The 65966-nt window shown below is 55.8% G+C and overlaps 1 protein-coding gene and 1 long non-coding RNA gene across 3 annotated transcripts; one reads left to right on the forward strand and one right to left on the reverse strand.

Annotated features, from left to right (window-relative positions):
• The first annotated feature begins 13011 nt into the window (after positions 1–13011).
• On the forward strand, positions 13012–14141 carry LOC109253374 (uncharacterized). The gene is made up of 2 exons (XR_002074362.2): positions 13012–13442; positions 13687–14141. It is a non-coding gene; the product is annotated as an uncharacterized LOC109253374 (long non-coding RNA).
• Positions 14142–29266: 15125 nt separating this feature from the next.
• Positions 29267–43529, reverse strand: LOC109253375 (uncharacterized). 2 transcript variants are annotated; one of them, XR_008417680.1, is made up of 3 exons: positions 43382–43529; positions 41516–41618; positions 29267–32325 (listed from the first exon to the last, which is right to left on the reverse strand). XR_008417680.1 is itself a non-coding variant. In XM_053890109.1 (3 exons), the coding sequence occupies exons 1-3, from the start codon at positions 42288–42290 to the stop codon at positions 31889–31891; spliced, it is 948 nt and encodes a 315-aa protein (XP_053746084.1). In that variant the 5' UTR covers positions 42291–42384; the 3' UTR covers positions 29267–31888. The 2 variants fall into 2 exon arrangements, 1 of the variants encoding a protein (XP_053746084.1); XM_053890109.1 differs by lacking the exon at positions 43382–43529 and adding an exon at positions 41883–42384.
• Between the last annotated feature and the right edge of the window lie 22437 nt (positions 43530–65966).

The raw sequence follows: 65966 nt of genomic DNA on the forward strand, positions 1-65966 counted from the left end.
CCCGCCACAACCGGGCTTCAGTTTGTGAATTTGAGCCCCGAATCAGGCTCTGTGCTGACAGCTCGGAGCTCGGAGCCCGGAGCCTGCTTCGGATTCTGGGTCTCCCTCTCTCTGCCCCTCCCCTGCCTATCTGTCTCAAAAACAAATAAACACTTAAAAAAGAAGAAAGAAAGAAAGAAAGAAAGAAAGAAAGAAAGAAAGAAAGAAAGAAAGAAAGAAAGAAAGAAAGAAGAAAGGGAAAAACATTTGCTGAACTACACAGATGGCTGAGGACTGAGAATAGAGTAAATGACTGACATCGTTTGGACCAAAAATTGCTCATCTGTGGGGCACCTGGGGGGCTCAGTCAGTTGAGCGTCTGACTTCGGCTCAGGTCATGATCTCACGGTTCATGAGTTCAAGCCCCGTGTCGGGCTCTGGAGCTGCTTCACATTCTGTGTCTCCCTCCCTCTTTCTCTGCCCCTCCCTGGCTCATGTGCTCTCTCTCTCTCTCTCTCTCTCTCTCTCAAAAATAAATAAACATTAAAAAACCTTAAAAATTAGGGCACCTGGGTGGCTCAGTCGGTTGAGCGTCCGACTTTGGCTCAGGTCGTGATCTCGCAGTTTGTGAGTTCGAGCCCCACGTTGGGCTCTGTGCTGACAGCTCGGAGCCCGGAGCCTGCTTCGGATTCTGTGCCTCCCTCTCTCTCCACCCCTCCCCTGCTCATGCTCTGTCTCTCTCCGTGTCTCAAAAATGAATAACCGTTAAAGAAAATTTTTTTAATGAAAAAACTTTAAAAATTGCTCATCTGAACCCACCTGGTCATTGAACAAAACTGAGTCCAACCCACATGGACAGAGCCACCAGGGACGAGAAGGGATTGCTAGAAGCGGGCTCTTGGCTGACACCCTGTCCACAGGCCCTTCGTCAGGCTGCGGTTCAGGGACGCCATCCCGGAGCCTCCTCAGGCCTCCCACCCGCTCACATGTGGTTAGCTGGGGCCTCCGACACCCCCAGGTGCTGCCCGAGTCTCGCTGGAAGGAGCCCGCAGTCCTCAGGGCCGAGGGCGGCTCTGAGGCTCTCGCCGTCCAGCCAGCCTGCCGGGAGAGCCCCTTTATACTGACGGTGGAGGTTTCCGGGGGCCGCTTCCTGTTCTGGGCTGTCCAGATGAGGCCAGGAGAGACACGGATCCCGGAGCCCCTCACTGGGAAGCTCAGCCCCGCATCAGGGTCCTGCCATTCAGAACTCATCGTGCCCGTCTCTTCCAGCTTCTGGCTGCAATCCTGGGCGTGGGTCCTGAGTGACCACCCCTCCCTACCAGGTGTGGAGACTCAGGTTGCAGGTGGTTTGGGAATCCGGTGCCCACGGCATGGGTGAACCTGATACGGATCCAGCCGTCCCCACTGTCTCACGCATTAGAGTCGCCAAAGAGAAAAGGGGCTCAGAGAGGTTGAGGAAGCTGCCCGGGGCCCACGTGCAATCGACTGTACCCCACTCCTTCAAGCCCAGTGTGGTTCAAAGCCACGGTGGCTTGTGCGGGATGAAACACCTACTGTGCGCACGCACCGGGCTTTGGGCGCCCCGCTGATCTCGTGCAGTCTTCCCCTCTGGGCATCTCTGTCCCCGCTTTGTTACGGGTCGCATCAGGCCCCCCCAGAAGGTATGTTTAGGTCTTGACCGCGAATTCTCCCAGCTCCTCAGAGCGTGACCCTCCTTGGAAACAGGGTCGTTGCCGATGGCATCAGCCGAGGGACAGTCAGGCCACACTGGCCCAGGGTGGGCCCCCTCGTCCAATCACCCCGCTGTCCTTGTCGGAAGATGACCTCGCGAAGACCCAGATGCAGAGAGGCACGCGATGGTGGAGGCGGAGGTGGGAGCGACACGGCCGTCTTGCCAGGGAAGCCACAGGACTGCTGGCAAAGCACCCAGAGCCTGGGAGAGGAGAGGAAGGAGCCCCTGCAGGCCCCGGGGTGGGGGTGGGGGGGAGCGTGGCCCCGAGACACCCTGCTTTGGGCCTCCAGAAGCGCAAGACAATACATTTCTCTGGTTCTAAGTGACGGGATCCGTGGCGCTTTGCCACGTCAGGACACCAGCTCAGAGAAGACGGCCCCAGGCCTTGGAAACGAGTCTAGATGGTGCCAGGTCACATCCTGGGACGGGTCAGAGCCCGCCTGCCAACAGGCTGACTCCCATCCTCGTGGCCCGCCATGTCTGGCCGTGTTGCTGGAGCTGCTAAACCCACGCCAGCCGTTGAGTCTCTGGCTACGGCGGGTCCCGACACATCGGCTTCATCGTTAAGGGCGGCGGAGTTGAGGCTCCACAGTGTGGCCAACCCCGGCCCCCTGGCTCGCGTGTGGCCCAGCGAGCCCCGGCCTTCTAATAAAGCCTTGAGTCCGCAGAATCAAGGTCACTGGGTCCCCGGCACCCACGGGCTTTCCCATCAGCAAAGCGTCTACTTCAGGGGCCTCCTAGATTTGACCTTTCCTGTCTGGGCTCGGTTGGCACGGGTCATCTGGAGTCGGGAACGCGTGCAGGCCCGCTTGACCCAGAGCCCCACTGCAGCTCAGTCTCCGGCTCCCTCTGCGGTGATCTGTCTTCTCGAGGAGTTTCCCCACCTGTCTGTGGCCCCAGCACAGGGAGTGTCAGAGGTAAGGAGCCTCAGAGGTAAGGAGCAAGAGGAAAGACGCCGTATTGGTAGAGGCCCAAGGAGTCGGGAGGCGGCCGGCCAGGAAAGGCGTCCTCATTTCTGGAATATTCTTGGGGAGTCCGGCGGTGGGACAAAAACCACAGCGACTCAAGGGCGCGTCTCGGCCGGATCGCAGAGCGGACAAGGATGGCGGGAGGTGAGGGGGCCGCACACATTCTTAGACATGCAAAACAAAACAGGTCCCTGGGGCGGGAGGAAGCAGCGGGCCCCCGGCCATCCCAGCGACGATGCTCGGTTTCCCGGAGCAGGGCGTCCAGACGGGGCTCCTGTGCCTGCTTCACAGGGACCCCGCCACACTTGGATCGGCGCGCGACATCCGGGTTTTCTTGCATTTTTCTAGTTTACAATCGCAGGTGCATTATACGCTTGCCAGAACAAGTCAGGCGACCGAAACGCGCACGGAGCAAGCTGGTGCATCCCACGCCGCCTCCTACCCAGCTACCAGCCCGCACCCCTTCTCTGCGGGCCCAAAAACACCGCTTGCGCCCCACCCCCACCCCACCCCCGCCAGTCCCCGCCAATGCGACAGTGCAATAGGCGCCATTCAAAACCGTTTTCCCTGAAAACCCCGCAGCGGGGGGCGCCTGGGTGGCTCAGTCGGTTAAGCGGCCGACTTCGGCTCAGGTCATGATCTCGCGGTCCCTGAGTTCGAGCCCCGCGTCGGGCTGTGTGCGGACAGCTCGGAGCCTGGAGCCTGCTTCCGATTCTGTGTCTCCCTCTCTCTGACCCTCACCTGTTCATGCTCTCTCTCTGTCTCAAAAATAAATAAACGTTAAAAAAAAAAAACAAAACTAAAAAAAAAAAAAAAAACCCGCAGCGGCATCTCTCCGCATCCATCCACGTGGCTCCAACTTGTGACTCTCGGTAGCGGCCAATGTTCGCGACATTCCCCGTGTCTGAATAGCATTTAGGTTGTTTTGGGTGTTTTGGTTTTTCGGTTTGGGGTTTTTTTAACCACAAATCACCCTGCCATCCACGTCTACGCGTGCGGGTGTGAGACCCAAAAGATCCACCCCCTGTAATTGGCTTGGGCACCACCCCATCTGCTGGAGGCAGCCCCCAACCCCCCGGGGCGGCTGGGGGGCAGTGGGCAGCCAGAGAAGGACGGGCCCCGAGGAGAGAGACACGCGGGTGGCCACGTTCCCACGCTTTTATTTCTCTAAGATCCGTTCGCACAGCGGCCATTGCTAGGTTAAGGGGTGCACACTTTCCTTTGGATATAAGTCGCTAGACTGTTTTTTTTCCGCAAACGAGGGTACAAAGACCTCACGGTGCCCGGTGTGCGGGAAGGGGGTGGGGCTGAGGGGGTCAAGGGCCCCAGCGGACACGAGCTGTGGATTGTGCCCACGGAGCAGGAAGCAGCTTTCTTTGCAAAGATGGGTGGTGTATTAGCTGCGTAGAGGACGGCAAGGCCTACTCGGTGAAGGGTCCCCTCCAGCCACTCACGTGCCACCCGGTGGGGGGGGGGGGGGTTCGCACAGGGGCCAGCCCAGCCAGTGCCCGAGGACAATGCTGTGTTTGTCAGTTAATTGCTGTTTAGAGTCTTTGGATCCTTTCAAATGGGCCGCTGCAAATTCCTTATGGGTATGTATTTGAAAGGATGCTGTGAGCCCAAAAAGTTTGGAAGCTGTGTTCTAGGTCAGCCCTGCATGATGGAAATATACAGCAAGCCACAGTTAAAAATTTCCAGTAATCCCATTTTATTTTTTTTATTTAAAAAAAAATTTTTTTTTAACGTTTGTTTATTTTTGAGACAGAGAGAGACAGAGCATGAACGGGGGAGGGTCAGAGAGAGAGGGAGACACAGAATCCAAAACAGGTTCCAGGCTCTGTGCGGTCAGCACAGAGCCCGACGCGGGGCTCGAACTCACGGACCGCGAGATCATGACCTGAGCCGAAGTCGGACGCTCAACCGACTGAGCCCCCCGGGTGCCCCTCCAGTAATCCCATTTTAAAAAGAAAAAGAAAAAGCAAAAAGAAACAGGTGATATTAACTTTAAGGATATATTTAATTTAACACGATGTATTCAAAATGTTAGCCTGTCAACATGGAAGCAAATTATTGATGTTTTCACTTTCTTTGTAAATACCAAGCCTCTGAAGTCCACTGTGTGTCTTACAATTGCTTCAGGGCTCTCTTCCGACCAGCACATCTCACGTTGCCATAGTGGACAGTTCTAGAAGCTTCTGGGGTTAGAAGACAGCCACGTCTGTCCCTTCAGCGTGCATTTACTGAGAAGCTGCGATCAGCTGCACGGGCTTCGGGCGCGAGAAGGAAAGTCGCCTTCCCTGTCTCCCCGGGGGTTGGCGTGCCCGTGACAGGGTAAGTGACCTCGCGGCCCCGTGAACCCCGGCTGGGTGCTCCCAGCACCCACTGACAAGCTTCCACAGTGGGAGGGAGGGTCCCCGTCACCCCCAAAGAGATCAGTTATCGAAGAGCCTTTTCTTACACGGAATAAAGATCAGCCTCTTTTCACCCGCTGACGCTGGCACAAGGAATAAGCCTGTTCCTTCCTCACGGACAGTCACTCATTCGTTCGTCATCCGTGCCCGGACCAGCGTCCGTCGAGCACCCGTAACCTGCCAAGCTCCATTCCAGGTGCCAGAGATACAGCTGTGAACAAAACAGACCCGGTCGCTGGGCCGGCAGCTCGGAGGTGAACTGGGCAAACATACAAGGAGGCGATTACAAGTCCCCAGGAGGCAGGGCGGTGGGAGGCCCGAGGAGAGGGGCCGAACTCGACCCAGCTCAGCAGGCTTGCCAGACGGACCCTTGGGCTGAGGCTTGGGAGAGGGGGGTAGGTGTTGGGAGGGTGTGGAGGAGGAGGAGTGGCTCGGGGCCGAGGGAACAGCAAGCCCTAGGGTCCAATGGGGAGCGGGGACCCCTGGACGACCGGCGCGTTCTTCCAGACGCGGGATGCTGCTGGAGAGCGAGGGGCACAGGATGAGGCGGAAGGCATCCAGAGGGCCTGTGCGGGCTACCTACGGTATGCGAAGGTGTCTGGAATGTTCTAGAGGTTCTCCCAAAGGCATCGAGGAACGCTCGAAGATATCGCCTCCTACGACCTTACTCAAGCCGCTTTTCCTTCCCCACCCCCCATTCTCTCCTCGAATAATGGGAAACTCACACCCTCAGCTCTCTCGCCTTTCCATTTGGGCCAGTTTGCACCAGAGCGGGGACCCTGGCCCCAGGCTTCTCTGAGGGGTCCTGAGGTGACAGATTGAGGTGCACGAAGCTGACACAGAAGAGGGTCACCACCCTCCTCACTGGTGTCCCCACAGATCCCCACCCCCACCCCGGGCTCTTCTCAGCAAGCACGAGGGCCACGTCCCTTCCCTTCCCGTCACCCTTGGTGAGGCCAGCCAGGCTTGCGTGGTCAGCCTCCCCCCTGCTCACGTGCCTTCCTCTCGTCCCCACCGCTTTCCCGCCGGGCTGGCCGTCTTCATTTTCCCTGGAGGTCTTTGCACATGCTGTTCCCTCTTCCTGGGATGCTCTTCCCCACTCCCTTCCCCCTCTGCAGACTGGCTCCTGGATGGCCTTCAGATGTCAGCAAAGCTGCCTTTGCAACGCGGCTCACAATTTGTCATAATGTTTACCGTCTGTCCCCTCACGCGCACACAGGAGACCGTGAGTTCTTGCCCTGGCTCCCCAGCATCTAGAACCATGCGCAGCACGGAGAGGCACCCAGCAGACCTGCACTGAAGGAATGAACGAAGTCTTAAAACTTCCCGAGCCACGTTCTCCTCGTGTTTAAAGTGGCCATGGTGGTGTCCCCCCTCCCCAGGGCTTTCAGGGGGACGAATGTAGAGTTCTCGGGGTGAGCTCGAGCTGGTGGGGACTGCGCGGTGGCCGCCAGCCCTCGGGTCCTCCCCTCCCCCCCGTGACACCTAGCAGGATGCGGAGAGGGAAATTCCGGATGTGCACCTGGGCCACAGCTCGGCCCCCTTTACAGAGGACGCGCTGCCTCCGTGAGGCTGACAGCACCTGAGCTCCACCCAGCTCTCAGCGAGCCCCTGGCTGGAGACGGTGCCCAGGAGATGGCGGCGGCTGTTATTAAGTGTCCTGCTCCCCGGCTTGGCTGGAAGTCCCCGGAGGCGGAGCTGGGGGCCGAGCTCGGGGCCAACACCCAGCCGAGCAGTGCTGTCCCCGGGGAAGCGGGCCTGATGGGGGACAGGGGACAGCAGTTACGGAGCTTCACGGGGGGCCTCCTCGGAGGGTTAAGAAGACACAGGTGGCTGCTTGGTGGGGGAAGAGGTCCCCAGAGAGGCCACAGGGATCCCCGCCCCTGGGACCCGTCTGCCCCAGGACGGGGGAGAGAGCGGCTCATCCCCTCCCCCTCCCCCTCTGCTGTGGGGGCTGGCGGCTCCCCCACGCTTTCAGGGTGTGCGGCTCGGCCGTTTTGGGGTGGCCACTGGAGAGACCGGAGCATCTCAGCCTCCTCTCCAGTAAACCTGGGCCCCACGTGGCTGCAGGCCCCACGGCCGAGGCCCAGGTGCCAGCTGTGCCGAACCTCAGTGGGGGTGGGGCCCGGGGAGGTGCTGAGGCGCGGGGATGCAACAGAGGCGGCTGGTGCTTTACAGGCCTGGGAACGGAATGGTCCTTTGCTGGGGAAGGCAGCCGAGGCCCAGGGAGCAAGTAAGGCCACGTGGAAGCTGGCTGCGCCCTCCCGGTACTGGCTGCACACGGTTACCCAGGCCGCCGCCTCCAGGGCAGGCCACGTGGTCAAGCCCCGTGGTGCCAAGTTGTTGGAAAAATTAAATAAACGAGTATCTGTTTATATTAACAACAGCACCCAGCATGTAAGAAGCACCATGTAAGAGGGGCACCCGGGGGGCTCAGTCGGTTGAGCGTCCGGCCTCGGCTCAGGTCACGATCTCGCGGTCCGTGGGTTCGAGCCCCGCGTCGGGCTCTGTGCTGACCGCTGGCAGCCTGGAGCCTGCTTCAGATTCTGTGTCTCCCTCTCTCTCTGCCCCTCCCCCACTTGCACTCTGTCTCTCTCTCTCTCTCTCTCTCAAAAATGAATAAACGTTACAATTTCTTTTTAAAAAGAAACCCCACATGAGTTTGTGAATAAGCAAATAACTATGGGTATTTTACCTAGATCTAAAACGGTGTGCACGGTTCCTGGTTTGTGTGTCATTTGGTTTCTTCGATTCGTCTTTGGCCAGAGTCGCACGGCTGTCTGTCTGGGCTGTCTGTCTGCTCCCTTTACCTCCCCCACACTCCGGCGGGACGGGGAGGGAGAGCGCCCCAGCCGAGGAGGGACGAGAGACGAAGACATGACATGGCCCCTGTCCGACGGAGGGCCAGCCCCACACCTGCCCTCAGCTTCCGCCCTCAGTCTCTGTGGCTGCTGCGGGGACAGCTCTGTGATTCCAGAACCGGGACTAGTGCAGAAAAGGGTCGCTTAAAAATAAAGTAAGACAGGAGAGCTCATTTATGCTGAGGCGACGGTATTTTCCCAAGCTGCCTGCAGGACAGAACAATAAAAAATTTATCCTTAATAGCATTTTGCTGAATTTTGCCACAGGAGATCGCTTTGCCACCACCGGAGTTTGGAAAGGCTCTTGTCTGCCGTGCACATCCCCTTCCCCAGCCAGCCTCCGGCCTCCCCGCCTCCTCGGGGGACACTTCGCAGCCAGCCTGCCTCCTCCTCTTCCTGCCTCCACCCCAGGGACACGTCTGGACACTGGTCACTCCGCCTCACGGAGCTCCAGCTCCGGGAAGGGGGAGAAAAAAACCAGATAGTCCATAATCAGCTTCTTCTTCCTTTCACCTCCTCCCCCCCGGTAGACGTGTGAAAAGGCAGAAAAAAGAGGGCAAAGCAAATCCAAGCAGTCGGTAAACTTAATTTCCTAAAAACAAGTGTAAGAAAAGATGCTAAAACTTGGGGGTGTGGGCGGCAGGGGGAGGCAGGTCGCGGAGCAAACCCCAGAACAGTATATGACGTGGAGGAAAAACAGTCGCTCACTCAAAGATCAACATCTATTCAGGAAGGCATTTTATATAAACGCATAAAGAAAAATCTGGAAGGATGCCCTTCAAATTTTTCAGGGTGGTTTCTCTAGGATGGGACCTGACCTGGGAGAAAGGGAACAGGAGTCTGCTGATGTGCACACATCCCTCACTGCTTATATTTCTTACAAGGAACCTCTTTTTTTTTTTTTTTTTAATTACACACATTAAAAGAGAACCTCCCCTCAGATTAAACCATTAAATTTAAACAGTGTTATATCGGGGCGCCTGGGTGGCTCAGTCGGTTAAGCGGCCGACTTCGGCTCAGGTCATGATCTCACGGTCTGTGAGTTCGAGCCCCGCGTCAGGCTCTGTGCGGACAGCTCAGAGCCTGGAGCCTGTTTCGGATTCTGTGTCTCCCTCTCTCTGACCCTCCCCTGTTCGTGCTCTGTCTCTCCCTGTCTCAAAAATAAATAAAACGTTAACACACACACACACACACACACACACACACACACACAAAACAGTGTTATATCATCCGTTGGCGGCTATGTGGGGAATCGCCGTCCACGCCAGTAAAAAGCGTGTATTGATGCAGTCACTTTGGAAGATGAATCTTCAGCATCTGGGGGGAAATTCCGGCAGTCAGCACCTCCGTTTTTCCGAGGGTTGGGCAGTGAAGATCGCGGGTAAGGACATCTGTCGCGGGGCTGTTTATAACAGCACCAACGGACACCTTCCAAGTCCCTCGGTAGGCGACTGGCAAAATAAACCATGGGGTGTCCACGCCGGGACCTCCGGTGCAGCCTTTAAAAGCGCGAAGCAGAGGTACAGGTCCTGACGCAGCAAGTTCTCCACGACAAGAGCATTCCAGAACGATCCTTACAATACGACACACCATGGGCTCTCTACGGGCACAGGGGTGTGGGGGGGGGGGGGGGGGAAGCACAGAAACAGCCCCGGAAGGGAATACACCAGCACGATCCCCGTGGGCGGTGGCCACCGCGCGGCCCTCCAGGTCTTTCTGACCCACCCCGCCTCCCGGCCGCCTTGAAGTTGGGCAGGGTCATGTGACCGTTCCTGGCCAATCAGGGTGAGCAGGTGGTCCTGGGGCCGCCTCCAGGCCGCCTGCCAACTGATACGGGGCCCTCTCTCCGAGCTCTTGGGCGCCGGCACGACAGCCAGCCACTTTGGAGGTGGCGACCTCCGCCAACCGCAGCGCACTGAGCAGATCCCACTCCCAACCCAGATGTACCTACAGCCTTCGGCCTCGCAGGCCCGGATTCCTTGCGGTCACCCCCGTGTTTCCGAATGACGCCGTCTCCCCGACGGGTGCCCAGCGTCACCCCCAGGAAAAAGCTTAGGGGTGGGGCACTTGAGACAAAGGGCACCTGCCCGCCCGCCCGCCCCTGTTGGCTCCGGTTCCCCGTAAGCACCACGTGACTGAGAGCAAGGCCTGGTCCTCGATGGCATCTCAGGGCCAAGCACTCAGTAGGGGCTCAGTCCACATCGGCGGCAGGAAATCCACGACAAGAATTCTCAGAAACTTTGGTCCCGGATGAAGGCAGAAACCACCACCCCCCCCCGCCCCCCGCCCCCCACCACCACCCATGACGATTCTTTCTCTCACCGCGGCAGAGGGTGCTGGCCGCCTCCCCGTAGCCACGTTCCTGGCCTCCCTCCGGAGCAAGCGAACCCTCGGCTAGTGGACCACGTGCCCCAGCCGCCCTTGCAGCTCAAGCGACACGAGGTGAGTCTGAACACTACGATTGTAACTTGGGGAGGAGGGGCTCCTCGAGGGGGAGACGGGCAGCGGCGGGTGCCCCTTTCCGCCCCGTCCCCTGTCCTTAACCGGGTTCTCCGGCGAGCCGACTCCTGAGTCGAAAACTCAGTGCGAATGAAGTTTTTCAGGGTCAAGGTCATGCGGTGTGGAGGTGAGTCCAAGGAAGGGAGCCAGCACGGGCACGTGGCTGAGCAGGTTACAGCCCCGCTGGGCCTCTCGGATTCCAGCCCCCCCACGCCACCCCCCACCCGAGAGGCAGGACCGGGGTGTGTACCCACTCTCAGATATTCACTGGCTCTCATTCACCATGAAGGGTGGTTTCCAGGCCACTCCCAGCTCACCCCCCCCCCCTCCGCCCCCACCAGCCGGGAGCAAACCTTCCGGCAAAGTCACGGCGGCTTGCTTGCACGCCCTCAGCAGGTGCAGGAATAGTGAGAGTCCACAGCAGCTGTTGCACACCCAGCCCCCTTCTTCCTGCCCGGAACACGGGCGTGTTGTCCGGAGTTCCGGCAGCCACATTAGACCAGAAGGCAAAGGGGAATGGAGCTGTGAGCTCGCACTCTGCGGGCTGCGCGGTGCCTTATGAAATCAGAGCACAGAGGACCGGCGCCGAGATGCGCAGAGGCCTCCCGTCCGCGACGGACTGGGCCTGCATCCGGCTCTGCCGCTTCCCAGCCGCGCAAGCCGAACGTGTGACTTCAGTTCTTGGTTTTCTCATCTGTGAAAGGACAATAATGCCCACGCCGACCTCATCAGGGTTCTTGTCCACTTTTTCAACAAATGGTTATCGGGCACCTGCTGTACTACACGCTGGGCCCTGTGCTATTTCTGAGGAAACAGCCGGGAGGAAATAAAACCAATGAGCTGTTTCCCCCCCACCCCCACCCCGGCCCAACGCAGCACAGTCTGGGGAGGGGGCAGGCATCCGCCACATTGCCAAATGCACAAATATCAAAGTGTGATTGTGACAAAGGCCACACACAAGGACCTGTGATAGAAGTTTGCCCTTGTCACATGCAAAGGTCCTGTGGTTGAAATGATTCAGCATGATAAACAATGCCAGTACACACTGAAAGAGAGCGTTACTAGTATTTCCTTGAACCGATGCCAGGAAACATTTGAATCAGCTGAGAAACTTCTCTCTCTCTCTCTCTCTCTCTCGTTTTTTAATTTTTTTTTACATTTATTTATTTTTGAGAGACAGAGCCCAAGTAGGGGTGGGGCAGAGAGAGAGGGAGACACAGAATCCGGAGCAGGCTCCAGGCTCCCAGCTGTCGGCACCGGAGCCCGACACGGGGCTCGAATTCACGAACCGTGGGACCATGACCTGAGCCGAAGTCCCACGCTCAACCGACTGAGCCCCCCAGGCGCCCCGAGAAACGTCTCTTGTCGCGACTCGGCCCGCCACAACTCTGGCTTTGTCTTCCAGCGCGGGGTCTGCCTATGAAGAGAAATGGGCTGGTCCCTCATTCTTGTTTTTGGTTTTGGTTTTTCAATACTCGAGTTCGTCAACATACAGCGTGGCCCTGGTTTCAGGAGTGGAACCCAGGGATTCATCCCTTCCGCACGACGCCCAGTGCTCATCCCGACCCGTGCCCTCCTGAATGCCCATCCCCCATCCGGCCCCTCCCCCACCCGCCTCCCCTCCGGCACCCCTCAGTTTGTTCTCTGTATTTAAGGGCCGCTCGTGGTTTTTCTCCGTCTCTGTTTTTATCTTCTGTGTCTTCCCTTCCCCTAAGTTCATCTGTTGATTCGCTCATCCTCCTTGATAGGTGTTTCTTATTCTAAACAAACGTGGCTGGCATTCCCGTCTGATAGAAGCTTCCGGTTAAGATGTGACAGGCCCGAGCTCCGCGGGCTGGTGCCAGGAGGTTTCCCCCGCAGCCCCCCAGGCACTGGCGCCCCTGCCTTATCCTGAGCTCGCCCGGCACACCTGTGCGGAGGGGGGGGAAGCCAGCCAGACTTTTGCAAGGGGACACTTTTTTTTTTTTTCTCTCGTTGCAGTTTTTATGAGGATCAGAAATGAGGGCTTGGGATGTTTCCTTCGAAGCTTTTCCCAGATTCCAGAGAGTTTTAGGCAAACCCAGGGCTCCAGGAAGCCACCGGGCACCTGCACTTTTCCAGACATCAGCTGAAGGGGCGCAAACATCCTGAAAGCTAATGTAAACTTGGCATTCAGAGTCTCCACGTGAAACTGGAGGCCGGCTGGCCCCAGAGGCAAACAGAGTCTGAATTTACATGTCGCCCCCACGACCTCATTTCTAAATTCAAACAAGGTAATGTCTGCCATAATGGGCTGTTGGGGCCTCCGTGCCCTGAGAATGCATATTTTATCGTCGTCTTGTTGGGTCAGGATTCTGGAAGCGCTCATCAACCCCCTGACAAAGCATCAAGGCGTCCCCTCGAAATGTTGTCACCAGCTGGGAGCCCCGCGCCATGGGTCCGGGGGGAGGGGGGGGGTTGGGGACAACGCCAGACACCGGTCCATCTGCCCACAGCCCCGACCTTGGCCCGTCCTGGGGTCAACCCGGTGTTTACCCGGCCTACCTCGGGCAAGATGCTCGGGGCAGCGGGGCCAGGGCGGGCGGGCAGGAGAACCGCCTCCTTCCCTACCAAGGCCCAAGCTTCAGGAGGTGTCTCTGAGGCTCCCCACACTTTACTACTGGGGTCCCTGAGGCCCCGCAAGGGGAAGGACGTGGCCAAGGTCACAAAGCAAGTCAGAGCGCAGCCAAGAAGAGGAGAAAAAGCCCTCGCCTTCTCTCTACATCCACGGGCCAACCGGGGCCAGCCTGGGCTCACCTTTCAGGACCTGGCTCCGGTCTTACCTCTTCAGGGGCTCTTCCAGACTCTTCGAGCAGCTGTTAGGGCCCCGGGTTCCAGCCTCCAACTCCCTCCCATCACATCACGGACCTCTGGAGACTTACCCATCCCCCACGACACAAACCCCACTCTGGCAAGGCACTGCGAGGAAGCCAGCGGGGCTGGCCGTCGTGAGCACAGGGCCCGGCAGCAGGAGGTGAGGTTGGGTGTGTGGGGCGTCCTGGGGAGCCAGGTCCTGCCCGTTTTAAGAGCAGTGGGAACACTGCGGTGTTTTGAACGGAGGCACGACATCCTCTGACCTGTACTGTAGAGCATGGTGGGGTGAGGACAGGAGTAGGGAGACCAGGGAGGGGCCCCTGCCGTGATCCAGGCGGGAGAAACAGGTGGCCTGGCCAGGGGAGGGGCAGTGGACATGGGCATGCGTAGTGTAATCTCTGCAGGTTTGAATTTCCTGTCCTTTGGGCGGATCACGGCACCCGCCTCACCCCAGCCCCCGTGGCCCGGCACCCTCAGGAGGCCGTCCTGGAAGGAGGCCAGGAGGGAGGGAGCAAGGCTCTCCTGCACGGAGCCCTGACCCAGGACAGAGCTCCGGGAAAGGAAGGTAACTGGTTGTTTCTGTCCCGAGGAGAACATGCCGTGACCGTGAATCTTCATTCGGCTGTCCCCAAAGTGACAAACATCCCCCAGCGTCCATGCTGCTGCCTCCCCGGCAATTTCTCTGTTTACAGGATGTCTGGGGTGTCTAGACAGGCTGGGGTGGGGTGGGGGGAGTCAGAGAGTGGAGTCCCAAGGCAGTTCTCAGACGGCACACGGCTATTTCTGCACAGAACAGCTAAAACCAAAAGACTGAAATCTGCCTCTGCCTGGAGAGTTCATTAAATAGAAATATGCTTAATTCTTTCCTTTTTTATCAGTTGACGGCTTCCAACAGATAAAGCTTATTTTATTTAAGCTTTCACACACCCGGCGAGATAAATATCCCTGAATTCCTGTCTTCACAGGGGGAAAAAAAAAATTAAAAACGGATGGAGTCAGAATCTTGAGTAGGGTTCTGGAAGCTGGACCAAAGGATGGACCCACACGACTGGGTCAGAGTTAGATCAACCCCAGGACGTGGTGGTGTGGAGGGAGGGGCTGGTCCCTGCAAAGGGCATGAGGAAAACTGCTGGCAAGGATTGTTCTAGAAAGGACACCCACCGACTTCTGGTCCAGAGGGACCCTCAAAGTCAGATTTGGAGGAGAAGACCTCGTCCGTACACGCAGACGGCTGTGGGTTCAGTCCCGGCCTGGCCACCCTCGAGCTGCAGAAATGTGAACATGTCACTTCGCTTCCTTGTGCCTCAGTTTCCTGAACTAGAATTCAACAAGCTCTCAGGCATAGTCTCTGCACAAGCTCCTGTCACAGAGTGCACGTGCTGTCCCTCCCCAGGGCTCCAGAGGAAGGGATCTGGGGTAGATTCGTCCTGCCCGCAGCACCTGGGCCCTGACCTCCCTCCACATCCAACCTGAGCCCACGCGCCTCCCCACAGACCCAGATGCATTTTACAGGTCTCCGTGCTGGGGAAGCGAGGGGCTGAGCAGCCACGATCAATGCTGACCAGGAGTTTGTTAGCGGGATACCCAGGGGCTCAGGAACCAGCCGGTTGGAAGGACACCTGGGCTCCAGAGGGCCTGGGACAAATGGTGATTTAACCATGGGGCTGCTGAGTGAGGCCCGTGCCCGCAGCGGCTGGCAGCCTGTCCCTCCCCGGGCTGTCAGGGCAGGACCCAGGACCCCCCCAGTTTCCACCTTGGACTGTCAGCACTGAGCCCAGGACCTCCAACTCACACCCTGGGCCGTCCTCGAGGAAATGACAGGGACATCAGATCCAAATCACAGGGAGAACCCAACCAGTAAGACTGGGGGGCCAGAAAGTTCCAGAAAGGGAGCTGCAGGGCACAGGTTGTGAGGGGGGATAAGCCCGGCCTGAGTGAAGGCCCACAGACACTAGGGTGCAGGGGGGCGCTGGGACCCCGGCACATTAGGAGGGGGGTGGGAGACATGGGGGGGTGGGCAGGCCCTTGGGTGGGGGGAAGGGTGCTTTCTCCGGGGCCACATGAGGAGTCACCAAGCCATTTGCAGCAGAGGGTGTGACATGGTAAGTTGTCACATTTTGAAAAGATCATTGTGGCTTCAAGTCCTTTCCAGCTCAGTCTCTGATGCTAATTGGCATTTAGTGCCTACTGTGGGTCCAGCTGTGGCCCAGGAGAGGCCCAGAAGTGAGACTGGACAGCAGCCATGATCAGGGCACTGGGGCCGGCACAGGTGGTGCCCTGATGCCCGGAGGCAGCACCAGCAAGGACCCCCCCCCCAGGCGGTCTGCCCCCCCCCTCCCCGGCTCTGTAAACAATCCCACCTCCCCAGGGACAGGCACTCGGGTGGTGTCTTGATTCCCAGGGCCCACGGGAGGGAGTCACCCCCAAGACGAGAGGCAATCACGGGGTGAGGCAGAGGAAGGTGGCGCCCCGCCTTCCCCACCTGTCGGGGCGGGGGCAGCTCCGTGGGTTCTCGGGGGGCCCCCCCCCGGGAGGCCCAGGTGCTCGCTGCCTGGCAGACAAACCCCAGAGTCATCCGTTGGCCGCCAGATCAGAAGCAGAACCGAGTTCAGGCAGCTTCTCGTACAGGGTTTATTTCTAATTAATTCCTCGCTGGCACATGTAGGATCTGCACTTTCTCTCCCTCCTGGCTCTTCCAACCCGTGCATATTTCAGAGCCTGACAGCTTTCCTCGTGCTAAATATAAATCATGTCGCAAGCCGAGAGTTCGGCGGGAGTCGGTGGTCTTTGTCCCAAGCGTCCCTGGTGACTCTCCCCCTTCTGCTTCTTGCTGGCCCCACCGTCATCACCCAGGCCCCCCACAGACCCGAGCGCGGTGTTGTCTGTCCAACCTCCATCCCCCCTCCTCTGGGGGCAGCGCCCCATTTTCCTTCGCGGAGTGGAGCTGACCCCACATGTGAGTCTCAGGGTGGCTCCTGATCCCGACATGGTCAGTCAGAACACTGCGTCCCTCCAGGCACAGTGATTGGCTCAGGGCTGCTCTCATCACCCAGAGAGGCCAGGGAGAGACTTCGCTGGGACTTCTGCCACAGCCAGGTCAGAGGCACTCTCTTTTCACTTAAACCGCGATGTGGGCGGAGGAAATCCTGAAGCCTCTGGCAGCCGTTTTGTCACCAGGAGGAGGAAGCTGGGTGGCGGCTGAGGCCACCACACAGGAGAGCAGTGCCCAGAGGCAGGGTTAGCGAGAGAGGGTAGTCACATTGCTTGAGGCTCCTGATCCAGCCACACCTGAAGCCTAAGCCAGTTACGTGAGCCATTTTACAGGAGCAAATTCTCTTTCTTGCTTAGACTAGGTAGAGATGGGTTTTCCACCGCTTGCAACCAGGAGTCCCTCTCGATGCTACCGAAACCACAGAACTATGGCATGGTTGCCTTGGAGGAAATAACAAAACCAAACACCGAGAGATAAATAGGAAAGTGCCTGGTACACATGGGTGTTCAATAACCGTTCTTTTTTTTTTTAATGTTTATTTTTGAGATAGAGAGAGACAGAGCGTGAACAGGGGAGGAGCAGAGAGAGGGGGAGACACAGAATCCGAAGCAGGATCCAGGCTCTGAGCTGTCAGCACAGAGCCCGATGTGGGGCTTGAACCCACAGACCATGAGATCATGACCTGAGCCGAAGTCGGACGCTCCACTGACTGAGCCACCCAGGCGCCCCATCATTCATCCATTTCTTAAAGTTGATGTCCCTCATATTAATAGAGCCACAGTCTGATGTGGTCCTACTCTTCGCTGGGCCCTTTCGTGTACACTATCCCATGGGATCATCATCCCCAGCCTCTGAGGTGAATGTCACCGTCACGATCCCTGGGGCAGGGGCAGGGGCAGGGACACTGAGACTCTGAGAGACTGAGTCACCCAACCGAAGCCACACAGCTGGCTCAGTGGGGGTTGGAGCCGCGCTCCTTCAGGCCCCCCCGCAGAAGCCCTCAGCCAGCCACACCCGAGCTGGTCCCCAGAGGGACCAAGGCACACACTTCTTAGAAGCAGCCCTGGGATGAATGTTCCTGACACTTTTCTTGTTGGGGAGGCGGAGGGGACTCGGGAAACCTTTCAAGCGGCCACGTGACGTTGGAAGATTTTTCTAGAATCTGGAAGAGATGAAACTTTGATGCGCCGTGTGGGGAGGGAGGGGGAGAGTGTCCACTCTGGATCTTGGGGTTGAGGGATCTGTGCTCAAATCCCGGTCCCGGGGACCCAGACTTTTTCGGAAGGACTGGCTTGTCCTGGTCGTTGAAGGACGCTCTTCTCTGGGCCGAAGGGCCAGCTCAGCTCAAGAGGAAAGAGCATTAGCAACTCCGCCATTTACAGTCCCAGGGAAGGAACTGATTCAAAACGGGCTCGTCGGTGGACACAAAGACCACAAGGTGACAGGTTGTTGCGAGAGCAGGTTCTTTGCAAGGGACCAAAATAATGCCCTGTAGAATAATATCAAGGAGAAAATGGAACTTTTCACAGGGGAAAGTTAGCGGCCACCATTCACTCACACACACGCACACACACACACACACAAACACAAACACATACCCCCACACGCACACACACTTACGGAGACACAACAAACGTGACCAAAACTCAACTTGTTAAATCTAGGCGGTGAGTACTCTCCTCCCAACCCTTCTGTATATTTGATAGTTTTTCGTAAGAAAAAATGGAGTAAAAGCCCAGCCCTGCCACTTACTATGGAGTAACCTTGAGGAAGCCCATTGAAGGCTGTGACGCTCCACTTCCTCGTCCATCAAATGGGGACAGTGAGAAGCACATCTTCACAAAGCTCTCAGAAGCATTCAATGCGACAGTCCGTGCAGAAATCTTGGATTTGACGCGTGGCCCCTAAAATCACTCAGGAAATGCTAGATACTAGCTTGTCCGAAGACGGTGAAGAAATACCCTGTACTCTAGTCCGAAGTGCCCAATCCAGATAAACTCAGAAAGCGCAGAATAATCCTCCAGGGCAAGAGGTTTGCCGCTGTGCCTCCCAGCCAGCTCGTGGACCCAAGTTCAGTGCTCCCAGCCAGCTCATGGACCCAGCTTCTGTGCTCCAGAGAAACAGGCTGGGCGGGGCCACCGGAAGGCGAGGCCACCGCGGAACCCATCCCGTTAAAAAATATATATGTATTACCGAAGCACAGTGGACGTACAATATTGTGTTCGTTTCAGGTGCACAGCATAGTGACTGGACAAGGCCACACATTACTCAGCAGTCCCCACCACAAGGGAGGTCGCCAGCTGTCACTTACAACGTTATTGCAACACCATCGGCTGTATCCCCCGTGTGGCACGTTTCCCGTGACTTCTTTATCTTATAACCGGAAGTTTCTACCGCCCCTTTTTTAAATCGTGTGCTAGGGTCTCAGTCTCTCCTTGTGAAGACAAGTGTTAAGTCACACACACCTCGAAGTAATCACACTACAGTTCGAGCGTCCGATCAGCAAGGGCGAAAAGGTGGGTCGTAGGCGGGGATGGTGACAAGTGGGACACGCGTCCTCACGTCCGCCCGGGGTGGAGAGGAGCCAACGACGACAACAACAACAAAAGCAGTTAAAGTCATGTGGGTAAAAAAGCCTTGATATTGTTGAAAATTTGCGTGAGGGTGTATTTTTTCAGGCCGAGGAAAGTATTAGGAAGATTAATTGACCGCCACACAATGGAACGTCGGGCAGCTGATTTTAAAAATGGGGGGCGTCTTGGGGCACCTGGGTGGCTCAGTCGGTTAAGCGTCTGACTTCAGCTCAGGTCACGATCTCGCAGTCCGTGAGTTAGAGCCTCGCGTCGGGCTCTGGGCTGACGGCTCAGAGCCTGGAGCCTGCTTCCGATTCTGTGTCTCCCTCTCTCTCTGCCCCTCCCCCGCTCACGCTCTGTCTCTCTCTGTCTCAAAAATAAATAAACATTAAAAAAAATCTAAAAAAAAAAAATGGGGGGCGTCTTAATCGCGGACGTAGGACAGTCTCCACGATGTATCGTTGGTGCCGCCAGCCACGGGCAGAACACTGCAAATATGACACTTTCTATGTGCGAAACAGGATCAAATACAGTTTTGTATTTACCTGTAAGTGCATAGAGATCCTTACCATAAAAACCAAGAAAGTAGGTCAGCGGTTGGGGTTAAGGAACTGGCCCCGGGGGGACCAGGGACGGGAGCAAAACTGTACTTGCCTTTTATGTAGTTTGGTTTTGAATCACGTGAGTATTTTACCTCTTCAGAACTTCTCCTTCTTGTTGAACGTATCGCAAAATAATTCTGTAAAGACACACGCCAAAGTCATAGTAGTGGTCCTTTCCAATGAATGAGATTCCAAGTAATTTTTATTTCCTTCTGGATGGCTTTTTAAATCAGGGTTTTTTTTAAGTTTTTTTTTTTTAAGTTGATTTACTTTGAGAGAGAGAGAGAGAAAAAGCATGAGTGGGGGAGGGGCAGAGAGAGAGAGACAGAGAATCCCAAGTAGGCTCAGCTCTGTCTGGCACGGAGCCCGACGTGGGCTCAAACCCACGAAGCTGTGAGATCATGACTTGAGCCGAAACCTAGAGCCAGACGCTTAATCAACTGAGCCACCCAGGCGCCCCATCAGGTTTTTGTTTTTGTACAATGAGCATGCATTATTTTCATATCTCGAAGTTTTTCAGAAGTTTCCATTCTGAAATGAAATGATAAAAACAGCCACATTTGGGGTTTTTTCTTCTCTATTTCCCAGTCTTAGCGTGTCCTCCCCCATCCAATCATCAGTGCTTGCCTCTGGTCTCCTCCCATACACACACTCACACACACACACACACACACACACACACTCCTCCAGGTTTATCCACAGCTCCCCATCTCAGGTCTGTTCCTTTAGCTGCAGCATTTGAGCAGGACCTTCCTCCCGGAGCCAGCAGCCAGGGGCCACCCGCCCAGGGACACAGCAGAACCCGTTCACAGAGCGCAGGGCACAGGGAGGAGCGCCAGTCGCCACGGTCAGAGAGGCCTGCAAAATAAATAGGGAACGATCGCCTCCAGACAGAAAGCCAAAGTGAGTCCCAAACCGTGACGGTCGTGTTCCAAAAACCGATCACAATGGCCACGTACTTCCAAAACAGGAAAAGACCTTTTCTAGGTCAAAGTGAAGTGCGGCTCCCCTTAACCCTCAACCGTGATAGACGGCGGGGGGGGAGGGACACGGACGGCTACTGATCTCGTCTAATTCTCACCACACCCAAGTAGGTGTTAGAATCCTGACAAAAGTTATCCTGCCTGCCACCAACACCAGGAACCAGTCCAGGGTTTTTACGTGTGATAAGGAGCCCTCCACCTGCGAGGGAAGGGGTCCGCGGCCTGAGGCTGGACCACCAGACCCTCTAGCAAAGGGGTTTACCTGCCAGGCCTCGAAGGGCCCGGGACCGTCCTCGGCCTCGTGCTAGTCCCGGCCACTCCCCAGCCCCAGCCTAGTTAGAATCCCACAGTACTTTCCCAGTGCCCTGCCGCTTCCTTGTCACAACCACCCCACCGGCAGGCACAGAGCTGGGTGTTCCCGTTCTCTCTTTGTCTCCCCGACGCGCGTGCCCGGCGCACCGCGGTATCTGCGGGGCGCGGCCCCGTGCCCGGCACCCACCAGGCCCTGGACCAACAGCTGCCGACGAAGAGGCCAGATCAACAGAATCGAGAGGATTCCAGAGCCCCAAGTACGCGGAGAGGGAGTGGAATGGCACACAAATGGGGCCCACACCGTGGGGTCCGACCGCCGTGGACCCCCCGAAGCAAACCCAGCCCGGCCAACTTGGCCATGAGTCGAGTCCTCCTCCTCGAGCTGCTCCCGGGAGGGGGGTCGTCGGCGCACGTCCTGGTGCAGGGGCGGGGTGGGGGGAGCCTTCCGCGCAGACGGGAGGTGTGGGACTGACTTTGAAATCACTTTGGCCTCTGGGTTTTGAAAGAGGTTGATTCTGATACACTGACCTGAATGTTAACGGCATGGAAGTTGCATTTGTATTCAGAAGGGGAGGAAAGCAGCCACTCCGAGGAGATGATGCTGTTTAATTAGGTCTAGTAGTTAACTCCGAATAAAGGCAACCGTGCTGCCGGGAACCAGGAAGGGAAGCGAAACCTCCCGGGAACGCACAGACTTCAGCGGAGCCGCAAGAGAAGGAGCCGGTGGGTCAGAAATGACGAGTTCACTTCCCGAAAGCCTTGCAGCCAGGCGCGGGGGGCAGTTGGCTCTCCCGGCTCCCGGGGGCAACGAAGCGAGCCAGAGGGTGCTGGTGAGGCCCCCGTGCGCGTGTGCGTGGGGGCGGAGCCCACTTTTAATGCCGGCAATACAAGGATGTCGTTCTCAGCAACCAGAAAACGGGAGACGCCTGCCATGCCCACCCGCGGCCGAGTGGATGAATCCGCCCGTGGCGCAGTCACACCACGGAATACTCCGCGGCAGAGAAAAAAGAACAAAGCTCCACCCACGCACCAGACCGGGGAGAAATGTAGAAACATAAGGAAGAGGGGCCGCCGGGTGGCTCGGTGGGTTGAGCGTCCGACTTCCGCTCAGGTCACGATCTCACGGTTCGCGAGTTCGAGCCCCGCGTCGGGCTCTGTGCTGACCGCTCGGAGCCTGGAGCCTGCTTGGGATCTTGTGTCTCCCTCCCTCTGCCCCACCCCAGCTCATGCTTGCACTCTGTCTCTGTCAAAAATAGATTAACTTTAAAAAACATTTTTTTAAATAACAAAGAGTGCGTAAAAAAAAAAAAAAAAGATGGCAAAGGCCACATGTCCTACGACTCCCTCGATACAAAGTTCAAGAGCAAGAAAAACTGATGTGCAGGGACGGAAGGCAGAACAGCCCTCACCATGGCAGGGGGCAGGGTGGGCGCTGACATGCTCCGTGTCTTGGCCACCGGGGGGGGGGGGGGGGGGGGGGGGTCAGGCGGGCACGCGCATATGTGCAAAATGCAAAATGTGCACGTGCCGGGTGCAGAAATGCGTTGAGGGGCATGTTTCGTAAGACCCGTGCGCTCTCTGGGCGTTACGCCTCCGTCCGAATGCGTGTGCATTTCAAGAAAACCCGATTCTCAGCAGCGCGGCGGCAAAGCGTGCCTCTCTGCTGGGTGTCGCCCTTCTGACACGTGCGAGCGCCCTCCGCACGCAGCAGACAACCACGGCTCAGTAATGGGAGTGATTATCCTCACAATTATAGGTTGGATTCTTTGCGGTTGTCTTTCCAGTTCAGAAAATAAATTATACATCTTCCCCGCGCTCCTTTGCCCACACGGTTTAATAAAGGCGGGGGGGGGGGGGACTTGGCACTTCTTGCTTTTATTTAAGGGCGCGGAGGGGCGCGGAGTCACGGGAAGGCGGCAGATGACTGAGTTGCTCCCCGGGAAATTGCGCGGCGAGCGTGAAGCCGCCCCATCCCCAGGCAAGTGCAAGAGGAGATAAAGCGTGCTTCAAAGTCAGAAGACGTGAAAATTGATCGGGGAATGCTAGCTGTTTTCAATTTTATATTGCCGTTTGTTTCAAGAATAGCCAGGCTCACCCAAACAGGAGTGAACAGGCAGACGGGAAAATATAATTCACGCGGACACTGGCGCTCTCCGTCCTGGGCACGCGGCTGGGCGCACTCTGACCTGCGCGGCCGAGGCGAACGGATTCAAACCGGGCTGAGACGAGGGCACGACGAAACATCTGACGATAAATAAAACACGGAAACCTGCCGCTTTTTTCCCAATCTCTCCTCCCCATTCCGTGTCTCTCTGAACTTCGGGAGCCAAAGTCGGAGAGGAAACATCTTGCAAAGCAAAGAGCCCCCGTGACGTGATTTGGTTTGCACATCTGCAAAATGGGACGACAGGGCGATGGAGAAAACCCGGGGCTTAGGAGACAGATCCACATCCCAGCATCGGCTTACCACCCACCAGTTGGCACAAGCCAGTCTGTGTCTCGAGCCTCAGTTTCTTCATCTGTAAATCGGGGATAATGACTTCCCGGGGCCCTTGGGAACATTCAGTGAAGCCATCCAGGCAAAGCACATGCCACGGCCCTGGGGCTCGTAGCAAGAACTGGCTCTCTTTATCTTTACCCCCTGCACCCCTGCCCAGTTGCCTCATTTCCAAGGGCAAATAGGGCAGGGACCTGGTCGCTAACACCCAAGAACCGGGGCCCTGCTTCCAGCTACACGATTTGTGGGAGCCAGTGCAAAATAAAAAGGTGGGGCCCCTTGTTCCAAAGACAGGGAAACGGGCCACTGAAAGGACCGTGAGGCACTGCGTGCTGTCCTCCTGTGCGGCCTCCCCCTGGACTTGGACGGTGTTTTCTACTCGCCGTGAGAAGTGGTCCTAAGGAAACAAAACCCTTCCAATCATCGGCGTGAATGTTATCAGTCATCTTTCTACGGTGCAACGTCACTTTCAAATACAAATATACGAGCTTTTAACTCGTGTGCAGATTCACCAAAACCACACAGTCTGTGATGCGTGGCTGGAATCGGCACACGTATTCTGTTCTCACCAGAACAGGAGAAACACCGCAAGGAACTAACTGGGCTGTTTTTGTTTCACTTCCTGACACGTGCACGTTCTACCCACACTCTCCGTCTCAGGCTTACCGAGGAGTCCGGACAGACAGAAAGGAAAAGGAGCCGTGTCTCCTTCCACGGCTCTATTTTCAGCTGTTTTCAGCATAAGTGGTTGGCAGGTAGGAGGAAGGACAGGACAGGAGTCTTTGGCTGTCGGTGTTTCCTAGGACAACTTTGCCTTCTTTCTGTGTTAGAAACAAGTTCTGGTTCAGAGCGAGTGCGGCCTCACGGGTATCCATGCTTCTACTTATTCAGTCATAGACATAACACACGTACCCTGAACTTCCTTCTGTCTTCCCGATGCTGGGTCCCCCAGAGTCCTGTGCTCCTGGGTCCTCGTGAGCGCCTGTGAATGGGGCAGCAGGGAGGCAGTCCCTGGAGCCTTGATCAAACCACTCCTGACCTCCCACTCACAAAAGTTGTGCCCTGGGAGGCTCCCAGCCTCATTGCTCAGAAGAATTGCTCCCGGGCACTCGCAGAGGAAGCTGGCAGGGGCAGGCAAGGGACCCATGATGGGGCTGGCACGCGACCAAGCTAACCCAGAGCCCAGGGTTCATCCTTTATTTGGGGACCACAGGGGAGAATCACAGAGAAAGCCAGAGCCGGCAAAAATCAGGATTTGTATCTTGGCTTTAACATTTAACTCTGTGACTTGGAAAAAATCCCTTTCCTTCTCTGAGCCCCAGCTTCCTCGACAATGCAACAGACTAAGACTTACCCTGGGGAGCCTTTGGGAGAATGAAATTAGTGAGAACAAAACCCTCAGCCAGTGTCGACCAAACGCTGATCCCTCAGAAAAATGCAGTCGTGGTGACTACCGAGAGTCCCGGGCCGTGGGAGCCACACTGTTTCCAGAAAAGCCAGCAGTGGTCAGGGACACGGCTTCCTACTGTGGGAACGTGGCCCAATGACACACTCCGTGCTTGGCGACTGACAGCACTTTCCTGCTGATCGGGAAATCAATGCAAGGCCTGGGGGCTGGCTCCTGGCTCCTCACGATTCTTGTGCTTTTCTCTGATGAGGAATATTTTGCTTTCCCTCCTCTCTCCTGGGGACAAACGCATTTCCCTCTCCACGTTGCAGGCAGCAAACCAGGAGGGAAGAGAAAAAGCATGCCTGGTCCTGAGGGGGCTGTTGTAAACTCTTGATTTAATTATCTCCAGTTGGTAACTGGCAAGCTGTCCACGATCTTCCTGCATAGGCAGCCTGGTGGTTTCCCTTTGTTGAGCATTAATGATGTTTTGGGAAACCTTTGAACTGGACTCCTAAAGAAGAAAACTGGCTCCTTGTGATGGGGAGATCGGAGAGAGGGGCTGTGTGGGAAATAGAGGCTGGAGGCACCATTGTGGGAGCCCATGATGACCCTGGCTGAGCATTCACTGCCTGCCAGACCCTCTCGCGGCATCTTGTGCGTACCAACCACCTTCCTACTTCAGGGCCTTTGCACATACTGTTCCCACTGATAGGACACTCTGTTCCCACATGTCCTCAGAGCCGCTCACCCTCATTTCCTCGAGGAGGCCTTTCCAGACTCTGCTTTCTAAAGATGGATTCCTGTGCACACATTTGCTCGTTTTGCAAAGCACCCACCTCTAACTGTGATTATCATACATGTATCCTATTTATTTGTCTCATTTGCTACAGCGTAAGTGCATGAGATCCGGGCAGTGCGTCAGCCTCACCCCATTCCCCTAATGCCTAGCACGATGCCTGGAGGAGAAGGGTGGCAGGTCCCCAGTGAATGAATGGATAAATGAATGAACAGGAACAGTATTTGGGAAAGAGAGAAAGGGAGCAAAGAAAGAATCTGTCCCCTTCCCTAACCTCAATTTCTTCCTGGGATCACTGATTTTGAGCAAGTGATTAGACCAAGTGCCAGCTCCTCTACTCCCACAGCAAGCTTCCTCATTCACTCCTCCCCAGAGTATGGATAATTGGGTGGATGGATGGATAGATACATGGATACATGGCTGGCTGGGTAGATATATGGATGGATGGATGGAAGGATGGATGGATGGATGGATGGATGGATGGATGAATACAAGGATGGCTGGATGGATGGATGGATGGATGGATGGATGGATGGATGGATAGATAGGTGGGTGGGTGGATGGATGGGTGGATGGATGGATGGATGGATGGATGGATGGATGCAGGGATGGATGGATGGGCAGGTGGGTGGATGGGTGGATGGATAAGTGGATGGATGGAAGGATGGATGGATGGATGGATGGATGGATGGATGGATGGACAGATGGATAGATGGGTGGATGGATGGATGGATGGATGGATGGATGAATGGATGGATGTACAGTGGATGGATGGGTAGGTACATGGATACATGGCTGGCTGGGTAGATATATGGATGGATGGATGAAAGGATGGATGGATGGATGGATGGATGGATGGATGGATGGATGGTTGGATGAATACAAGGATGGCTGGCTGGATGGATGGATGGATGGATAGATAGGTGGGTGGGTGGATGGATGGGTGGATGGATGGATAGATGGATGGATGGATGGATGGATGGATGGATGGATGGATGGATACAGGGATGGATGGATGGGCAGGTGGGTGGATGGGTGGATGGATAAGTGGATGGATGGATAGATGGATGGATGGATGGATGGATGGATAGGTGGAAGGATGTATAGATGGATGGGTGGATGGATAGATGGATGGATGGATGGATGTATAGTGGATGGATGGGTGGATGGATGGATGGATGGATGGACTGATGGATGGATGGAAGGATGGATGGATGGATGGATGGATGGATACATGGCTGGCTGGTTGGCTGGCTGGCTGGCTGGCTGGCTGGATGGACAGGCGGATGGATGGATATAAGGATGGACAAATGTTTGGAGGGATGGGTAGGTGGGTGGATATGTGGATGAACAGATGAGTGGAGACTAACTATAAGTCTGCTGATTTGGTCCCCTGTGAAGGAAATGAGCACTGTCTAGTGCAGGGACAGTCACACAGCAGTTGTCTCCCATGTTCTCTGCTGCCTGTGCTGCTGGGCCCTGAGCAGCAGCACACTAGCCCCCCCCCCCCCAGCCCCCCCTCCCAGCTGCACTGCAGCCCCTCTCTTGCCAGGACACACTTAGCCCCTCATTGCTTTCGTGCTGTGATTTAATGTCAGTATTTCTTCTGAGCCTTTTTTGCTAAGTAAATGGTTGCTTCCCCAGGAGGCTTTTTTTTTTTTTTTTTTTTTTTTTTTTTTTTTTTTTTGCCAGCTGAGCCCCAGACAGCTTGTTGGAGGCCTTCAACTGGGCTGTCCATGCAGGAGTGAGGAGGATAGGAGAGGAGGGGAGGGAAGGAGAAGGAAGGGGAAGAGAGGAGAGGGGAGGAGAATAGAGGGGAGGGGAGAGGGGAGGGGAGGAGAACAGAGGGGAAAGGAAAGGAGAGGAGGGGATGAGAGGAGAAGGGAGGAGAGGAGAGGGGAGGAGGGGAGAGGGGAGGAGGGGAGGGGAGGAGAGGGGAGAGGAGGGCAGGGGAGAGGAAGGAGGCACCCCTGGGCAAGCTGAGGCCATCACACTGGTCACTTATCCTCACTTCTGTCGGGCCAGAAGCCCGGAGACGGCCTTCCCCTCCTACGGGCAACCACAGAGCGGGGGAGTGGTCTGGAGTGGGCCCCAGTGTGGAGGCCTGCTCGTGGGCACTCAGGACCGAAGCGTGCTCATCAGCCGAGTTCCGCCAAGGCGCTAATCGTTTACAGGCTCCGGCCCCTCACCTCCGCGAAAATGTTGAGATTTGTGCCTTTGCCACAACAGATCAAGTAAAACCTTGACTTCGGTTTTGCATTTCACGAGGCTGATCTCCAGGGCTTTGCCACTGTCTTCGAGCCCACATCAGCCGCGGCGGGGGGGGGGGGGGGGGGGGGGGGGGAGGCCCCGGTGTGGCGGTGTCGCATTTCCCTCCAACGGATCCAGATCCGCAGGCGAGCCCTGCGCGTGCCCCGCGGTGCGAGCCAGTGTGCGGCTCCGAGAAAGTCCCTGCGGCCCAGGACACTGTCCCGAGTATGAGCGTCACCCGTGCGGTCCAAATCCCCACCCCCGCCGTGTCACCCAGCTCCGCCCGCAGCCCAGGGAAGAGGAGAGACACCGATCCCCGCACGTGGCACGTGCGGGACGCGGGCGCTCAGACGGGCGAGCAAAACGCAGCAATTTACCCGTCACCACGCGCTGGCGCTGCGACCGGCCCTCCAGTCGCGGTCCCTCGCCGGCTCATTTAACTCTCCTGCTCACCAGACACTCGCCAAGCATCAGTCTGTGCCCTGGCCACCTGCCCCGTGGACTTTTCGGCCACGGGGGGGCGAGAGGCAACCATTCCTAGCTTGGAGCTGACGGTCCGTGCGGGGAAACGGCACGTGCACAGGCGGAAACTCCCAGCCGCGAACCCTCGGCCTGGGGTGACTGGAGAAACCTAAACCGGAGCCCCGAGTGCCACCGATGAGGTTTGGCACCACTGGCTCCCTTGTAAAGAGGGAAGACACCGTGTCTCTGCCTGACGGCGCACAAAGCGCGCTCGGGGTGAAAGAAAGACCCAGGCGCGAAAAGAAAGCCCGTGTTGGAGCCGGGGGGGGGCGGGGGGGTTGTGACCTGGGGACGGGCATAATCACTGGGCAAGTTGAACCCCCGTGAGGGTCCGTCCAAGCTGCCTCCAGCCCTTTCCCGCTGAGCAGACATCCCACCTCCCGTTTCTCTGAACGCTCGGCTCTGTGGGGTTTTGCGCTGAGCCCTGCCCGTTGGAGGGCTCTCGATAGCGTGCATTCCCTTCTTTCCCTGGAGGTGTTCTTGCTGGTGTAGACAGCTCCCTCAAGCATGCTCACGTGCCCACCGCTTTGGTTCAGGGTGGGGACACAGGCCACATGGCACCTGACATAGGGCAGTCCCCCAGTTCTCTGGAACTCACAACAAAACTCTGCAGAGAAGCGGGGAAAACTCAAAAGCACCCCTCTACCCCACCCCTCAACAGCTGGAAACCAGAAAGCGAAACAAGGTATATCTTTCACAAGGGCGATCAAAACCGGAAAGTACCTAGGAATTCATTTCTCCAGGAACATGCAAGAGCCGTAGGCAGGAAACTTTCGAATTTGAATAAAGAATGATCTGGACGAACAGAGACCTGTCACGCTCTGAGACAGGACATCCTTGTATGGTAGGGAATTTGATTCTCCCCAGATAATCCATAAATTCAATGCAACTCTCCTCACACTTAAGAAGGGCACCCCTGGGGAGCCTGGGGGGCTCAGTCAGTTGAGCGTCCGACTCCGGCTCAGGTCATGATCTCGCGGTTCGTGAGTTCGAGCCCCGCGTCGGGCCCTGTGCTGACAGCTCGGAGCCTGGAACGTGCTTCCGATTCCGCGTCTCCCTCTCTCTCTCTGCCCCTCCCCCGCTCACAGTCTGTCTCTGCCTTTCTCAAAAATAAATAAGCATTAAAAAAAATGTAAGAAGTGCAGCCCTTTTGTGTGGAAGGAGAGAGATCGGTGAGGATTGTCTCCTCGCGAAAGTGGAGCGAGAGGCGGCCTGCCTCCCACCAGGACTGGAGGGCCTCCTTACAGTCCTGCCTCAGCCTGGTCCAGCCGTAGACCAGAAAGAAGGTCAAGTGCAAACCCCAGTAACAAAACCATGTGTGAGATCAGACCACTGGCTGAAGGAAGGAACCCAGGAGAGATGGCCCCGGTACCTGCGGGAACTTAGGTGGGTATGTGACACAGAGTAGGTCAGGTCGTGGGGGTCATAACTGCTGCCACCTGCCTTGCCCCCAGGTGCCCATGCTGGGCCTGTCAGGGTGAACTGGGCCTCCTTCTGGAAGGTATTTGCAAACGTGTGTCCACTCCGGACTGCCCCTGGAGGGGAAGGGAGAGAAGCAGGAGAATAACATCCGCCCGCAGGCTGGGGAGCCTGGGACCTGTGATCTAGGTGAGCAGGTGATTCGAGTCCCAGAGGACAGAGGATAAGGGTCGGGTTCGGGGAGGGGAATCCCAATGTCAGCACGCGGGCCATGGACCATGAGAGTGCCCCTCTCGTCCCAGCGCCGCCCTCCCTCTGGGCTGTGGTTTCTTCTAATGAACCCAACCCCCTCTCTGCGTGCCACCCCAGGCCCAGAGGTGAGGTGCAGTCTGGCCAGCAGAGCTGGAAAGGGTCAAGTGACATTCCCAGAGCACCTGCTATATCCCCAGCCTCTCCCACTTAATCCTCCAACGGCCTCCCGAAGGAGGCCTCTCCTCAACCCCGCTTTATAAACGAGGAAACTGAGTCTCAGATGAAGTAATTAGATGCCACGAGTCAGGATTCACACACAGGACTGTCTGGCCCGGAGGCTTTTGGGTCTCTCGCGCTCGAATGAACTGACGCGCCGGCAGCAGGCGGACTCTGAACCCGCGGCGTCAGGGAGAGCCACCGCCTGGGCAGCAGCCCTCAGCACACTCTTGCCGGGAGTGGGTGACTCATTTTTGAATCACAAAAACAAATAGAGCGTAAGATGTTTGTCTGGGCCGAGCAGAGCCCTTTTGGGGGTGGGGAGACGCGCTGTGCAGGGTGATGGCTCTTGGGGACATAAAGCAAGGGTCCTGGCCCCGCTGCTTTGTCATCGCTACGTCCCGACACGCGGTGAGTAATAACCACCTCACGCAGCGCGGCTTGCCTTCCAAACAGCTGGTGGGGAAAAGCGAATACAGGGCAGTATTTTCTTGTCCCTGGGGCAGAATTGGCCTACAGACACTCCTAGAACGTGGCACCTGGCTGCTCCTCCGTGAGGCTCGGCCGCCAGGGAGGGTCTCACCTGGGCGCGGGTGCGGCCCCCTCCTGCCCACCCCCTGCCCCTCGCCCACTCCCCGTCCGTTCTCCCTCAGCTGCCAGCTGACTGGCTCAAGACGCTGGCTAACTCGTGCCGCTCCTGGCTTACATCCTCCCTTTGTTCATGGTTTGGGAACGAGTTCCCTGCCTGATCTGCAAGGCCTTGCACGTAAATTTTTCCAGAGAAAATTCAAGATACCCAGTTCGACTGGAATCTCAGATAAACAACAAATCAAAAAAAAAAAATTTTTTTTTTAGTATAAGTCTATCCGATACAGCATTTGGGATATACTTATGCCACAAAATTTATTCGGCGCTCACCTAAAATTCGAATTGAACCGCGCATCCTGTATTTTTATTTGCTAACTCGGGCAACTCGATGGCACACCTCTGTAGCGTCACCTTCCTTGCCCATCTCCCCACGGTGTTCTGCCACCCCACCCCATGTCTGTTCTGGAACTTACCATGCCCCACCCACCACAGGGCCTGGGCCTCACCCTTGTTAAATTCCACTTATCCTCCAGACCTCAGCTGAAATGTCACTTCCCCGGGAACTCCCACCAGCCTCCTTGAGCAAATCAAGTCCCTGCCTTATGCACACACAACACCATGCCCCCCCTCCACCCCCTAGGACATCTGCGGCTTTACCCCCGGGTGCGATGGCGAGGCTCACATCCAGGCCTCCGGCCAGACGCCCCCTCTGTGAAGGCAGGACCTGTGTGCCTTGTTTGCTGCTGTGGCCCCGGCACCCAGCGCAGCGACGGGCACAGTGGACGCTCAGTAAACAAGTGTCTGGGAAACAAACCAGGCAGTCTCAGAAGCAGGACAGCAGCGCCGTGGGAGCCCGCCCGGGGCCAGGGCCCGATTCTGCAGCGCCTTGCATGGGCTGCACAGCTTCTCCCTGCGTCGTGTTTTCCCTGGCAGTGGCTTCGAAGCGGAGCCTACTGAGCAGAACTGGTTTGGGGACGTCAAGTGCTAGGATTCTGAATAACACAGCCCTGCATCGGTTTTTAGAGTTTCATTTTCCTGGCAGGAAATAAGAAGAGGCCTTTCCCAGAGCCAACTGCTTGGAGGAATTAATGGGGCTGAAACGCTGGCCAGCACCAGCTTGGACTTCTTCTTCCAGGGGCACCAGAGATGCTTGGGAAGACAGTGATGGGACCAAGCTCGGACCGAGCACTGTGGAAATGCACGCCTTTCCCCTTTCATGCAGTAGTCCCACGGCACCAGGCTCCGAAGATGGGAAAACTAAGCTGAGGGGGGCCACCTGCCCAAGGACACGTAGCTAGTGAGGAAGAGAACCAGCTGGAACCCAGTGCTGAAAAAGTTCTCCTCTCTTCCCCTTCTCCCGCCAAGAACCAGCTAGGAGATAAAAGGACACTCGAAGGGCCCTGGGAGGCAAGCAGAGGCCTTCCACGTCTGGTAACGACCGAATGATTCCCTTCCCGAGCACGATGATAAAACCTGAGCGTGATGCCGAAAGCAAACACCTGGAGGTTCTGGACAGTGAACAGAAGCGGATCTTCAGGGGAGGAGGGGGCTGGGCAGAGCAAGTTCTTGTCTTCGCAGCTTCCGGCCTGAGGCTCAGTGCGGTTGGCAGAGTGCAGGACACGAGACGAGAGGGACGCCAGGGGGACTCGGTCTTTCTGGCCCAGGGAAGCAGAAGACAGAGGCTGGTGAACCGTGGCTGCTGGAGACAGCAGGGGGTCCCGGACGGGAAAGATTCAGAGAGGAGATCCCCAAATTCTGTCCATCCACATCTCTGGTGGACCCCTGACCACACCCGGAACAGACTCACGGCAGCCCAGGTGAGACAAAGACGTGAACTGATACAGCAGCTGCCTTCCTAGAAACAAGAGCCGAAGTTCAAATTCAGTCCCATCACTGCCCTCTCGAACACAAGAAACAGCACTCATCAGAGAAAAATAACAAAATCCCAGAATCTTCACGATTCAGCGTTCGTTACATCAGGGTGTATTCGTTTGCTATTGCTGATGTAACAAACTTCCACAAACTTACTTGCTTAAAAACCACAGGCACTATCCCATAATTCCACAAGTCAGAAGGCAAAAAGGTGGGGGAGTAGAGCTGGCTCCTTCTGGAGGCCCCCTTTTGTGGATTCTAGAGGTTCACGGCCCCTCCGGGCATCACTCGGACTTCTGCCTCCATTGCCACATCTCCCTATTGTAAAGACCCTTGTCATTACACTGTGGGACACTAGGATAATCCAGGATAACCTCCCCATCTCAAAACCCTGGGTCACATCTGCAAAGGCTACTCGTGACACAAGGTAACATACACACAGGTTCTGAGAAGGAGGATGAAGGGACATTATTCTATCCATCACGCCGGAATATAACCCCCAAATTACCCAACATATAAAAAAAGTAAGAAATGGAAGAAATTCTCGAGAGGAAATGAAGTCAACCAAGATGCATCCCAAGATGAACCAGCAATTGGAACCAGGACACAAGGCTCTGACAGCAGCTGTAAAAATGGCTCTCGTCAAGTTGTAAGTGCTCGCGATTAATGAAAAGATAGAAAGTCTCTGCTGAGAATCAGGAACAATATAAAAAAAGGGGCAAATGGGAATTCCAGAACTGAAAATTATGATATCTGAACTGAAAAATTCATGGGCTAGACTTTTAACAGTCAAATGGAGAAGTCTGAGGAAAGAGTCAATGAACTTAAGATAGAGCGATAGAAATTATCCAATGTGGAGACAACAGGGATTTAAGGATAAATGAATAGAGCCTCAGGAACCCACTTAAATGATGTTAAAGAGTCCTGCATACGTGCAAATGGAATCCTAGAAGGAGAGGAGAAAGAGAATGGGGCATAAATAATATTGGGGGCAACAAGGGTCAAAATGTTTCCAAATTTGGTGAAAAATAGAAATGTACTAGGTCACCTGGGTGACTCAGTCAGTTAAGCGTCCAACCTCATTCAGCTCAGGTCAGGATCTTGTGGTTTGTGAGTTCGAGCCCCAGGCAGGGCTCTGTGCTGACAACTCAGAGCCTGGAGCCTGCTTTGGATTCTCTCTCTCCGTCTCTCTCTCTCTCTCTCTCTCTCTCTCTCTCTCTAAAAAATGAATAAACATTTTTTAAAAATTAAAAAAAAAAGAAAACCAGAAATGTACTGATACAGGATGCTCAATGAACACCAAGCAAAATCAAAGAATCCCAGAGCAAAGCACATGCAGTGGAACTCTTGAAAGCCAGCGTACACACTGCTGCCTAAAAGCCACATGAACGCTTAGCACATTGCGCGCACGGGGACGATGACCCAGTTAAAGGCTGACTTCATATTAGAAATCACGGAGGCCAGAAGGTGTGGAACAACATCTTTCCAGCGGTGAAAGTTTAAAGGAAAACCCTGTCAACCAAGAGTTATATACCCAGTGAAAATTCCTTCGAGGAGGAGGGCAAAGATGTTCTCAGATAAAAGAAAACAAAGGGCATTTGCTAACGTCTGGTCTTCACTACATGAAATGCTGAAGGGAGTTCTTCATCCTGAAGGGAATGATGCCAATGGAAACTCAGATCCTCAGAAGGCAGCAATGTTACATATATCGGTACCTGCGGGAATTATCTTCTTTTTTCCTCTTAAAAACCGTAGAACCACTTAAAGGAAGAAATATAACATCGTCTTGTGGGGTTTAAGATGTGTATACATGAAAAATAACATAACAGGTGCATATATGGAATATAAACTATAACATAAAGGACATACAAATATGAACTTACACAATTGTAAGCTATCTACACTTTACACAAAGTTGTACAATATTGACTGTGACTAGAGTGTGAAAAGTTAAGGACACATATTCCAATCTGTACAAAAACCATTGAAAAATAATGCAGGGGTGCCTGAGTGGCTCGGTCGGTTAAGCATCCAACTTTGGCTCAGGTCATGATCTCATGGTTCCATGAGTTCGAGCCCCACATTGGGCTCTGTGCTGACAGCTCAGAGCCTGGAGCCTAAGATTCTGTCTCCCTCTCTCTCTCTGCCCCTCCCCCGTTCACACTCTGTTTCTCTCTCAAAAATAAATAAACATATACAATTTTTTCAAAAAATAATGCAAAGAAGTATAGCTTTAAAAATCAACAGAAAAAAATAAAATAAAAATCAACAGGAAAATGAAAACGGAATTCTAAACAAAACTTCAGATAATCCAGGGATGCCTGACTAGCTCAGTCAGGGGAGCTTGTGACTCTTGATCTCAGGGTCATGAATTTAAGCCCTGCATGGGATGGAGAGATTACTTAAATAAGTAAAACTTAAAAAAAAAAAAGCCTTCAAATAATCCAACCACTGAAGAATAAGAAGGAAGCGGCAAAGAGACAATAACAAAAAACCAAACCAGAGGAGGCAAACAGAATAGAAAAATGACAAAATGTGTGAACCCAAATCTAACTCTATCAGTACTTACGCTAAATATTAATGTGATAAGCACTCAAATTAAAGGACAGAGACCATCAGAATGGATTGGGGGGGAGAAAGATAAAACTATATGCTGTCCTCAAGAGACACAATAAGCCATTGATGACTGATAGTTAATGGATACCAGAAACATGTAACACGCAAACAGTGAGCCTAAGAATGTGACCATGTTAATATCAGATAAAATGGGCTCTGAGGGGCACCTGGGTGGCTCAGTTGGTTAAGCATCCGACTCTTGATTTTGGCTCAGGTCATGATCTCGTGGTTGGTAAGACCAAGCCCTGCATCAGGTTCAGGTTCTGTGCTGACAATGTGGAGCCTGCTTGGGATTCTCTGTCTCTCTCTCTCTCTCTCAATCTCTCTCTGCCACTCCCCCACTCACGCTCTCTCTTTCTCTCAAAATAAATAAATAAACTTTAAAAGAAAGGAGAGAGAAAAAAATAGGCTCTCAGATGGAAAGTATTATCAGAGCTAAATGTTTCGCGATAACTGATTTCATTTCTTGTGCACCTATTATGTGCCAGGACCCATGACACCGAACTCTTTACCATAACAAACCTGCGAGGGAGGCAGGTACTATTATTTTTATCCCTCTTTTTTTAGTTGAGAAAACTTGTTCTCGAGAAGATTAAGGGACTTGCCTCAGGTGACACAACTAAGCCCAAATTGTTGGACCAGGACCTTAATTCTCAGCTGCCCTGCCCAGTCTGCCGTGTGGAGCTAGTGAGCGACTGCCTGAGCACACAATTTGGCCAAAAGAGAATTACTGCCCCCCTCCTTACAATAACCCGCTGCCTCCCAGTCCCCCCATCTCGGAAACGGCCCCCGCGTCCCCCTAGCTGCGTGGCTCAGACCTTAACCCTCTCATGTGGCACCTGTGAGCCATCAGCAAGTCCTACTGGCTGCGTCCCCAAATTATGGTCTAAACCTGATCACTTCTCACCACCTCCACCGCAGCCACCACAGGCCAGGCCGCCCTCGCCTCTCTCCTGCCTCAGACAAACCGGAATCCCTGACCTCCAGCCGGGCGTCCTCCACCTAGCAGCCAGCTGACCTTGAAGAAGCATGAACCGATCCCTGCCGCCCCCACCAACCTCCACTAAAAACACTTTAATGGCTGTTCATCACGCCGGACGAGATCCTGTCCTCCGACCCTGTCCGACCCCTCTCCGCACCCCCACTTCCCCATCCTCCACTAATTCACTCTCTCCAACCACAAGCTTGCTCCTGTCTCAGGACCTTTGCACAGACTTTGTCTTCTGCTTAGATCGCTTTCCGCACCCCCCGCACCCTCGATCTTCCCACAAGCAGTTCCTCTCCTCACTGAGGCCTTAACTCAAATGTCACCGCCTCAGAGGGGCTCTCCCTGGCCGCCCTGACTGAGGTATCCTTTCCATCCCGCGATCACATAAACCCTTTTTAAAAACTTTTGTCATAGTCCCTCAGTACCTAAAATGGCTTCTGTCCTTGTGCGACCTTCACAGTGAACAAGCACGGCTCAAGATGGACTCACAGACTGTGTTCTTTTTGTCACCGATGGTCTGCTGAAATTTATTCAGTGGGGCCACTTTTCACCCTGGGTGAAAACTTGGGACGGACCCCGCGGCTTTCTGGCCATCTTACGTGACCAGATACAAGGTCCTCCCGCCTATGATTCAAATGCCTCGACCCACGTAATAGTCAGAAGTTTGGCTTTGGTTTCCCGTGAGGCCTCACCCCTTCCCTTGTGCCAGCTTTGCTGCAGAAGGGGCGTGTGCACAGTCGAAGCGGGTCTTCCCCACCTGGCTCTTTCCTGCCTGTGACTGTATCTCCTCCCACACCTTCCCACCTGGCTCTGCCCCCCCCCCCCCCCCCGGGTAGGGACACAGAGAGAAGAGCAAACAGCCCTCACTAGCCTGGCACCCCAGCCCCACTGCCCCCTTGGAGGCACAGATTCAGCCCGATTCTGTCTGGTGGCACTTTGGGGTCACCCCTTGGAGGCACAGATTCAGCCCGATTCTGCCTGGTGGCACTTTGGGGTCACCCCTTGGAGGCACAGATTCAGCCCGATTCTGCCTGGTGGCACTTTGGGGTCACCCCTTGGAGGCACAGATTCAGCCCAATTCTGCCTGGTGGCACTTTGGGGTCACCCCTTGGAGGCACAGATTCAGCCCGATTCTGCCTGGTGGCACTTTGGGGTCACCCATGTCCACCTGCCAGGGGCCTAACCTGCAGTTCTTCTGCAGAAGGTCCGTGGGCCTTCATTCTAACCAGGAAAGCCCAGGACACCCCTAGCTTCTTTCTTGTGAAGCCTGTGCTCTGACCTCCACCCCAGGTGGCCTTTGGTTCGGGGCATGAAGCGGCCCACCCTGGCTCTCGTGTGTGTGGGTCACTGTCCAGGCCCCGGGACAAGCTCAGAAGCACCACTTACACTCCAGCCTCCCGCGGATCAGGCGGGGCTGGCCCTCCCCTGCGACCGACCCTTCACTACCCGCTGGGCTCCTCTGCCCTGCCCGCTGCCCCCACTCTCCACCGAGTTGCTCCCGGGAGCGCTTTCCTAACAAATCCCACCACGTGTACCTTCGCCCCTGGCCCACGGCAAGCAAGGTGAAACTGAAAGTCTAGAACATCACTCTCCAACGCGGTAGCCCCTTGCCCCCTGCAGCCGTGCACATTTACATGTAGATTACTCAATGTTAGGTAAAACGGAAAACTCAGACCCCCAGTAGCCCTGTTGCGGGCACTCCGTAGCCTTTCGTGGTGGTAGCTGCGGTCAGAGAAGAAAGAGCATTTTCATTATCAGAAGGTTCCATGGGGCGGTGTTCGCCCAGCGCTCAGGAAAGGCGGCAGGCCTGGGGGCTGGGGGCGGCGGTCACCGGCCTCTACGGAGGGCGGATGAAGGCACAGGACAGCCCGGCTTCTGCACGCACTCGGCCATGCTCCCTCCGGCCCCATCCAGAGAGCAGAGGGCGTTCCGGAAGATCGGTCCAGCCACAGCGAGCCTGCCTCTGCGTGTCAGCTTGGAACCCCTGCCTTCCGGCCAGACGAAAAGGATCACGGGCGATAAATGCAAACCCAGAAGGAAAGATGTATAAGCTCCCCCGCTGGCCTGTCAGTCACACTATTGACACACATGTGGTTTGGGAAGGCGGCCTCTTTCTCATTCCCGAGAGCTGACTGCGCCCGCGTCCTCGTGCTGAGAGCGGCCACTCTCCCCGCCGGCCCGAGTCTGCGTCGGCAGGTGCCATCAGCGGGCACGGGGCCGCGGCCTCAGGATGAGGGAGGGCGTGCTGGGGTCTCCGCGGTCACCAGGCTGTTTCCGGGGCAGCAGGTGGGAGCTCACAGGGGGCCAGGATGGGAGGCGACCACTCAGCGTCTGCGGGTAACCGGCGTGTCTCGGAGACTCAGATGCTTCCTGTCTGGCAGGCGGTTCTCGCAAGCCCCGCCTCAGCAAACCCCCGGTGCGGGCACTGGATGAGACGGCACAGGCGAGACAGCCGCCCCCCTGGCACAGCGTAAGCCCTTCACGGATGGTAGCTGCCACCCACGCTGCTCCATAAAAGCGTGGTTCACGTGCGGCCACCTGCCCCCCCCCCCGAGAGGCCCCCGAAGTCCAGAACACAACAATGCTACTTTAAACGCACAGATTCAGATCTTCTAGAACATTCCCCCCGAAACAGACACCTTCCCCGTGGAGGAAGCGATGTCGGGGAGAGGACAGGCGCTGGGCATCACACCGCCCAGTGACGCTGGGTGGCCCTTTCACCTGTGTCCCAGTCCCTTCGGTGACCGTGACGATGCCCCCTCAGGGCAGGGTGGGAGGGTCAGTGTGCAAACCACCGGGCCTGGGGTGGTGCTTGCTTACAGAATTTCCCCAGAACTTTCCTGCAAGAAAAGTTACAGAGTACGGGAGAGCTGGCCTCTTGGCACACTTGCCCAAGAGAGTCCCCAAGAGGAGCCCCATGGGAGGGGGCTTGGAATCTGCTCTCTAACCGAATCTGCAGCAGAAAACCCCTCGGGCCGGAGACAGTCCTGGCCTCACGTGGGTGTGTGGGCACCGGGCGGGTGCAGGTCGGTCACGCAGACGCCTCCATGGAAGGATCCGAGGAGAAGCGTCCGTCCGTGGCGGCTAAACAAACGTCACAGACTCATCCCGCCGACACGCAGAGCCGCCCTGCTCTCCTCCGGCCAGGCTGGCCTTGGCGGCTTGCTCCCAGCATGGGGAAAGGCCACAGTCTCTGGGGCATCTCCTTGTTCTTTCTCTTGGATCACTCAGGCTCGGATCAGATGCCGCCATGTCTCCAACGGTCCTGGGGTGAGGTCCTCACGACGCGGAACTGAGGCCCCATGCTTCCCTCTGTTGTGTGAGCCCCTTTGACCTTCCAGCCCGGACAAGCCTTCAGATGGTGCAGCCCCGGGCCACGTCCCGACTGCAGCCTCACGGGGGACCCCCCCCACCCACCCAAACTGTGAGACGGTAAACGTCTGTGGTTTCGAGCCACTGAGCTTGGGGGACCTTTGTCGTTGGACAGCATTAGATAACTAATACAGGCCTTCAGCCGGTTGAACGAGTGCATGTTGGTTTTGTTCTTACCTGTTTTGTTTTTTTTTTCATGTTTATTTATTTTTGAGAGAGATCGAGCAGGTGAGGGGCAGAGAGAGAAGGAGACAGAGGATCCAAAGCAGGCTCCACAGTGAAGCGGAGAGCCTGATGCGGGGCTCGAACTCACGAACCATGAGCCGGTGGCCTGAGCCAAAGTCGGACGCTCAACCGACTGAGCCAGCCGGGCGCCCCGAGTTCTTACATGTTCATGAGACATTTAACCTGAAGAGTCGTGTGGTGCACGTTACTGGCTGCCTACAAGTTACCCCTGCCCTTTTCCTCTTTCCCGACTGAATCTTAATTTTGTTCAGGTATCGACCATTCCCAGGCACCTCTGTTCTTGGGGAAAGCTGACCCAGCCATTGGCCTGGCTAAGCCAGTCCCAGTCACCGCATCTCCCTCGCCAGGAACTGGTCCCCTGGCAGCATCCTGTGTATGAAGGGAGCCTGAGAACGAAGCCAACACGTGGAGGAGGGCAAAGCCAAGAGCCTTGCAGCATAATGGAAGCAGAGCCTTGATCGCAACATGCCTGAAGCCCTCCCTCTGGGCTTCCCATTACGTCAGATACCAAGTCTCTTTTTTGAGTGAAGTCGTGTTTAGGGTTGGTACTTCCGTGCATGCCGCTAAATGATCTCTTCCCTTCGTTTAACAAAGGTTCATTAAGCAACCTCCTGTGCCAAGACGCCACGATATTCATCACTGAAGAAGACAGACTCGGGGCCTGAACTCAAAGACCTACAGTCCAGGGGGCCCTCGATGACCCTCAACCTTTTCCCATATAACGGAGGGTGAGAGACCAAAGCCATTCCACTGACCTTGACCACAGCCAAGACCAAAGTTCATGGCTGTGGAGGTGACCTAAGACCAGAAACACCCTGAGTCCTCCAATACCTGTGTTGGCGTTGGGGACACAGGTGCAGGTCAGCCCCCGAGAGCCCCGAAGGAGAGGCTCGCAAGAGGCCTCCGGTCCTCGCGTCTCTGAGCACAAGCTTCGAGCCAGACGGTCCCGGGCCCACCTTCCGCCACCGGCATGAGACCCTGAGGAGACAGCCTAACCCCGCCCGCCGAGCCTCGGTCTTGCCATCTGTAAGCTGGGGCGGATATCGGGCTCTACCCGGAGCGACGTCACGAGGTTTACGTAACCACAACCTAGCGGCAAGGGAAGCTACGGGAAAGGGAGGATCTGGTCTGCAGAGCTTGAAGGGAGACGTGGAACCAGCCGAGATTTACACCGTGGGGGGCTCTCGCCCGTAACAGAAGGGCTCAGGCTCTGGCCCGTCCCGGGAATGCGCCCGAGAGAATGGCACGCGGATGCACCGAGAGCCGCGCACGGGGTCCTCGCGGGGGCACCACGGGGAGCCGCTGGGCACAGCCCACGTGCCCGTCGACGGCCGGAGGGGCCAACACACTGCCGTCTGCTCGTGCCATGAACCGCCGCGGCGGGCGCAGAGCTTCTGGGCCTGGGCCGGATCCTTCTGTGCCGGGGGCGTCTTGGGCACCACCGGGGGCTGGCAGCATCCCGGCCTCTCCCCCGCTGGATCCCAGTTGTGCCGATCCGAAATGCCTCTGGGTGTTGCCCCACGACCCCTGGGGAGGGATCCCCCGTGGCTGAGAACCATGGAGAGAGGGCGGGAGGGCGGGAGGGAGGTGGGGCAGGGGGAGCAAGGCCCCTTGCAGACGCAGGGATCAGTCCCCAAAACGCGCGGGAGAAAAGCGAGACACAGAAAAGGACCCAGAGAGCGTGTGGCTCCGTGCGTATGCGGTTCAAGAACAGGCAGAAACTGACCGATGGGGACTCGGTCGGAACTGTGGTTACCTGGGGAGGGGTCCCTGCCTGGGAATGGGCGTGAGGGTCCTCTGGGGTCCGGGAGAAGCTTCCGTGCTGGACACACACGTAAAACTTCATCAAGCTGTACAAACAGAATTAATTAAGTTTACTCGGGGTTTGTCAGACCTCAATTAAAAAGTACTTACAGAAGGGAGGCGGCCGCCCCAGCCATCTGTCTCCCGGGGTCGCCTCTTCATCCCGGAGCCCGCCCTCTGTCAGATACCCGGCCATCCCCACCTGACAACGCTCCCGTCTCCTCCTCCTGTCCCCCCCACCCGCCTCTCCTCTCGGGGCAGCAGCCCCCGACCCACACCCACACCCACACCCCGCAGCCCAGGGCTCCCACCTGAGGGCAGAGAACGTAGGGATGTGCGTGGACGTCTCCACATCCATCCCCAGGGCGCCAAATAGCCCGTGGCCCGTCTACGCAACAGAATAGCACGCAACGGGCAGGGGCCGGGAGGCCGCTGTGCGGTGACGAGGCGGGGTCGTCCGAGGTGCGGGCCTCAGGGAGGGCGGGAGAGGGCAGAGCAGCGGGTGCAGCTTGTGCCGCCCCGGACGTGCAAAGAAAAGAGGCTGGGGATCCAGCCCATGCCTCTGCGTGTAGACAGTCTCCACCGGGACGCGCGAGGGGGAGCAGCGGGAGAGGGGCTGGGGACACGGTGGGGAGGACAAGGCGCTTCAGGAGCACTTTCCATCCCTGTGCACACCTTTTCTCTCCCGTGTGTCTGTGTCGTAGGCTCAAGGAAAACATCTATAAAAATTAAACGTGAGAGAATAATTAGATGAGCACAGCTGTGGAAAGATGCCAAGACATTGTTTCCAAGCTCCCGTTTTGCTTAACGCGCAATCCCCTTGAGAGACAAAACAGAATGATAAACACACAGCCACCCTCCTGCAGGTCCCGGAAGGACACACGCCGAACTGTGGGGAAGTTTTTTTTACCGGCAACCCCCGGCCCCCCCACCAGGCTTCTGAATATTTTTTTTTAAATTTTTATAAGGAGAATCTTTGCAAAACGCTTATGGAAATGTTTTGGGGGTAAGAAAACATATCAAACAAGAGGCATCATCGTACGGCGTGATGTGTGCGAAGGGGGAGCCTGGGGCGGCACGAAGCTAGAAGCGGGCAGCTGAAGTTGCTGGCAGTCAGGGAAGGCTTCCTGGAGAAGGAGGCATCTGAGCTCTCTCAGAGGATGTCTCCCCTTGCGTCACGGAGGAGGGCCCTAGAGGGGACCTCTCTGCTTAGTGTCACCTGCTTCTCTGCCCACCCGGCCGCACCCGCCTCTCCTTCCGCCGTCAACACCACTGACAACCGCCGGGCCGGGATGAACTGAAGGAGCCATTTGCCTGCATCGGACTCTGGCCTTACTTTCCCCTCTTTTCCCTGCTCTGGGCATCTGCTTCCTTCGTGACAATAAATTCAGACGAATCCATAATCACTACTTTGTGCCAAGGGCTGCTGGCACGTGTTATTCACCTGAACTTACTACTAAGGTCAACGTTCCAGCTCTACAGACAAGGAAATGGAGGCACAGAGAGGTTAAGTGACTTGTCCAAGGCCACACAGCCGGAAAGCGGCACGGCCGGGATCTTGAACCCGCACAGACCCTTACCCTCCCGCCGGGCTGTCCTTCTGTGTGCTCATTCTCCGCGCACCCCCACCTGCCCCCGTCACCCCCACGTCCTTCCCTCGTTGCATCTCTCCGCCTGTGCCTGTCCCCCCCCTCCCTCCCTCGCCGCAGGGCTGCCTCTGAGGAAGGTCAGCTTCTTCTCGCAAAGTACGGTTCAGCTGCTCGGCTTCCTGAAGGCGATCCACCCCTGAAACCCTTTCAAATGTATTTACCTAATTCAAATCTCTCGGGAGCCCGACATGCTGGGACAGTTCGTACGTGTAACCAACACGCACAGCCGGCCCAGCCCATCCAGGCAGGGCGGCCCCGTCCCCGGAGCAGCGCCCTGCCGAGCGCGGGGCGGGGGACCCAGGTGACCAGAGCAGCCACCACCACCCCCCCCCCCAGCCCCCTAGAGTCGGGCCCAGCCAGCTGCGTTTCCGGCCGATGAACCTGCGGCTCCGAGCCGCCTTTTAATTAATTCCGTGTCTCAGGCAGCCGGAGCACGTGGGCAAACTTGTCTGATTCCACCGCGAGGCCCAAGCACATCCCAGTTTGCTTTCTAAGAATAGAAGCGGGAGATGGGGGAGGGCGGAGGCCGGGATCTAAAAATGAATTTGCAGCCCAGAGCAAAACAACCCAGTGAGGAGAGGGGAGAGAAAAGCAGTGCACGCACCGGGCGCCCGGCGGGGGCTGTCTGCTGCCCTCCCGGGTGTGAATCGCAGAGCTGGCAGTCTGCCCAACTGTCTGGCAAGGATGGGGGTGGGGAGGCGCTGCTCATGTCAGGAGAAGGCGGCTGGGGACGCCCATGGGAGTCTGCATTTTTTTTTTTTTTTCTGGGCTGGTTCGCTCTTCCCAGCAGGGAGACCGTAGGGTGACTCACGGACCTGCAGACTGGGCTGGGGGGGGGGGGTGCAGGAGCGCCCCAGATGTGGCACAAAGTTTCAGGAAATCGGGACCGAATGCCGGGGGGGTGGGAGGTGAAGGGTGAGGTTCTGCCCACCTCCCCGGGGAAGGGGAGGGAGAAGAGGAAGCCCAAGCCTGACCGCTCAGGGGGATACTGAGGAGGCGATTGGGGTGGCCGTCGTACTCAGCCGCTAATAATGACAGAATCAGGAACACCGACAGCAACAAAATCACAGAGGTTTCACTCGGTCCGTCGCTGCTGTGGGTACTTTACCTAAAACCTCTCACCTGAGCCTCACGAAGCCATGTGTGGTGTAAGCTGTTCTTGCCCCCGTTCTGCTGATGAGGAAACCGAGGCCTGGGAGTTTCCTCCACACCCCAGGTCACGCGCTCGGGGAGGTGCCCACCCGGGTCAGGACGCAGGTGGCCCTCCCGCACGGCCCAGGCCAGTCTCCGCAGCAGCGCCTCCCTGAGGACAGTCCCATGTCTGCTTGTCCCTGGTGAAGGCAGTGCCGTCTAGGCGTGGCCGGTGTCGCCCGGGGCGGGGGTCCGGGCAGGTGTGAGGTTATGAGGGGTCTTTGGATCCAGCAGCAAAGAACCAGATGCACGGAGAGGGATCTTCCTTTGTGTCCTCTTTCAGCCTTTCCAGTGAGATCTGCCACGGAGAAAGTCCACGCTGGGCACCGGCTCGTCCTTAACGCCCCCCGGCACTCGCTGCCCCCCTTGGAGTCGAGGGAGCCGACCAGCACCCGCCTCGAAGCCCTGGTTTGTTCTCTTTGTGTTTATTTTCCCTTCTTTAAGGAAAGTGACCCAGATCTTCCTTTTAACCGAGCGAGGTAGAGTTCACTTTTGAGATAAACTCGGTTTTAAAAGTGAGTCGAACACTTTAGAGACAAATACTGAAATATTTATGGATGAAATGACATGGTGTCTGGGACTCACATCAAAATAATCTGGAATTGGGGGCAGCGAGTAGAGATACAGAGGAAACAAGACTGGCCAGGAGTTGAAATTTTCTGAAGCTGCCTGATGGCTATTCTATTATACTGCATTATACTCTAAATAATTTTAATTTAATTCTAGGCATGTTTTAGATATAATTTTATATATTCTATCATATGTTACAGACAATGATACATTAAATCATATATATTACACAGTTTCATATATTTAAATAATTATATGTATTATAGTATAATATCTTTTACATTATATATGGGATAGATACATTGCATTATATTATTCAAGCTACTTTGGTTAAAATTCTCCATAATAAAAAGCGGGTTTTTTTAATGCTATATAAAAATTTTTTTTTTTGTATTTGAGAGAGAGAGAGAGAGAGCGAACAAGCTGGGGAGGGGCAGAGAGACGGAGACAGAATCTGAACCAGGCTCCAGGCTCCGTGCTGTCAGCACAGGGCCCGACGCGGGGCTCGAACCCATGAACTGTGAGATCATGACCTGAGCCGAAGTCAGACGCCCAACCGACTGAGCCACCCAGACGCCCCTAGAAAATTTTTTTAAGTTTATTTATTTTGAAAGAGAGAGAGAGAGAACTCTTGAGCAGGGGAGGGGCGGGGGGGAGAGAGAGACAGAGAGAGAGAGAGAGACAGAGAGAGAGAATCCCAAGCAGGCTCTACACTGTCAGCACGGAGCCCGACGTGGGGCTCGAACTCACGAACCACGAGATCATGACCTGAGCCGAGATCAAGAGCTGGGCGCGTAACCGACTGAGCCCCCCAGGCGCCCGACCATATAAACGTGTTTAAGTAAGTTGCTTTAAACCAAGCAGCTGAGTGACGGTGTGAGGGGTACCAGACAGGGCAAAAGCCGTGACGGTGAAGTTCAAGCGTGTGCAAAGCTGGGACACCGTGTGTTTCCCACGTTTTCAGGCTTGTTCTCCTTCCTTGGGAAGCAGGTGTGGCGAGAACCCCTGTTCCCTTCTGGGACCTCCTCCCTCTGACTGTATGCTGGGCCCCTGCTGAGGGCGGTCTCCTCATAGGCCTGCGGGGCCGGGGGGGCGGGGGGAAGTATCGCCTTTTTATCCTTTCCCTTCAATGACATAAAAGTGCCAAACTCGCTCAGATGAGTCCCATCTGGAGATGGAAATGCATCAGGAGAAAACAGGGCTGGATCGAGGGAAGGGGTGTAGCAGGGCTCAGTGCCGGGGTCACTCTCAGGCCATGCTGCAGCACCCCCCCCTCCCCCGGAACCTCACGCTCAGAGCTTGGTGAGAAGCAGGAGTGGACAGGCCTGCTGGTCTACCCGGAGCCCAGCCCTAGGAAGGGTGCACCCGGGGAAGAACCTGAGAGGCTCTGGGCTTTGCCCATTGGCCAGAAAGGACTTCACGGAATAGAGACCATCAGGGGCCTTTGCCCCCTCGGGCCTCGCCCAGGCGGGGCTCCAACTGTAGCTGCAAACCACAAGCAACAGCAAAATGCCCCCAGGCTCATGGGCATTCATTCACGTGTTCATACCCTCATTCATTAAGTTATTTCATGATGTTTCTTTTTTTTTATTTTATGTTTTTTAACTTTTATTTGTAATCTATTATGGAGAGACAGAGGGAGACAGAGTGTGAGCAGGGGAGGGGCAGAGAGAGAAGGAGACACAGAATCCGAAGCAGGCTCCAGGCTCCGAGCGGTCAGCACAGATCCCAGCTGGGGGGCTCGAATGAACTCACCAACTGTGAGATCATGATCTGAGCCGAAGTCAGACACTTAACCGACTGAGCCACCTAGGTGCCCCGTCTTCTCCTCCTCTTCCTCCTCCTCTTTCTTCTTCTTAATGTTTATTTATTTTTGAGAGACAGACAGACAGCGTAAGAGGCGGAGGGGCAGAGAGAGAAGAGACACAGAATCCGAAGCAGGCTCCAGGCTCTGAGCCATCAGCACAGAGCCCGACATGGGGCTCGAACCCACAAACTGCGTGATTGTGACCTGAGCCGAAGTCGGACGCTTAACTGACCGAGCCACCCCGGCACCCCTGATTTTTTTTTTTTTTTTAGAGAGAGAGAGAGGGACAGAGAGCACTAGGGGCAGGGGGAGGGGCTGAGGGAGAGAGAGAATCCAAACAGATTGCACGCTCAGCATGGAGCCCAACGCCCAGCTCGGTCCCACAACCCGGGGACCACGACCTGAGCCGAAATCAAGAGTTGGGTGCTCAACCAACCGATCCAGCCAGACGCCCCCATTCATTAAGTTATTTAACGAACGCTTTTTAAGTATACCTCCTGTGGACTGGGGATTGTTCTAGAAGCTGAAAATGCAAGAAGGAGGATGACATCTCCCAAGGATGATAACACTGCCACATTAGGAGAACACGTTCATTACCTCTATTTTCAGATGGGGAATCGGAGGCATTCACTCAACGGGCAGGGGCGAGAAGAGAAGAAAACCCAGACGCACAAACAACCTAGCTGACCTTGACTGAGCACTGACTACATCCTGTGCCCTAACCTTTCCCCAGGAAACGGGGCAGGTAGTAGACGCCCTCTGCACCCTGAGCTAGGAGTGGCTCGAGATTTGCTGAGGTCACCCATCTGGCATGCGGCCAGGCGGTAATTCCAAGCCGACAGACTCCTGGCCCCTGGGCCGTGCCCGGTGCGTCACACATCAGGGACTCGAGAACAAGGCCGCCAGCCTCATACTACGATGACCGCTTGGTAACTGAGAAAACCGACACACAGAAAGAAACGGACACGGGGCGCGCCTGGGTGGCTCAGGGGGTCGCGTGTCCGATTTCGATTCAGGTCGTGATCTCGCAGTTATTCAGTTCAAGGCTACGCTCCTGCGGTCTGGAAATCCTCAACCTCTGGGCCGGGGGGGGGGGGGGGGGGGGGGGGGGGGGGCGGGTATGAGCATTCTGCGCGGGTTCAGGAGGAGGAGCCAAGCCGTCCACGCGATCCGGCGACATTGTTGCAACCCGGATGCTGAGCCGCGAGGCCCCATCCCCACTGTGTGGGTTTGGCGGCCGAGAGCAGCCCGCCGGACGCACCTGCCTCTCGGCCCCCCGGGCCCCACCCGCACCCCCTCCACCGCATTCTTGGCGGTTCCTAGACCAGGTTCCTCTTTCTGAAAAGCCTGAAGCGGGCCCTCCTCTCGAAGGCACGTGCACATCTCCCCAGCCCTGCTATTTGATTTTCCCAAACTGGACACACCTCCTCCCAGCTCCGGAACGTTCCTTCTAACCTTCCAGCCACCTCCTTGGGTAGAGAGAAGCGGAGAGGCCTAATTGGGGTGTTTATGATAGGCGGGAATATTACTGAGGCACTTAAGAGGTTATTAACAACTTTTATGAACCTCATTGTTTAAAAGCCTGCCATGCTTAATCATTTTAGCACCATTAAATCAGTATTAACAACAATCCTGCGACTTACGCTCCAAAATGTCACCATTTGATAACACTCATGAAATGCCGTGCCTTGCAAAATCTGGGCAAAACAGGTGAGCTCCCAGCTTCCCCCGCAGACACGTGTGCTCAGCTTGGCAGGCCCCGAATTTAAAGGGGGTGCTCCTCCTACCTGGGGGCTCAGACTCTGCTCCCCATCCTGCTGCCTCCCACACATTCACCCATCACTAGGGCACGTCTGGGATCCTGCTGGAGACCTTCCTGAAAAATCCCCCCCACCGAGCGCCCCGCTTGGAAGAACAAACATGCTGGGAGGTAAGGGAGGGGCCTGAGAACAATAGGGCACCCGCCCGAATCGAATTGTGCAAATCAAGACCCGTTTCTTTTTCATGCTTGCCCAACAACAGAGACGCTTGTCCAGTAAAAAGTGTTGCCTCTCTCCCCACGCCCAAGTCCCTGCTCTGCTCCCGGAAAGCTGTGTGACCTTGGGCAAGTGACTTCACTTCTCTGTGCCTTCATTGTCTCACTTGTAAAAAGGGCATCAGCCTAGCACCTCCCTTGATAGTCTTGTAAAATTAAGGGAGAGAATCGGCGTACTGAGCACAGTGCTTAGCACCTAGTTGATGCTCGATAAAGTCTATTACCTCTTAAATTCCAGGTAAGATTTTTAGCAGGTTGGGGTGTATCCTTGCAGAGTTTGGTGCACCCAGAAAATACATCTGCAGGCATGTCTCCCCAACTTTGGTTTTCATTGTCCTTTACAAAACTGCAACCATCCTATTTTATACGTCCCACATCTCCTCCCCGCTTTCGGTGCTTTTTCATGAGGCGGGAAGTCATGGAGAGCCTTCTACCTCAGGGTTTACTGATGGAGCAAACTTTTTCTGGAAAGGGTCAAATAGTAAATATTTTAGGCTTTGTGGGCCATCTGGTCTCTGTCGAACCTACTCCACCCTGCCATTGCAGCTGGAAAGCAGCCATAGACAATATGTAAACAAATGGCTGTGTTCCAATAAAACTTTATTGACAAAAGCAAGCCTTGGGCCACGGAGGGCCAGAGCACTACTCCAGCCCCACCCTGTGAAGAGCTCCCCGGCATCCCCGAGCAGCTAACTGTTACTCATTCAGGTCCCTCTTGCCGGGCATTTGGTGGTTTCCCAAATTTGACTTTGCAGATGATGCTTGTAGGTCTCACACCCAGGTCCCTGGGCCCCTGGGCCAGCGGATGCATTCCTCCCATTGGGATTGCCCGATGGTGGGGGAGGTGCCCCTCGAATGTTTCCAAGTCGTGCTCTGAATGCACGAGGCATACCCTTGTGCAAAGAGAAGGTGGAAAGGCACGTCGAGGGATCGGTTGCTCCCTCTCGGTTATTTTCTGGGCAAAGGCAGAAACGATTCTAGACACGTAACCTCCTCAAGTTCACCGAGCAAGGTGGAGGGGAGTGAGGAGAGTTTCACGAGCGGGAGCTCGGCCCCGGACTGATGGACACAGCCCCCACCCGTGTCCGCTGTGACCCGACTCTAACCCTCCTCCGCCGTCCGTGTCGTCTACACTGCCAGATTAGGGGACAGAGGTTTAGCGAGTGGACGGCAGAATACACTGAGTCATGGCCCGCACCTGTAGTCATATCTCCGTATAATTTATTTTAATTTTTAAGTGGTTGTCAAAGCGTAAACAGCAGGACCCTTCCCATACAAATCAGGACGACGGCATCTCTAGAATATTCGGAAGGCAGAGCGAACGCGGCCCACGTCCTTCAGTCAGGGCATAGCCTTGGGTATAGGACCATGTGGATTGGAAACCCAGCGCCATGAACTTGGACAAGCTGCTGACGTCTTGGGGCCTCGGGGTCGCCCGCCGCAAAGTGGTGACACTTAGAGAGTGTGCTTCCTCCTTCTCGAACTCATTTAGGTCTGGCCCGGCTCGGGCCCCGCACGGGCCGGATGCTCTCCCTGCACTCAGCTCCTTTCCCAAGGAGCCTCGTCACCTTGCTTCTCTGGCCTCCGCTCAGGGGTCTCATCCTCGGGCAGATCCTCCCAGACCTGCAAACCCAAAGCCCCTTTGGGCTCCTACCCCTTTCGGAGCCTCTTTCGGCCTCCCCAGGAGGACCCGGATCGGTGCAAACCCAAAGCCCCTTTGGGCTCCTACCCCTTTCGGAGCCTCTTTCCGCCTCCCCAGGAGGACCCGGATCGGGATCCGCGAAGGTCTGATGTCACGTGACGTCTGCCCGTTTACTCTCTCCTCCCCCCCACCCTCCCCCACTCACGACGGCCTCGATCAGTCTGTGAGGGGGCGGAGCCAGGATTCGAACCCAGCTCCTCCCACCAGAGTGGCTCTCTCCTCTGCCCCCGTATTTCACCTTCGTCCACCCTAAACGGGGTGACAGTGCCCAGGCCCCGGGCCTGTCCGAGCATCGGCTGAGTCTGTAAGGTTCGCGCAATGCCCTGCGCAGGGCCCGCAAAGAGTCAGCCGTTGCCGTGTTACCACCATCCTCTTCCCAGCTCAGGACTCCGCCCAGTAGCCCCAGGAGGCACCGTCCGGTGTGATTCCCATTTTATAGATGGGCAGACTGAGGCACAGAGAGGTTAAGAAACATGCCCCAGATACGACAGTTGGCGAGGCAAGGGCCTGGATTCGCCCTCACACCCTCGCCTCCTAACCCCCACGGGGCGCTGCCTCTTGGGTCCACCCTTTGAGGCAACAGGTGCTCCCGTGGGCGCCTATCCCAAGGCAAGAATCAGATGGTTACACACCGGGCAACGCGCAGGGGTGTTCTCCGCAGCATCACATATGAGCGATGAAACCTGGGAGCAACCTAAGTGTCCATCCACGGGGGGATTGCTCAAATAAGGAATAACGCAGCCAGCATGGATGCTCTGCCACCAGGAAAGACGGGGAGAGATCTATATTCATTAGCACGGGAAGCGCGACAGCTACGTGGAGAAAAGCAGCCACGAAGCAGCATTCTCAGTGTGATCTATTTTTGCTTCAATATATTGAAATATGCGTGTGTGTGTATTTTATATATACATATATATGTGTGTGTGTGTGTGTATATATATCCCCATGTGTGCAAATATGCATAGAAATGAGGCTAGAAGAAAAGGCATCAAAATGTTAAAAGTAGTGTTTCTGGGCAGTAAGATTCTGGATTCTTTCCACTCTCCGTCTCCTTATAATTTTCTGTTTTCTCTATTTTTTTCCCATGAGCATGTATTGCTTTTATAATTGGGGGCGAGTGGAGAAGTAAAAAAACGATTTGGCTATTTTCATTTTGAAAAAATGTACAACTTGCTTTCTAAAGCGCCTCACGATAAGTCACGGGCACCGCGCTGGAGTCTCAGATCTCCATCCAACCCTTCCTGATCGTGGCTGCACTTGTTCTGGGGGCCGGAGACCTCATGACTTAGCCAGCCAATCCTCTAGGGACGTCAAAGGGATGGGCTGTCACTCCCGCGATTCCTTGTGGATATGGCGGCGCTGACGGCCATCACTCCCCTGCTCACGTGCTGGTGTAAGACCCCGTGCTGCTGGCCCACTTGCTCTGGACGCTTGTTCTCCCCACTGTCTTTGAAGAAATAAATGGCCGAAAGTCTCAGAGCCCCGAGGGAATCGGTCCCATCAGCAGCCCGAGGGACCTTGGAAGCCCATGCTTTCCCAGCCCCACACCCTGATTTCGGATGAGACCGCAGCCCCAGCCCATGCTTTGATCTCAGCCAGCTGTGACGTAGGAGCAGAGAGGCCAGCTGAGTCACGCCTGGACCCCTGCCCCACAGAAACTGCGAGATACTGAATGTGTGTTGTTTTCAGCTGCGAAATTTCTGGTCACTTGTCGGACGACAATAGACAACTACAAGAGATTCATTCATTCATTCATTCATTCATCCAACGCAGCTCTGCTAAATAGGATTGCTAGATATCGCAAATGAAAAATCCAGGATCCCCAGTCATATTTGGATTTCAGTTAAACCATGAAGAATGTTGTAGTAGAAGCATGTCCTCTGCAATGTTTGGGACATACTTATGCTAATACGTTCTCCACTGTGTACCTGAAATTCAGATTCAGCCAGGCACCCTTTATTTCATCCGGCAACCCTCCTGCTGGATGGCATGGAAAAGATACAGAGCAGACAGCTGAGCATATCCTTACCTTCTGCTGGAAAAGCCTGGACAGCAAACCCTGGGGACACCCTGGAAACAGTCCTATAAGGCCAGCTTAGTAAAGATGGGAACCAAACCCCGAGTGCCTCTTTTGTAACCCCAGATCTCCAGCACCACATACCTGTCCCTGAATTGAAGCGTCCCCGCGTTTTGGCTCTCCTGGGCCAGCATATACCTAGGACGTGCCCCCGGGATTCCCCGCAAAGGACAGTGGGGGCTCTTCAGACTTGATGCTCTCCTGTCCTCATGGAAGCAAGCCGCCCCTTCCCAACAGCTTGGTTGGGGCTGGAGACTCTATGGTTCCTGGCACCAAGTTACAAAGGTGAGTGAGATACAGTTTTATCCCTCAAAGGGCTTATGGCCTAGTTGGGGACAAGCAGGAAGATGAGGGAGGGAGGGAGGGAGGGAGGGAGAAAGGGAGGGAGGAAGGGGGGGAGGAAGGAGGGGAAGGAAGGAAAGGGGAAGGAAAGAAGGAGGGAGGAAGGAAGGAAGGAAGGAAGGAAGGAAGGAAGGAAGGAAGGAAAAGGAAGGAAGGAAGGAAGGAAGGAAGGAAGGAAGGGGAAAGAAGGAAGGAAGGAAGGAAGAAAGGAAGGAGGAGGAAAGAAGGAAGGAAGGAAGGAAGAGGAAAGAAGGAAGGAAGAGGAAAGAAGGAAGGAAGGAAGGAAGGAAGGAAAGGTGGGAGGAAGGAAGGAAGGAAGGAAGGAAGGAAGGTAGGAAGGGAAGGTGGGAGGAAGGGGGAAGGAAGGAAGGAAGGGAGGGAAGGAGGACTGGATACAGGAATTGAGGAAAGGATTCCGAACCTGCACAAATGTTCACAGAAGCGTGGTTCCTAGTGGCCAAATACTGGAAACAGCCCGAATATTCCTCAACAGGAGGCCGGGTAACCAAACCGTGGCGTGTTCCCACCAGGGACTACTCCCCAGCAGTAAGGGAACAAATTGCGGACGTTCACAAGAACAGAGAGGAACGTTACAATCGTAGCATCGAGGGAAGAGGCTGGACGCACAAACAGGGTGTGTGGCAAAGTTCCAGAACCACCAGCTGGATCTGCGGGTTAGAAAAAACAGGGTGGGGGGCTGTCGCCGAATGGGAGGGAGTGACCCGAAGGGGCAGGGGGGGGGCGGGCGGGGGGGTCCAAGGTGCTGGTCATGTCCTGTTTTTCCATCAGGGTGACGCTGTGGTCACTTCGGGAAAATTCCCTCACCGGGTCACGTCTGATTTGTGCGCTTTTCTGCACATGTGTGTTATACCTCGATAAATAATCGCACGGTTTGAAAAACACACAAAACACCGAAGAGGTAGATTTATGAACAGGTGCGTGGCTAAGCGCGCTGGGGCATAGTCCTGCGGAAGAATGCTGCCCAGAAATAAGAAGCAATGAGCTGTTGCTACACACAACGACGCGCACAAATCTCAAAATAATTATGTCGAGCGAAAAAAAGCCGGAGCAAAAAAAAGCCCGTACTGTATGATTCCATTTATACAGAACTCTAGAAAATGCAAAGTAATCTATAGTGACAGAGGCAGATGAGTGGCTGCCTCGGGGGCGGGGGCGGGAGGCAGGTGACCAGGGGGCCCGGGGAACCTTCTAGCAGGCGAGGGAGGTGTTCAGTGTCACGACGGTGAGGACGGTCGCCAAGGTGTGTCCGAAGGTCAGGCATGATCATACCGTGAACCTCGACGCGCGTGGGTCCTTGGTTAAACGGTCACCCACGGGCGACCCCGGGCAGAGAACGGGAGAAAGTAGGGAGGCTTCTATAACTCAGGCCCCCACAATGTCTCCTAGGGAACAGCGCCTGACGCTGGCTGGGGACACCCACCTGCCTCTGCTCCTCTAGTGCCCGGAACACGCTGACAAGGTCTGTATTAACACTGCGCGCATTTTAGGTGAGGAAACTGAGGCCGGGGGGGGGGGGGTTAAGAACACGGGCTCCGGGGCAGGGATTTCCGACACGGAGTGATTGTTGCCCCCTCGTTAGGGTCGGCAGAGTTACAAGATGAAAATGCAGGACACCCCGTTCAATGTCAACAAATAGCTTTTGAAAAATGTTCATTTATTTATTTTGAGGCGGGGGGGGGGAGGAGAGGCAGAGAGACTCTGTCAGCGCAGAGTCTGACGTGGGGTTCGATCTCACGAACCTCGAGATCACGACGCGAGCCCGAAAGGAGAGTCGGACACTGAACAGACTGAGCCGCCTGGGGGCCCCAGAACAAGTCACTTTTTAATGTATGTCCCAAATATGGAACGGACGGGCGCACGCCAAAAATAAGGCACCGTGTACCTGAAGCCCAACTGTTAACGGGGGGTCCCGTACTGCACCAGGCGCCCCCACCCGGAGCAGACACGTAGGAGGTCGTGTGTGGAGGCCGCGGGGCTCGTCACAACTAGGAGACGTCGCCCCCGGCATCACGACAGCGCCCGCTGGACAGAGAGTTCCCCGGCCCCGAGTGACGACAGGGAGAACGCTCAGAAATCTTGACCTGGGGCCACACCTCGGGCCTTGAGGTTCTAGACCGACCCCGAAGAAGCCGGACGTGGGCTGGAGACCTAGGCCAGCTCACGCCTCACTGGGGAAGGCTCACAAACGAGGAGCACAGAGCCAACCGCCCCCGAAAAGAACGGGCTCATCGTCATGTGCCTGGGACACGTGTGTCTGATGGTCGCGTTTGTGGGGAGAGGGTGTAAAACGATACACGGGGGTCTAAAAATAAATAAATAACTGGAGAAGCCCGAATTAGCCGTCTGATGGTTTTAGCAGGGAGAGTGGGTACAGCTTGCTCCAAGCATCCCGGTTTCCTTGGATACGTTGGCCGAGCATTAGCTGGCTCAGGCCAAAAATAAAAGATTTTCGAGAAAGAAGCCGCAGGACGTTGCCGCCGCGGCTGGTAGCTCTCGCTGGGGCTCCGGGGACAGACGAGGGCTTGGCTGCCTCCGGTCGCAACGCAGTGCGGTGGGTCTGAGTTCAAATTCTGGCGCTCAGAGTAACCCCCTCCCCCCCCCCCCCCGGCCGTTTCAAGTGCCTTTTGAAACGTCCCCGAGCCTCCGAGAGGTCGCCTTCTCTGTCCGGCGAAAGGGAGGACGCCCCCCCACCCCCACCCCCACCCCGCAGAGCCGTACAGGGTGCCGGGCCCCCAGCAGGCACGGAGCCAGCCCAGCACCTGGCGGCTGCTTCCAGCGTGGCTAGAGGGGACGGCACAGGTGGCCAGCGTGCTGTGCGTGCAAACAGGCGCCCTCACACCCGTGCCCAGCGGGCACTCTGGATCAGTCGGAAGCCGCGGCTAGACCCTGGGCATGCGGAGTTTTAAGGCTCCCCAGGGGACTCCGGGGTGCGGTCAGGACTGAGATCCATTGTCTAGACCGGGCTGGGGGTCGGCAAACTTGGTCTGAAAGGGCCAGAGAGGAAATATTTTTGGTTGGTTGGGCCATAAGGTCTCTCGCAACTATTCACCTCTGCTGCGGCGGGCAAGCCACCATAGACGATGTGTGAACAATGAGCATGTGTGTGTTCGGATACAACTTTATGCACCCAGAACTTGCGTTTCATCTAGCTGTCGTGCGTCCTACGGTATTCTCCCTTTCGTCTTTTTCCAAAACTTAAAAACGTAAATGACCACTCTCAGCCCCCAGGCCTTTCATCCGTAGGTGTTGGGCTGGATTTGGCCACGGGCTGTGGATTGGCACCCCTGGTCTGGAAGAACCACGTTCCGTTTTAATTTAACTTTATTTCATTGAGCATCTACTATCCACCAGGCACTGTGCCTCATTCTGGGGTCGCAGCAGGAGACCTTATAAATAAGGACCTCATCCGGGTGGGTCCCCTGCTCTCTGGAAACCAGCCCCGCCGAGGGAGGCGAAAGGATCCCGTTTCAAAACAAGTGAAGTGCGATCGAGCCCGGGAAGCCTGCACGCTGCCCCCCACTTGGGGCTGGACTTGCCCCCCTCCTCCTGCAGCCGTCCCTTCACCCAGCCCAGACGGGTTTTCCGGAGCCCATCACAGAGTCCCCTCGTATTCTTTTTACTTTTAAGTTTATTTGTTTTTGAGGTGGGGGAGGGGCAGAGAGAGCGAGAGAGATAGAGAGGGAATCCCAAGCAGGCTCCGCACGGCCGGCGCAGAGCCCGACGTGGGGCTCGATCCCACAAACCGTGAGATCACAACCTGAGCCGAAATCGAGAGTCTGACGCTCCACCGACTAAGCCACTCAGGCGCCTGAGCTCCCTCATGCTTACATTTCTTTTTTTTTTTTATTATTATTTTTTAATGTTTATTATTTTTGAGACAGAGAGAGACAGAGAGCAAGCAGGGGAGGGGCAGAGAGAGAGGGAGGCACAGAATCCGAACAGGCTCCGGGCTCCGAGCTGTCAGCACAGAGCCCAACGTGGGGCTCGAAGTCACGAACCGTGAGATATGACCTGAGCCGAGGTCGGATGCTTAACCGACCGAGCCCCCCCCCCCCGCCCCAGGCGCCCCCTCCCCTTTTTTTCCTTTCTTTTTCAAGCTCCTTCATAGTCTCATTTATTTTCACGTTGGGACGTTTCGCTAACAAGCTGCATCCCCACCGGTACTTTTTGGGGCATCGTGTTGTTGCTGTTGTGGCCAGCCTTCCACCCCACGGCCGTTCCTTCTGGACAAACGTACTCGCTTCTCCTTCTCTCTCAACTCCTCTTCTCTGGATCGGGGTCCCGCGTTCCGAAGCCCCTGCGACGCGTGGGTCCTGGGATTGCCCTCGCGTGAAGCCAGGAGAGGGATGTTTCCAGCTCGCCTCATCTGGCTTCTCAATAACCCCCCCCTCCGGGGGGGGAACCCTTGCGGATCCCGCACAGCTGGTGAGGCTGAGGAAGGTGGAGAGAAGTGGGGTGACCCCCCCCTTTGATTCCGGGGCGACGGGCGGCAGACCGCGGGCACTCGCTGGCCCGGACCCGGGCTCGCGCTCTAGGGGCGTGGGCGACGTGACCTTGGCCAACGGCTCCTCCCACCCGTGCAGAGTTCGTGGGCCGCCCTCCTTCTCACGTGCCATCCGGGCACAGCTTGGAAGTCATGTCGTACCAGGAAGCACTCGTCACGGCAGCAAAGTTGAAAAGAGACTTCTCTGTGCCAGAGGGTCAGGCCCCCTCCCGGCGGGCCCGATTTCACAGCGGCCCGACGCCCGTGTCCTCCCAGGCCTGAGGCAGCGCCGGCCCCGAGTGGGACCTCGGTTCCCTCATCTGCAAAATGGAGCGATGACTGCTGCCCAGAGCCCTTCAGTGAGCGGACGAACGCGTCGCTGACACCGCGGCCCCTCCCCGGTGCGCGATGGGACGAGACAGGGTGCACGCAGCTCTCGAGACGGGCTCGCAAGTGGCCCTTACCGTGGCTGGGGTGATTCCTTGCACCCGTGTTACTATTACTGCTGCCGTCGCTGTTGTTGCCGTGATCCTTATCCCACCCCCCGCCCCAGTCCCGTCTTCTGATTCCAAATCCAGGTCCTTTTTTTTTTTTTTTTTTTTTCTAACGTTTATTTATTTTTTGAAACAGAGAGAGACAGAGCATGAACGGGGGAGGGGCAGAGAGAGAGGGAGACGCAGAATCGGAAGCAGGCTCCAGGCTCTGAGCCGTCAGCCCAGAGCCCGACGCGGGGCTCGAACCCACGGACCCGAGATCGTGACCTGAGCTGAAGTCGGACGCTCAACCGACTGAGCCACCCAGGCGCCCCCAGGTCCTTCTGTTAAAGGGGGAGAGCATCTGTTTTTTTGGTTTTTTTCTTTTTTTTTTTTAAATTCAGATTCAGGGGCACCCGGGTGGCTCAGTTGAGCGTCTGACTTTGGCTCAGGTCGTGATCTCAAGGTTCGTGAGTTCGGGCCCTGCGTCGGGCTGGCTGCTGTCAGTGCGGAGCTCGCTTCAGATCCTCTGTCCCCCCTCTCTGCCCCTCCCCCACTCGTGCTCGTGCACTCTCTCTATCTCTCTCTCAAAAATAAAATAAACATTTAAAAAATAAATAAATTCAGATTCAACATCAATTTTTTAAGTTTATTTATGTATTTTGAGAGAGAGAGAGAGCACAAGCAGTCAAGGGGCAGAGAGAGAGAGGGAGAGAGAGAATCCCAAGCAGGCTTCATGCTCAGGGTGGAGCCTGATGTGGGGCTCGATCCCACGACCCTGGGATGATGACCTGAGCCTCTATCAAGAGTCAGACGCTCAACTGAGCCATCCAGGTGCCCCAAGAGCATCCGTTTTCAAAATGCCACAGCCTGGATTCGAATCCTGCCTGTACCAACTGGGCCTACGACCCACCTTCCCGGGGCGTCAGATGCCACGTCTGTAAAATGGGGACAACAATGAGGTCCTGGGATTCTGGGATCCTGTGAAATAATTCAGGGAAAGACCTCAGAAAAGCGCTCAGCTCGGGAACCAGGCTGAGTTCACTGCGATTGCTGTAGGCCCAGGGCCGACCACAGACCCTGCTCTCTTCCCATGATGCCGTCGGCCCCCTTCCCTTCCTCCCTCCCTCCCAAGTCTTTGACCAAGTGATTTCAGGACCCACAGGTCAGAGTGACAGGCCACCCTTGGTCATGAACACGGAGGTGTTGACCCCCTTCGACAACAGCCAATTAAGACTTTTCCCAAAAGTGCCCAGACCCAGACCCTCCAGGAAATGAAGGAGGCCCAGTCCCTCTGCCCTGGGGGACCAGAGAAAAGGCTGCAGATAGTGAACCAGGAAAGCAGTTTGGCGGCCGACTGGATCTTCGCAGACCCTGGAGCCTCCCTGCACCACCGGGAGAGGCTGGTTCCAGCCAGAGAGGCCTACGTGGCCCTCCTGACCTCCGACACCTGTTTGCCGTCTCCCCACACGGGCTGCCCCAGGCACTCTGAACCCTGAGACAGCTTCAGAGAAGGCCAAAGTAAATAGCGCTCCGAACTGGGGACACGGTGACCTATGCCAGCAGAAAGCCAGTTTCTCTCCTTGGGGAGGAGGCCTCTGTCGCTGACACCTTCACCCAGCAGCTCCCCTGCGCCTTCTCTGTGCTGGGCCGGAAGCAGGGCTTCTAGGGCAGACCAGCCAGACAGGTCCCCGCCCCCCCCTTCTCAAGGTGGGGGGGGGGGGGGAAGGGATTCTACCAAGGGAAGGTGACATTTGTGCTGAGCCCTGAATGATAAGTGGTTGGCTGTCCGAAGACCATTCCAGGCAGAGGGAGCAGCAAGAGCAAAGGCCCTGGGGTGGGCTGGTCATGTCCCAGGCCGTGCCGCTTTGGGTACAGAGGAGGAGAAGCAGGAAGAAATCAGGCGGGCCGGGTGGCAGGTGGGGTACCGGCAGCCCATGCAGGGGTGTGGGCTTTAGTCAAAAGCAGTTGGGGGGGGGGGGGTGGTTAAAAATTGTACCGGCCTCTCCCGGGTGACTCTTCACCCGGTTCACCTGGGGGCGTTTGGCTGACAGGAGGCCTCGTCCGTCTCAGAGATTCAACCCGAGGCAACCCCGGTTTGCTTTTCAGTGGGCGAGAGGTGATCCTCTTGTCCTGGGTGAACAGGTTTGGAGTTTCCAGCTGCCCAGTCAGGCTTTGGGCAAGGAGGCAGGTGTGAGATTTGCAGCTCAGCCTGGAGCGCGTACGTGTGTGTTCGTCTGTTTCCCTGACAACTTCTGCGCTCAGAGGGATGAGCAGAGAAGCAGGGGGGCTCGGGCGTCCCTTGCGATCCCCGGGCTCTGTGCCTCAGGAGGTCAGGGACCGCATCTGTGCGGCTCACAACCAAATCAGCTGCGGCCCGAACACTGAACGAGCCAGTAGGACGAGGGAATGAGGAGTAAAGTCCTGGTAGACGCTGTGGCCGCCCTGGCTCGCTTCTTGGAAGAAAACTTACAGAGTGTTTCCTCGATTCTAAGAGGCAATCAACACGCCATGGATTCGGTAACGTTTCTGGGAAATTGAGCCCCGAACGAAGCGTGTCTCCCCACCGTCCCTGTTTCAGAAACCGAAGACCGTTAACTTCGGGGAACAGGAAGGTCCCGGGTTGAAGAGCGCGCCCCCCAAACTCAGGCCCGCCCGTAACCTCAGGATGTGACCATATTTGGAAATAGGGTCTTTCTCAGATGTCGTTAGTTAAGATGAGGTCACTCAGGATTTATGTGCGCATCCAAGGACTGGTGTCCTTATAAGGAGGCCAATGAGGACAGAGGTGGAGATCGGATGGGGCGTCTATAAGCCAAGGGACGCCCAAGGATTTCTGGCCACCCCAGAAGCGGGAGAGAGGCCTGGGGCCCCAGAAGGACCCAGCCCTGCTGACGTCCCGATGCTGGACTTCTGGCCTCCGAAATCTCTCTGATTTTGAGCTGCCCCAGAGATGAGAAGCAGACGTCTTGGGCTCGATTTTGCAAATTCTCCCCGCCCCGTTGCTCACGGTGGTTGCTGAGATTCGGGCCGGCCATGCAGGCCAGACATCAGACAAAGAGAGTTCCAAACCTTCCACACATCCTCACAACCTTGGCGGCTTGAGACAAGCCTTCCCTCACAGTTCTGGAGGCCAGGAGCCTGAGACCAGGACCCCAAGGCCCAAACCACAGTGTCGCGAGACCACCCTCCTTCCTGAGGCTCCGGGGGAACACGTTGTTGCCCCTCCCAGCTTCGGTGGCTGTGATGGCTCCCTGGCTTGGCCCGAATCACTCCAGTCTCCGCCTCTGGAGTCACAGGGCCTTCTCTGTGTCAGCTCTCCCTCTGCCTGTCTGACGGGACACGTGTGGCTGCATCGGGCCTACCTGGATAACCCAGGTAACTTCCCAACTCAAGACCCCTAGCTGAATTACACCTTGCAAGCAGAGAACAAAACGAATGATTTCCAGGCTGGCTTCCTCAATCACATGGCAATCCTGGACTCTCTCCAGCAACATTCTAGAACAGTCCCATGACAGGCCCTACCCCAGGGGCCCAGAAAGGGAAGGGTTGAGTCCTGGGAGGCAGCAAAGTTTCGCGGAATAAACGTTGCGTTCGCTTCCCATCAGGAGACACCCCCCCCCCCACCATTGCAGGCCACGTCAGTGCCTTCAAGACAGGCATCATGACGGGCAAACAAAGTCAGCGAAAGGAGTGGGGAACCTGAGGCAAACTCAAGCCTGCGTCCTCTCCTAAAGGGACCACACCTACCCAGCTCCCTCCTGCTGTGGTGTGATCTTTTGATTTACCAGGAAAAGCCGGAAATGAAGATCTGTTAATGTGAAAAATCCTCCTTTTTTTTTTCAACTTTATTTATTTTGAGAGAGAATGAGTTGGGGAAGGGCAGAGAGAGAAGGAGAGAGAGAATCCCAAGCAGGCTCCGCCTGTCAGTGTGGAGCCCCATGTGGGGCTCGAATGCACCAACCCCTAGATCATGACCTGAGGTGAAAACAGGGTCAGACGCTTAACCGACTGAGCCACCCAGGCACCCTGAAACATCCTCATTATTAAATAAGCAACTCATGTTTTTAAATTTGCGGTGTTCTCCAGATCAGGCAAGACACAGCCAGTGGGGTCCATCAGAATCCTGCCCGCATCTGGGAAGGTCTTTTCTGGAGCAGCATGGGAAGAAGGCCCAACAACTGAGGCCCCGGGGACAAATGGACCCGGGTTCAAATCCATCCTCCATCAGCCGTGGGGCCTCAAGCCCATTAGAACCCCCAAGCCCCAGTTTCCTGATCTGTAAAATGGGGCGATGAGACACCTCAGGCTGTTGGAAGTTTATATTGAGACGCTCCAGGCAGAAAGCCCAGAGCACAGGGCCTCCCAGAGGGACGGGGCTGTAAGGGTTGTGCGTTACTATTGGACGCAACCTACAATCACCGTGTAAAATTCACCCAAACAACCATTCTGCCCCTTTTGCTCCCCTAAAATTTGTTTTTGAATGGATTGTGGGACTTTAAAAAGGTCAGACGGCTTCCTGTTCAAGGTGTGGAAATGCAAGGTCCGTGATACTCTCTTTGGGAGAAGAGACAAGTGACAGACCGGAGGCCCCTTCCGAGAGGGAATTGTCCAAGAGGAGGCCCCGGGACTCTGCCTGCCTTGGGTCTGTCCTGTTTAGGGTTTTCAGGGAGCACTCACGTGAAGCCCCATGCTTGTGAAATCTGCGAGTGACCCCAGGGGGGAGGAGGAAGGAGCTCTGGGCCGGTGGGTGAAGGTCCAGGGTCCGAGAAGGTCTCTCCAGTGGTCAGTAAGGGACAGCAAGTGTGAGTCTCGGCGCTCGGCTTCCTTGGGCCAGTTCCGGAGGTCAAGGGTGACCCGGGAAACATCAGGTGTTGGGGAGGGGGGGAAACACCAGCAAGTCTCAGATGGCTGTGGATGGGGGTTTACACTGGTACGACCCCCTCAGAATACTGCCTGGCGATGTCTGCCCAAGCCAAACCTCTGGCCCCATATTCCCACTCCTGCCAGTGAGCCCGTGAGCGCTCACGCAGAGACAAGCCCCAGGACGCCCATGACAGCCCCATCTGAAACAGCCAGCAGCTGGGAAAAAACACAATTAACAAGAGAGTCAAGAGAATGGGCAGGAGGATGGCTAAATCCCGGGGTGTCATGAATGCTCCCGGGCAATGAAAAGACACAAACCATTGTTACACCAAGAAGGATGCGTCTCCCCGACTTCACAAAAGTCTGGGAAAAAGTCAGACTGAAAAGAGCCCAGACTGTATGATCCTGTTGATGTGAACTTAAGGGACAGGCAAAGCAAATCCACAATGGAAGAAGCCAGAAGGGTGGTTATCTCTGCGACAGGGTGGGGTAGGTAGTAACAGGGAAGGAACAGGAGGGAACTTTCTAGAGCGACAGACATGTTCTCTATCTCAGTCTGGGTGGTATACTTAGGTGTATACCGTCTAAAAGTCATCCAGCTATATACAGTAAAGCCTCGGATTGCGAGTAACTTGTTCCATGAGTGTTCTGCAAGATGAGCAAACGTGTTTTCATGTGTATTTATTTTTGAGAGAGGGAGAGAGAGAGAGAGACAGAGAGACAGAGCACGAGCAGGGGAGAGGCAGAGAGAGAGGGAGACCCAGAATCGGAAGCAGGCTCTGGGCTCTGAGCTGTCAGCACCGAGCCCGACGCGGGGCTCGAACTCAAGAACCTTGAGATCATCACCTGAGCTGAAGTCAGACGCTTAACCAACTAGGAGCACGTGAGGCTGAATGTCACATGATCACAACTGAGCCAATGGTTCCTCTCTAGGTCACCGGATAGGCTCCTCGTTAAAGCTGCACGAGAAGAAAAAGGTTCCGCTGAGCCAGCAGCCGGCAGTGATTCCGTTAGCGATCGTTGAAAGCCGTCCTGCACGACAACCCTCCTCTCTCCTGTCTCCCTGACACCAGCCACGAAGGCTTTCAAAGGGAAGTGCAGGTTAATTTCTTTTTCTTCGTATTTTGTATTTCCTTTATCATGTTGTATGTTACGGTACTGGGATCATTTTCATACGGCTATTTTCGGGTTGTGGAACTTCTCACCTGCGTTTCCGTGATTTCTCACGGGGAACTTCGCCTTGATATACCAGTGCTTTGGATTACAAGCGTGTTTCCGGAACGAATCATGCTCGCAAACCGAGGCTTTACTACTTTGGGATTTACGCACTTTAGAGAGAGATGCTCTGGTACAGTAACGAGCAAAAGGTAAAGCCGGGATGGAGGTGACAGCTACCGCAGGTGCAGGTCCATGAACCAGGACTCCCCAGGTGAGTTGCAGAGGTACAGACACCTGCAGGTGCCTTTTCTTGGAAACTCTCTTGCACCATCCTGCCCCAGGCTGACCCCACCCCGCCATGTGTGGTTCCGGAGGACACGGCAGGCCTGTGCACCACCAGTAGGAGCAGGGCCCCCTTCAGGGGGTGAGACCTGTGTCGGTCACATGGGACTCTGGCCTCAAAAGGAGCTCCGAGCTCTGTCGTTACCTGGACACGATAAATAACTTTTGAACGAGGCGCCTACATTTGTGGCTTGCTCGGGGCTGCACAAATTCTGTTGCAGATCTTGAATGGGAAGCCGTGATGTTTAACAACAGCCTCCTCAATTCCTGAAGGACCATTCTATGCAAAGAGAAGCACGTTTCTGGTGCCAGGCACGTGATGTTACGAAAGTTCTAAGCAGGCCCATCTCAGCGAGACGTAAGGAAGAACTTGTGTGTGTGTGTGTGTGTGTGTGTGTGTGTGTGTGTGTGTGAGAATATTCAATTAGAGAAGACTTGTCATTTTGTACATATTAAGTTAGATAAGACATGTAATTTTGTGAATATTCAGTTAGGTAATATGGGTAAGATCCCAGAACACCTTGCACATAATAGGGATCTACTCATCTACTCGTTATTAACTGTCATTTTTTGGAGAGAGAGAGAGTGAGCGAGCACACATGGAGGGGGGCAGTGAAGAAAGAGAGAGAGAGAGAGGGCGAGAGAGAATTCCAAGCAGCCTCCATGCTGTCAGCGTGGGACCCAACCCAGGGCTTGATCTCCTGAACTGTGAGATCACGACCTGAGGTGAAATCAAGAGTCAGACGCTTAACGACTGAGCCACCCAGGCGCCCCTTAACTGACATTCTTTATCACATAAACGGTTACCATCTATCAGATTCAACCACGGTGCTAAGAATTGGTCTTTGAAATAATTATTCAACAAGTACATACTGAACAGAAATCATGGTGCCCTCCACGAGCACAGGGTACCTGCCCAGTCACCTCTTCCCCTGTGGAGCTCACGTCCTTGCAGAGGAGACAGAGTAGGAGCTATGATGGAGCAGGGCAGGGGGGAAGTAAGGTGAAGCCGCCTTGCTTCTGGTTACACGGAGAGAAGCGTGGGACTCAACAGCGTGCCTCTCGTGGGTTCTAGCCTACGCCATCGGCCTGGCACTGAGTAGATGCTCAGTAAACGTCTGTCGCATGGATGCATGCCACTGCACCTGCTCAACATCCTACAAGGTACCTGCCGACACAGCAGGCGCGCGGGGAGAGGCTGAGGACCCGGGCTTGGGGGGCCCAGGAGGCGTGGACGATGGCACTGGCGCTCACTCCCGGGGGCACGAGACCCGAGTCCCTGGGCCCCGCCCTCCGCCCACCAGCCCCGCCCTCCGCCCACCACGTGGATTTAAAACCCACGCGGCAGCCCGGCTCCTGCCCCTCCTCCGCCATTGGGCGAGGCCGCCCGCACTCGTGTCCAATCGGATGACAGCTCCCGGAATCCGAACTTCGGATTGGCCCGTCCGCTGTGTCACTTTGGGCTGCCCCAGCCGCCAACCTTGTCTGGCGCCCGCCCCCTCGCGTCTTGACTCGGAGTTAAAGGAGCCGCGGGCGGAAGACGCGCGTGCTCCTTCGGAGGCGCTTTGAGGAAGCCCTGAAAAACTTTTTTTGTCTTTTAAATTAACGTTCGTTGTAGAAAATACAGCAAACGGTGTAAGAATAATGTAAATTTCATTTAATCCGTTCCCCAAAGCTCA

This window comes from Panthera pardus, unplaced genomic scaffold, assembly GCF_024362965.1.
Source record: "Panthera pardus isolate Hobbes unplaced genomic scaffold, ASM2436296v1 HiC_scaffold_25, whole genome shotgun sequence".
NCBI classification, from domain to species: Eukaryota; Metazoa; Chordata; class Mammalia; order Carnivora; family Felidae; genus Panthera; species Panthera pardus.

Coding starts and splice junctions, on each gene's coding strand:
- LOC109253375 (XM_053890109.1), bottom strand. CDS start 42,290: ATGTTTTCCTTGAGCCTACGACACAGACACACGGGAGAGAAAAGGTGT. Junction 41,619..41,882: donor CCTACGTTCTCTGCCCTCAG/GTGGGAGCCCTG, acceptor CTGTTTGTACAG/CTTGATGAAGTTTTACGTGT. Junction 32,326..41,515: donor CCCCTCCCCAGGTAACCACA/GTTCCGACCGAG, acceptor TGGGCCAGAAAG/ACCGAGTCCCCCTGGCGTCC.